At 45.6% G+C, this 72,089-nt stretch overlaps 1 protein-coding gene across 1 annotated transcript; it reads left to right on the top strand.

Moving 5' to 3' along the window:
* The first annotated feature begins 16,713 nt into the window (after window positions 1-16,713).
* On the top strand, window positions 16,714-46,006 carry Vxn (vexin). The gene is made up of 6 exons (XM_041667588.1): window positions 16,714-17,173; window positions 23,411-23,466; window positions 30,858-31,008; window positions 36,563-36,624; window positions 39,819-39,910; window positions 43,526-46,006. The coding sequence occupies exons 1-6, from the start codon at window positions 17,107-17,109 to the stop codon at window positions 43,707-43,709; spliced, it is 612 nt and encodes a 203-aa protein (XP_041523522.1). The 5' UTR covers window positions 16,714-17,106; the 3' UTR covers window positions 43,710-46,006.
* The last annotated feature ends 26,083 nt before the right edge of the window (window positions 46,007-72,089 follow it).

Genomic DNA, 72,089 nt, shown 5'->3' on the forward strand with positions numbered 1-72,089 from the left:
GAAAAATATCGTTTAATCCCATTACCCAAATACGACTTTTAACATGTGATCTTCTCATTCCGGTTTTCCCACATGAGAGGTATAATCTTTCTCTCTCTTCCTAGAAGATACGACATTTTAAGCTTTCCTATATTTCCACATAATCTCCATGAGCACTACTTTAAAAGGTACACAGTAGTTCTCGAGATGGGATTTTAGTAATTCACCCATAATACAGGCAACTGAGATGACTTCCAAAGTTTCATTCCCCCCAGTACCGGAGCAGGGAGCAGATGGTGGTCATATATGTGGAGATTCACGTTTTCAGTCATTTTCTTAAGCTCAATTTCCCCACGCCGAACTCTTACATTTTAAGCATGAACTTTCGAGTCATCTTTTCTAAATACACGCAGTACTTCACCGTAGGCCTTGCTTCCTCGTCTCTTTCCTCTTACTGCTCTTCAGAAATAAACCCGAGCACAATGATAAAAGCAGCTGGGTTTCACTCACGTGGATGGAGCCACAAAAACCACCTGCGAATTTTCTTTTCTATCCGGAGAGTGTACCTTTGGTAACCATGGAGCTTCCAGAATACTCCTTGGATACCAAAAATCTTAAGATGCTCAAGTCCTTTCTATAAAATGATATAGACTTTACTTATAGCCTCATATAATATAAATTATCTGCAGATGACTTACATTGTCTGATACAGTACAAAAAGTTACTTTGTGTTGTTCAGGGGATGTCAAGAATGAGGAAAGTCTGTATATGCCCAACACAGGTGTGTGTGTGTGTGTGTGTGTGTGTGTGTGTATGTGTGTGTGTGTAAGAGAGAGAGACAGACAGACAGAGACACAGAGAGACAGAGACAGAGAGGGCCAGGCAGGCAGCAGACATATGCTGAGGCCCTCCCAGACCCTCCCAGTTTAATTTGACTTCCTGCTGCAGAAAACCAGTAACTGGACTTCAGAAGCTCAAGGATCAGTGTTAAAATACTATCAATTCTTTCACCCTGAGCAGCTGAGAAGGCCTCTGCACGGTAAGGGTCCTGCGGACTTAGGATCACGTCTTCTCCATCGGCGTCGTGCGTACTAAGGCATCCTCGCCCGTTGGCTGATGTGCAGGCAGCCATCTTAGGACAAGCCACAGCAGAGGAAACCCCTCCCTTGCCATCCTGCTGCTATTCGCTGGCACCCAATGAGCTGGGCATGACAGAAACAATGTTCGGGAGATGCCAGGTCTGGGCTGCGTCTGGTGACGGTCCTCGTGCTGGCAGAGACCTGTTGGGGCACAAGACACTATGGAGCACTGGCAGTAGCGCGTGTGGGCGCCGGGTGCGATTTTCCCCTGAGAAGTTCTGTTCTGTGCTTACAGAATGCACAAAGATGGACAGAAGACGACATGACCCCACAGTGCCTACGGACTGATAAACTCAAATACACTTAGAAAACTTACTTTGGTGACATGAAAACGAAACTATAAGTCACCAAATCTTTTTCCCCATTTTTTGCCTTGTACTTTATTTATTTACTTATTTTAGTTTTTTAGTTCTGCCTTATTGAACCCTCTGGGAGTGGACCCCTAGCCAACAGGCCTGCATTATCCCAGTCATGGTCCATGGTTCGAATGGCCGAGAACAACATTCAAATGTTTTTTCTGTAAGTCATCAGGCCTGTTAGTCGAAGATTGCTGCCCTGGGAAAGCTGAGCGAGACGAGAAACCGTCCCCAAGACCCCTTCTAAGGGCCTAAGTTGCTTCTCAGAAACTTCTGGAAGCTGTATACGCACATGCTCCCTCGATGGCTTTGACATCTGCAGGGCAACCAGCGCAAGTTTTATGCCGTGTACCGAGTACGAGGGGAAATATTTGCAAGACGAACCACTATTCTATTCACTTATTTAGAAACAGAAGCTCATCTATCCCAAGTCGGCCTCAAATCGGCTGGGTTACTGCGCACAGTGTGCACCCTCACACTGGGGATTATGCTGCTGATGACTGAACTTAGGGCTTCCTGCCTTCTAGCCCTGAGGAGACATGGTTGACAGGATCCACATCCCTAGGCCTACACTTGTTTTGTTTTGTTTTCTCCCCAGTTAGTCTAGCAAATTTATAGGGAGCTCTTGTCGCAGACCTGATTCACGTTACTCTGGTGGGCATCCTGTCGTGTGCTGATTTGCCATCTCAGTGGCCCTTGTGGTAAAGACTCTCTTAAAACACTCACCTTGTGAATTCCTAACAAGCTGCACATGCAGGACTAGTGAAAAAAGACAGCCTAGGAAATTAGATATAAAACTCATAGAGGATAATTAATACCTCTAGCTGGCTTGACAAATAAAGATGGTAATTTCAAAAAAACAGAGCATCCCATAGGTAAAATGCCTTGTCAGATTTTACTCCCAAGTCAATCTTGTCAGGCTGGGCCTGGTAATGATAACTGTAAACCTAATATTGGTCATGTGTTTGCATCCTTGCACGTTGGGCATGCGTTATATCATTTGCTAATTAAAACAGCTTAATCAAGTAGCACTTACAATTATCTTTTGCTTATGGATGCTAAAATCAGGCCTCAGAAAACTCATATTATTTGACCAAAGTCATGCTGCTGACAAGTGGCTTGGCCCTCCACACAGATCTTGCTGTGGGTAGCCATCGAGACTGCTATGGCAGGTTCTGGGACTACGGAGATTAATAAGACACAGGTCCTTCCCCTAAAAGAGCTCACCATCCATCAGAGGCGACGAATCGGCATCATTTGGATAGTGGAAATAATTGCTAAGCTGCCAAAAAGACCCTTGGGGATGTGTGGATTGGACAGTAAGTGTAAGAAGAGGACCGTGACCCTGGTTCTTGGACAGACCTAATGGTTTTTAATATCTTATACAGAAGGCAGTGTTCTCTGCCTTCCAGAAGCAGAGCTCCTTAAACTCAGCCATCCCTCTGCTTTGGTCAGCCTCACTAGTTTTCACAGCTGGGACTATTGACAGTGACTGAAAACTACAAAATACAAAGAAGGGGCCTGCTATGTCAGGGGCTATCAAGACGAAAGAGGTGCTGACACCCTGTCCCCCATACAGGAAAGGAAATTTTTAGTTCACAGAATACATAGGCTTAGTGACAGGCACTAAACAGACAGGCTTTATGTCCAGGATCGGTGATCTCTGTCTCGAAACTCCCACTCTCTCATTTGGCCTCCAACACCGAGGAAGGCTTTCTGCAGGGCGGAGACTCCCAGACACCTTTGAAGGATGCTGTCCCTCCCTCCCACATCATCCTTCCCTCCCAGTCAGCAGCCATCTCTCTCCTTTCACTCTTGCTGGTTTTCCGTTCTGCTCTGCTTTGGCCACCGGGATCTACTGTGGGCTGCACATTCATATCTTCCCCAGCTCTTGGAGCTGAAGCAAGACCCAAGAGATTTTGTGTTTGGAGGTGAGATCTTTTTGTGGTGATTAAATTTAAATGAAATCAAAAGGGTGCGGTCTCCTTAAAATAAGAGAAAGAGGCCAGAACTCTTACTTTCTACACATGGACACACAGTAAGAAGTTGGAAGACACATTCCACCTAAGACGACACCTCTCACCAGAAATGAATCTAGATAGAATATGTATGTTGGCTTTCCCAGCCTCCAGAACCATTTAAAAAAAAAAGATGGATGTTAGATCCAGGCTATAGGGATTTGTTACAATAGTCCGTGCTGGAAAAGACAATCCCAAAGAGAAAATATGCACTACATTGAGGTTAGCTCGCACAAATATTATTCTAAGCTCTTTATACATTACCACTGCTACCTGTCAACAATATCAGGAAATATTATCTTTTTCATATTCTCATCAGCACACACACTCACTCACATGCCCACGCCACTCTGGGTTCAGAATCCCACCTCATTCCCTGGTTATAACAGTCACCTTCCTAATGGTTTTCCTGCTTCTATCTCTTGACATCTAATCAGCCATTCCCTTCCCTGTTCAAGAATGATCCTCATAAGATACACCGTCAAAAATCTTTCAGTAGAGGATGGAAGCACAGATCAATGACAGAGCATCTGAGTAGCATTTGGAGCCCTGAGTTTGACCATCCACACTGCTGACAGCAAAAAGAAGGAAGAAGAGGAATAAAGGGAGAAGAAAGGGAGGGAAGCAGAGGGGAGGGGACGGGATGGAGGGAGGGGGAGGGAGAGAAGGAGGGAGGGAAAGATGAGAGAATGAAGTAATAAAGGAAAGAAGGAAGGAAGGAAAGGAGGAAGAAAGGGAGAGAGGAAGGAAAGCCAAAATCTCTCAAGGCTCTCTTTCTCCCTAGAGGAATCAGTAGCCCTGATCTGAGTGTCCTCTGAACTCAGAACATACTCTGTGTGCCTGTCACTTAGTGTCTGCTCCATTCCCCTTTCTGACATGTTAACTCGGGTAAAGGACCTTGACTTTATCACTGAAGATCTCCATCCTTTCATGCCGGAGCCAGCGTCCACGGCACTGAGTTGGCAATATGAATTTGAAATAGAATAAGAACGGAACAGCCGGTCTAATTTTTCCTCAGACTATTTTTTGTTGACCAGAATTTCACATTCTGAGCAAGAAAGACTTTGTGTCTAGATCCTCAGCCCCTGTGGATGAGTTCTGGAACCAGCACCTCTCTCCCACTGTGATGCCCTGTTATAGAAGTGTTCTAGAATCCGCATGGAGAAACAAGGTTCTGTGGCGGTCCCCTTTGGATATTCGGACGTCAGTCTCGAGGAGCCACAGAACTACCAGATCAGTGTACGAAGACTTGCAGGCGAGGCCACAGGAAGAACTTTCTGAAGAGCAAGCGACTGGTTATTGACACACAAGACTCATAACAGCCCTGACAACTATCCATTTCTGCAGCTGACATTTCCTCCTTATTCAGAACCCAATCTGAGTGTTTGTGAATTTTCAAATGACATAATAAAGCCGTCAGCACACAGGGAAAGCTATGCCACGTTTAGAATTAAAGGGGGCTCTAGTGTATTTCTGTTAAAGGAAGTGGAGACTCACGGGGCCTTCCCTTTCAAATCCCTTAATCCTTTGGGTTAAGAACAAGAGACTCAAATTTTTCTCTGGGGTCTTAATTTTTTATGTGGCTTCTTATTACATCTTTTATCTCTTCTAAAACTCTAAATCCCTTCAACATAACTTCGCCCCTTCCGCAGCTGAACGGCAGCGGGCTGATCTTTTTATTGCCGGGTAATGGATTTAGTCTGATTGCTGACATGGGAACAATGAAAGGATAAACAGTTCCATTTGTGACCATGAAATTCCCCATCTGTTGAGTGTATTCATCACGGGGGAGTGCGGGGCAGGGGCAGATGAATGAACCTGCCACGCTGATGTTAATGACATCCGTCATACGACTGAACATGTGGCTTCGTAAATCAAGAGCTAATGGTAATACTGGTTGTTCGTGTCGTGAACAAGCCATCCGATTAAATGCCTAAGCATTTACCTTGACGCTGGGCCTGGTGACCTAATTTTTATTTCTGATCTCACCATACAACTCGGGAAAGTAGAATCTTGGTAGAAGTTGCACATACTGGTCAAGCAGTTGCCTGGCGTGCACCCGGCTTCAACCTGCGCGACTGCAATGAACAGAGAGAGTTGACTTCAGATTGGCTTCAAAATCAAATTTTGGTGATAGAGAAAGCCTTAGAAATGAAAACAAAAGGTTAATCGTTGCTGATATTGAGTGACAGGTCAAGGGGCCTCGTTATACTACAGTCTCCGCTTTGAATACATTTTGAAATTCGTATTAGGAAAAATAAAACCTTTACAAAATGGAGATACTTGAGAATGGGAGCACCCATTGTTTAGTATAATGTATTTTGTAGTTTTTTGTTTTGTTTTATTGTTTTTTTGTTAGTGGTGTGTTTTTGTTTATTTTTAGACACAAAGTTTCTCTGTGTAGTCCTGGCTGTCCCAGAACTCACTGTGTAGCTGAGGCTGGCTTTGAACTCACAGAGATCCGCCCGCCTGCTTCTGCCTCCTGGGATCAAAGGCATGCATCACCACAGCCTGGCTGTAGTTTCGTTTGCTTCTTTGTTTATTTGTTTAATAAAAAGAAAAAATTGCCCACATAACAGTTTAAACATTTAATAAGGCAAAAGGCTACCACTAGCAAACAAGTATTGTGAAATACATTTCACAGGAAGAAACCAGTTCCACTGGCTTCTGTTTTCCCAGGATCCACTCACCACAGAGGCCACACACATGGCCTTTTCCAGGGCATGAAGGGCGCCGTAGCCAGCACGAGAGCTACAATGAGTAAAGCCGCTGGAGAGATGACTAATCTTGGTTGCTCACTTGACACACCTGAGGAGCCAGGAACCTCTGACAGAGTGCTCCATCAGATCAGCCATGCCGCATCTGGGAGGCATTTCCCCAATTGCCATTGGTGTGGGAGGGTCCAGCCCACTGTGAGTCTCATTCCTAGGTAGGCCTGGGCTGTATCAGAGAGGCAACTACAGAATTCAGGAAAGCAGAAGGCAGATTGGGGAGGGAGGGGACTTGCAGGCTGCAGGTGCTACAAAGGCAGGAACCCAAAAGGAGAGGAGGGCTTTAATAGGATTAGAGAGGGAGCAGGAAGAAGGAAGGGTAGACAACACTAAGGATGTTTGAAAAGCCACAAGGAATCATATTATTATTGTTCATCTAAAGTTACATGTAATATATAAGTGTATGTGTATGCATTCACACACACAGTTTAAATAAAGTTACACCACTTAAGTGTGATAATGTCCCCCTCCCCAACAGCCACAGTCTATCCAACAAAAATCTCAGTAGCAGACATGAGAAACTTTCTTCCAAGTTCAGGGGTGTCCATGCGACTCTCCCCACAAATACAGGCTATTGCCATTGCATTGGTTACCTATGGAGTTTGAAGGTAAGTCCTTAATGCATCCCTGGGATGCAGGACTTGGAGGAATTTACCTGGAACTGGCTTGGAAGACTTCTCCCTGAGAACTAGCCTCATATTGCTGGAAGGCGCTGCACAAGTTCCCGAGGAAGAAAAGCACATTAATAGTTCTACTCAACTATAACGCCTGTGGCATCCAACAGTGACCAGCACCCTAAGATATACCCCAAAGTACAATAGCAATTCTTCAGTCTTGAAGATCACTAACAGCTGTCTAACCAGATGGGCGGGAACTAGTGATGGGACTACAAGCCCACCCAATGGGAGGGAACTAGTGATGGAACTACAAGCCTAGTCAATCGCCCATGGCTGGAGAATCTGTTACTGCTGCCTTCCTAAATCGCTACATTTGTAAACTGTGTTATAAATACTTAGGCGCACAGTTAAGGGTAGCTCTCACCCCTCATCAAAGAAAGCTTCTTTTTGTAGCAGGTGGAGACCATCACAGAAATCCACAATTGCTCAACATACAGAGAACAACTGGCCACGGGGAGCCCAGCCCAAACTGACAGGATCCACAACACAACTCCCATATCTAAGGGTCAGGTACCATCCCGGAGGAGGAAGCAGAAAGCCTGTAAGAGCGGAAGGACCAAGACGTCTGCTGAGAGACTTATATTGAATAGGGAAGCTGCAGCCATGAAATCTCAGCAGCGTGGTAGCCTAAACAACACCTGTTGATAACCAACTAACCGTATCAGTTGACATCCCAACATGGATGTGGGAAATTTCACAAGGCCCCACCCCTAAATGAAGAGCTGTAAGCAATTAATGACTGCGGAGAGAGAATCAGCCTTCCCCAGGAATGAGCCCCCCTAATAAAATATCCAATACCAAGTGGTCAGCCCTATAAAAATAAATGTAAATATACATATGCACATATATACATAGAAGCAACGCTAAATGAATTCATCAGGTTGTATTTATATATTTATACATATATATACATATATACACATACATGTAGCAATAATAATTAAATAAAAAAGAAACAGGGAAAATACATGAAAGTAATAGGAGGTCGTGGAGACAGAGGAGGGATAACAGTGGGAATGAGGATCAGGATATGATAATTGGTATTGAATATGATCAACGTATATTCTATGCATGCATGAAATGTTGTGATGATACTCATTATTTAGTATAATTGATAATGATAATAGAAGTAGAAAAGCAACAACAAAGAAAGGTCGCTGAGCAAACCCGTAAGCAGCACTCCGTCATTATCTCTGCTTTTGTTCCCGCCTCTAGGTTCCTGCCTGGACTTCTTGCCTTGGCTTCCCCCAATGATACACTGTAAGCTGTAAGCCAAATCAGAATAAGCCCTTTCCTCCCCAAGTTGCGCTTGTTCAGTGTTGTATCAGAGCAACAGAAACCAAAGCAGAACACTTAGCCTGCCTTGAGGATCGATGCCCGCACCAAGAATGCCAAGTACAAGGTCCAGGAGCCAGTGAGCATCAGCACTGTTCAGTATGGTGGCCAACAGGCACATGAGCCACTGGGAGGTGCTGTCCATAGGAAATACACACCATCTTCCAAAGACAGCGTGGAAAACACACAGTGAATCCAAATTAACTGTTTCGTTAAAACTTGAAGAAGTAATTCAACTGCTCATTAATGATTTTTTATATTGGTTACATGGTTAAATGAGGATATTTTGATATTTTCAATTAAATAAAAATTATTTTTTAACCTCTCTTCATCTGAACTTGTGGCTTTTTTTCTCTTCTTTCTTTGTTGCTTTTTCTCAATGTTGGGCAGCTAACTTAGTAGCTTGCACAGACTAAACAACCTTCTATCTCTAAACTACACCCTCACTCCATGAACCTGTGACTTTGTAAATTACACTCAACTAGCTTGTCTTGCCATTGGCTTCACCTATTCCACCTATTATGCCGTTTGTATAATGTTTGAGAATGCTAAACATCAACCTAATGCTTATGCAGCTAGGCAAGCATTCTACCACGGAGCTATTTCCCAGCCCTCTTTGTATATTTTTATACATTACACATAATATTTTTAGCTCTGGAGTCTATGCTCCACATATATTTCTATTTTCAGCCTTTCCCTATTTAATTAAAATTTATACATTTGTTTTTTTAATATATGGAGAACATTCATTCTTCATTCACCAAACTTTCTGTCCTAGAGGTAACCACTTTTAAATTCATAGTTAGAAACACATCCCTAGATATCATCCAAAGATCTCCGACTTGTCTTCTAGGAATTATCACATTGATAAACCTGCATGTGTGTACGTTAGTACTAGAAATGACGGCAATGATACCTTGACTTTCATTTAGTGGAAACCAAAGCCACTGAAGAGAATGAGATAAAAGTTAAGATTGATTGTTCATGGCTGCCACCCATCCCAGACACTTGGCTCAGTTGTTGACTGATCTGGTAAAATAGTAAGACCTTGTATTTTAGAAAATAGATGTAAATAAGGTAGATTTACTTGTACTGCATCAATTTAAGAGCCCTTAAGTTGCAAGGAATGGAAACTCCAGCATAAACTTGTTTAACTATAAAGGAAATACATATTGTATAACATAAAATATTATTAAAGCTATGAATATGTACCCACATGCACACACCTACAAGACATACCACATACAAGTATTAAACTGCATTCTTCCTGTTTCTTTAACTATGTAAGTGTATGCGCTACCACAGTTTAAGCTCAGCTGTGCTTAGCCTTGGATTTCCCCTGCCCGAGCAGATGCTCTTCCCCAGGTGTTGTTTCTCTCGCTCACTTGAGCTGTTCGTCAAGATCACTTTTTGCTTGTTTTATTTTGGCTTTGAGTTTTAGATGGAGGCCATGCTACATTGCCCAGAGAATCTTGAACTGGACAATTAAGCCATCATCCTGTCTCAAGATCAGTTTCTTTGGTGCTCCCGGAATTGTGTATGTATGCGTGTATGTGTGCATGTGTGCCTGTGTGTATGTGTGTGTGCACGCGCAGGTATGTGTGTGCATGAAGGGGAGTGTGTGTGTGTGCCTGCGTGTGTGTGTGTGTGTGCAGGTGTGTGACTTATGTGTGTCCTTGTCTGTGCACAGGTGTGTGTACCCTTATGGAAACCAGTCATCTTCTCCACAAGAAGAGATTCATGCCTGGTACTGTAAACTGGGTCAGAAGCCCATGGCTGTAGGAATCTTAGACCCAGACGAGATGCTGCTACTATTTGTTTTGCTAAATGCATATGTTACCAAACTTCCTTCTAAATATTTGTCTTTATTCTTATAGATTAGTGCTAGGCTCAGTCACCGTCAGAGAAGCTTCTTTTTGCAGTAGGCAACAGTCCTCAATAAAGAGACTCACACACTAAATGGCTATTGAGTACTCAGCCCTAAACTGACATCTACATCAACTGTTCTGCGCATGCCCTCAAGACTAGGGAAACAGGGAAGGGGGACAGGAGGGATAGAAGGGGCGGAGCTAGGGAGCGGCGCCATGAGGCACTGTCTTCAGGCGTGTCAGGGTGGTCACCCTCAAGACCTCACAGCAGCTCTGGTTACCTGGACAAGATCAAGCCAGTCAACATCCTAGAGTGTGTATGGGAGGGGCTTATGAGGACCCACCCCTATCTAAGGAGCGATTCCAACAGATGGCTGTTGGGGGACGGGGGCTCTTGGAGGGGATATGTGGCCACCGGTAGGTTGTTCATGCCCCAGTGAGTAGCCACACACCTATGCACAGATAGGCAGCAGTGATGGGATTCAGAAGGTTACAAAATATATAAAATAAAAGAACAAAACATGAAATGAAAGTGGGAGGGGAAAGAGGAGGAGCTGGATAATCAAAATACATTCTATGCTTTGATGAAATCACTCAAAAACAAATCTTAAAACAGCCAGTAAGCTTTAAATTTCAGTAAACAATAAATCGTTTTTAGTGTAAATGACCTACGCAATATTCCGGGGAATACTTAAAGTTTTAGGGTGGTTTTGTTGTTGTTGTTGTTGTTGTTTTATTTTGTTTTGTTTTGTTTTTTGCTTTTCGAGACAGGGTTTCTCTGTGTAACTCTAGCTGTCCTGGAACTAGTTCTATAAACCAGGCTGGTTGTGAACTCACAGAGATCCCTCTGCCTCTGCCTCCTGAGTGCTGAGATTAAAGGCATGCGCCACCACCACCCAGCCATACTTGTGGTTTTTAAAACCCTGTTTATTATTTTTTGTAAAGTGAAATGTACCCTTTGTCTGACCCTGCTACTCCCCAAGCACCTGCTGTGTGATCATGTGTCTTCTTCATACTCCAAAGAGCGCCACTTTGCCTAAGTTAAAGACTGAAGCCTCTCTCTCTCAGAGGAACTGAAAGGAGAGGGTCGCACCTGCTCACATTATAAATGCATTTCACAAAGTTAGCCAGTGAAGATGCTGAGGGCCCCACAGCCTGGCTATAATTCACCCGAGTCAGGTTCTCGCCTCCCCCTCCCCTAGCGGTGGTGAGTACACCTTGCCAGGCTGTTGGGCTCATGTCTAAAGAGTCTGGTCACCAGAATATCACTAGGTCTGGATGTGATGGGGTTTGACACAAGTCAGAAAGTGACACACGGGCCACTAGTCAGCCTGGAAGCCACCATCTCTGCTCAGCCACAGAATTGCTGTCCTCTGTTTCTAAAGCCACATAACCATGGGAACAACTGCAGAACTTTGGACTCGGAAAGCTATCCGGGCATCTGGAAATGTACCAAGAGGTACCTGCAGCCGGAGCCTATTGAACCACAGATCCAAATCTCAGAGGAGGGCTCTGTCAGCAGTGCTGAGCATCCCTCTGGGTACCAGGCTTTCCACTTTGTGAAGAAGAGTGTCCCCTGCAGAGCTCATTCAAGCAGACCACTGGCCCCCACTCAAATCAGAGTTTCCAGTTGTCAGGCAGGAGGGACCTGAGAAATTTGCATGTCTAACAAGCTCCCCAGAGACATTGCTGCTTCTGTGTGGGGACAATTTGAAAGTCACTACAGGACACCCAGAGCTCTCAACACGAGCATATTTTGGGGTCCAAAACATTTTAAAATATATCTCTTGGTTATAGATAACTGGATTTATTTTTGCATATTTATCTTATACATGGTTTTAATAGTTAGGAGGAGCACCTGACCTCTCACTAGGGTCACAAACTCTTCAAGTGCTGGATGTGGTGGTAACACCTTTAACCAGCATTTAGGAAGCAGAGGCAAGAAGGTTTCTGTGAACTTGAGGCCAGCCTGGTCTACACAGTGAGTTCCAGGCCAAGCAGACCCTGCCTCCATAGACAGATGGATGGATAGATAGATAGATAGATAGATAGATAGATAGATAGATAGATAGATGATAAATAGATAGATAGATAGATAGATGATAGATAGATAGATGATAGATAGATAGATAGATGATAGATAGATAGATAGATATAGATAGGGAGATAGATGAGAGAGAGAGAGAGAGAGAGAGATCCTTAGATGATTTCTGCCCTGATTCTAAAATGTGCCCTGGGACCTGGGATAAAGACCACCCTACATTAGACCATTGGGACCAGAATCCACATTTTAGGAAGTGCTCCAAGTGGTTCAGACACTGCTGGAGTCTCAGGCCAGCCTCGGTTGCACCCTAAATGCTGTTTCATCAGGAAGGTTTCTCCTGTCTCCTATCAAGATGGATGAGTTAAATCTCTGGATCATAGGTTAAGGAGAGAAGAGAGGAAGGAGGGGGACTACACCATGAAGTCTCTCCCATTCCCCAATAGAGAGAGCAAGCATTTCTCAGAAAGCAACCCTTCCCCTGATATGACTACCCTGGGAGTAACTACAGTGTGTGTGTGTGTGTGTGTGTGTGTGTGTGTGTGTGTGTGTCACTAAGTGAGCACCCTGTGTAATCATGGAGGAAGCCCCTCAGTGGTGATTCCTAGGCCTTAGGAGGAGAAGCTGGTACTCAGGCCAGAGAAGGCCTAACTATGTGTAGATTCATCCTGAGCAGGGGCTGACACTAATATTCATATGCGTGATGCATGCTTACGGTCTCATATGGATTATACCCTTTGCATCTCTAAAGTGGCTCAGCCATTCACCCACACAAGGATTGTAAAGTACCAGGCCCATGAAATCCTTCATTCTGGGCCCTGGACACAGAGGCCAGACAGGGACATCTAAAAAGGTATTTACACAAGTATACAATGTGTTGTAGTTTCCTTTTAAATAAAAGTGTGTGTGTGCATATGGATATGTGTGCAAGCCAGAAGACAGCTTCGGCTTCATCCTCTACCATCAGCTTCCTTTGAGAAAGCATCTCCCTCTTGCCCAGAGCTAACCGATTAGGCTAGACTGACTGGTCCCGGGATCTTCCAGTATGTACGTCCACATTGCATCCCAGCATTACAGGGCTGGCATTACGAGTCTTTACCACCGCTGGCTTTTTGTAAGAGCACTGGGGACCATTGCCCCGTGACTTGTTCCTAAGTAGAAATAAGCTATGGAGAGGGATGCATGAATTCTTAGAACTCAGAGGTCTCCTACCAAAAGGACAGGCATTGTCAATGCTGACATTTGTGCAGAGAGTATAATGCAATTTCTGTTTTTTAAAAATTCATAATATAGACTTATAAATAAGCATGAAAATCTGCTAATACACCCACAAGTATATACAGAGAACACTCTCAGGAAGTGAAACTGAGCCACAGGAAGCGGGCTTTGATTTTTTAGTAGTCCCATCAACAGTTTGTATTTGATATAGCAATCTTATGCTAGTCTTATTAGTTAAAAATACCTCAAACAAAAAAAAGGTTTCTTCAGAACTATGTTTTCTGAGTGTGTTACCCTGCATCAGCCCATTTACTTCCCATATTTCAGGCTCTTTAATGAGGTACAACACAAGATACTCTAATTGATTAAGTTTGGCTTTTCTTGGATAATATATAATCCAATTTCCATCCCTTGGAATTAGATCTAGTATAATCCCCCAAAGGTCTTAATATGTAAAGATTTGCTCTGTGTGTGCGCGCACGCGTGCACACACACACACACACATACACACACATACACACACACATACACACACACATATGCATATGTGCTTGCAGTTGCCCTCAGACGTTAAAAGAAGGCACCAGATCCCCTGGAACTAGAGCTATAGGCAGCTGGGAAACCCTATCTATGCTGGTACCTGAACTCTAGTCCTCTGCAAGAGCAGCACACACCCTTAATCACCAACCACTGAGCAACCTCTCCAGCCTCAAGTTCTTAATTTTAATTAATGATGGGCCCCCAGGTCTTCGTCTGTGGATTTTAGTGCCGACACTTTAATATTGCTACTTATTATGCTTATGGTTTATTTTCAAAAACTCAGATTGCTCACCAGTAAATCACTACCAAATCAGGATTGGCTAGTTTTACAAATTCAAGGCCAGATATTTATGTTTTTTTTTGTTTTTTTTTTTTTTTTTTGCCAAATTCCATCTAGTGGGTTCCAGTTGACCATTCAAATTCATTAATGTAATTCTGCATCTTTTATTCTATGCCCTCTAAGTTTGACAGTATCTGAAGTTTTATTTACTGCAAAGGTCATAAGATGTATGCACAATACAGACCAACAAGTCTTTCCAACAGTCAGCTTTTCAGCTGAAATGACTGAAGCCTACTTATCCTTATTCATCAAAAGAAAGCTGCCTTGTGAAGACTGGGTATCTTTCCAAGCCCAAGAGAAGACAGACGCTGGGCCCAGAGGAAAGACGTAAGCAGGCGATGTTTGTTCTTGTCTCACCTCTGCTTCTTTATTCTCCACCTCAGCCCTCACCCCACCCCCACCCCGCTCTGCCTCACTCCCAGCTGGCTGCCTCCTACGCTGGCCCTCAGTGAGTGTGTGCACGACCACATACACAAGTACGGGTCTTGGTGTAAATGCTTGCCCTCCTCAGTTAAAACTCTTTCCTCCATGTTTACATTTAGAGCCCAGGCTCCTTCCAGTCGCCATTACTGTTATTTTATTATTGTTGTTGTGTGAGAGAGTGTGGATGCATGTATCATGTGGAGGTCAGAGAACAACTTCAGGAGTTAGTTATCGTTCTTCACTGTGGGACCTGGGCACTGAACTCAGGGCCCCAGATTTGCACAGCGAGCATTTTCCCCTCTGCATCATCATGATGGCCCCATCTCAGTTTCTAGTGTTTCACTCTGTCTTTGAGACAAGGTCTGCCTATGTAGCTCATCCTGGCCTTAAACTCTATATTACCCATGCTGTAATCCTCCCGCCCTAGTCTCTACTATTGGGATTGGGATTTACAGGCCCAGATCATACCTCTGGTATTGGAGTTTACACCTTTCTTCTGGCCCCAGGCCAAGGCCCCATTGCAGTTACTCAGGAGGCAGCAGATGGGATTAGCCATTCACCTTGGCTCCATCAAATGTGGCCATAGAGGTAAATCCAGGCTGAGCAAGCATGGCCACCCAGAGGCACCCTCAATGAGAGGTGCAGTTCTCAGAGAAAGAGCTGAAGTGCTGAAAACTACCTAGGAGACAAATGCTCCAAGTGTGTCAACATGGAAATAACAGTGGACACAACTCCATGTCTAAAGTGAACTAGGTTCAGCCAAGGTCGAAGAAGGGTGAGTCCTGAGATTACAGAATAGAGCACGAAGCATCTGGAGAGATGGTTCAGTGGTTAAGAGCACCAGCTACTCTTCTAGAGGACCAGGGTTTGATTCCCAGCACCCACATGGCGACTCACAACCATCTGTAATTCCAGTTCAAGGGATCTAATGTCCTATACAGGCAAAATATTCATACACTAAATTAAAAAATGCTTATAAAAATAGAATAAAGTTGTGCATACCTGTAATCCCTACACTGGGCAGGCTATGAGTTCAGGGCCAACCTGGGCTATAGCATGAGATACACACATACACACACACACAAAACACAACACACACACACACACACACACACACACACAGAGAGAGAGAGAGAGAGAGAGAGAGAGAGAGAGAGAATGAGAATGTGAGAAGTTATTGCCCTTAACTTTTCAATCAATCTAGGGATTAAATCCTATTTTTGGCACAAATTAGCTATTTTAATCACCAGAAAAGCCAGTCTTCATACTTCAGTTCATGTTAAAGCAATACATAGCTAGAACTACTGGTTAGTTATGGATATTCAGTGAGATCATATGGTAAGCTGCCTGGCTTGTAACAATATTTAATATGGCAGCTGTCGTTGTTAATATCATTATATCCCAACAGTATTATGAAGTTAAAAATAGTATTGTGAGGTCACAGAATAATAAAAGGTAGTGGGATTGGATAAAATGTATATGCTTACATATTTTCATGAAATGTATATCAACCATGGCATTTGCTTGTATATATATATATATATATATATATATATACAAATATATGGGAAAAATATAGCATATTCTTATATGCTTACATATTTTTATGAAATGTATATCAACTATGACATTTGTTTGTGTGTGTATATATATATGTGGGAAAAATATAGCATATTCTTAGGATATATAGCATAGAAAGATAAGGTAAGAAATACATTCAAATACAGAAAAATAATAAAAATATAGCTATCCTATAAATGGGTCCTTGAGAGTGTGCACTGTCTGTTGCATGGCTGTGCACACCTGTAGGGTTGTACAAATAAACACTAAACACTCACCTCCAGAAATGTAAGCCTTGTCGCAAGGGACTGAAGCAGATCTGTGGTGGAAAACAGTCCTTTTGTCTAAAATAGAAACTTTAAAGGGAGCCAAATTAACACATGACAAATGAAGATCCAGTTCCCCTGGAGGGAAAAAAAAAGTCCTTCCTTTTTGGAATGAGACCCGGGCATGACTGATAGCAAAACTGGCGTTTCCTTCAGCCAAGCTGGGCGCTAACCGAGTAGGCGATTTTACTTCGTCACTTCACAAAAGACTCCCAAATTCACTGCAGCAGGCTCTGCAAAATAAAAATGTTAAGTACATCCTAGCTGGGGGAGACGGAAGCCTTCGCGTTTCAATCAAAGGTTTGCAATAATAGGATTCGTTTAAAAAAAAAAAAAAAGACAGATGGGATTAGGAAATGTTGCGGTGGAGCCTGTCGTGAGAGGCACAGGCAATCAGTCTTTTGTGGACCTGCACAATGATCCCAGAACCAGAGTGGCTTAGGAAACCCTGGGACTAGGGCTCCCGAGAGAGGCCACCGGCTGCCGGACACCCTGCAGGGCAGGAGGCTGACACCATGCATCAGATCTACAGCTGCAGTGATGAGAATATTGAAGTTTTCACCACCGTGATTCCGTCCAAGGGTGAGTAACGATCGCCCTTGGAGTCCCCTACTGTGGCATCTCAGGCGGGAGGTGACTGATTGCTGTTGGACTAAGGTACACTGGTGCGTGGCACCCAGGGGTCCTGAGGTCTGCTGGCTTCTCCGTTTTGATGACTTTCGATTATCTCCCCCTTTCTGATTCTGAAAAGGGGGTACAAGGATAAACATCAATCATAGGGAAACAGTCTATCAAGACAGGGATGAGAGCAGTGTAGCGGTTCCTGCTTCACTTATTCCAACACGGGCAACCCAGCCGGCTCGGTGACAGGGACAGCAAGTGATTGTTAAGCAGACAGAGATGGAAACATAATTTCCAGGGTAGCCGACAGGCTTTTGCATTGTCTGCGGTGAGAAAGCAGGTTCTGAAAGGAGAATCAGCTGTCCCAAGGCCAACTCTGTCTGACTTGGGAGGAGGAAAGCTTCCCAGTGGCCTGACACCCAGAAAGGCAATGAAACTGAGCTCTGACTCCAGGCTGACTTCTCCACAGAAGCCCAGAATCACCTCACTCGGTACCACCAAAGGCAACACCTCAGAACCTTGGTTTTATAAGCCCTGGCTCCTGGCAATTGGTGCAAAACCCTGGGAAGGACTTTGCGAGACTGTCTTCCAGGGGAACGCTGGTGACCCAGGACAGAGCCCCTCTGCCTTGACATTGTTCTGACCCTGAAGCCCTTTGGCTTGCTGGGGCACAGGCTCACCCCTGTGTCACTGTGACGCTGCGATGAGACGGTCTGGGTGTTTGTTGGTACCCTAAGCCCACATTCAAACAATTCTTCTCTCCCTCCCCTCTGATGTCAGCCACAGACAAGGGGCTTGCTGGGGATGGGGGGGAAGGCGAGACTCAGTCTGGACCTAGACAGACAGCTGAAAATAAATTGAGATCTTGACATCTACTACAGTGGGAGGGGAAGGGAAGAAGAGGAGTTGGGAGAATGCCCATGTGTAGGAGGTGAAATTTTCTCTGGAGAGTCTGAAAGCCAACCTGTCTAAAGAGGAACCAGCTAGATCTGTGTGAATAGAAATGACCTTTCCATTAATTTTATCTCTGCATTTGTTTCTGTGCGGTTTCTTTTCTGGAGGGGTAGAGGGTTACGTTGCCTCTGATGAACCAGGAGCACATAAATGGGAAGCAAGTCCTGAACCACTGAACTGTCCCACAAGTCCTGTGGATACATACTGAGTGGGAAAGAAGAAAAAGCTGAAAATTTATCTATGCTCAATAGCATACTTGGAACCATAGACAATTCTGCAGAGTGTTTATGGACATATTTGGGGGGCAAAGTATGCAAAAAAGACTAGAAAGGGCCATATGTGATTTAAAAAAAAAAACAAAAAACAAAAACCCAGTGAGCTCCGTGGCCCCGGAGAAGGATGGAAGGAGACATAGACAAGGTGAAAAGGGTGTAAGATCTCATTGCTAATCCTTGGGAAGCAAACATCCTAGTATGTCTGTTTTCACTGAGAAGGGTAGCTCATGTCTGTCGTCCAAGCTGAGGCCTGAGGATCTCAGGACCAAGGCCAACTGTAGCATAGAGCAGCGCATTGTCCCCAAAGGAGAAGAACAAGTATATCTATTTCTTGTCATCTAAAAAGTAAGAAGAAAGCGTCCTCGATAAAGCGGCTATGAGATTTCTGCCGTTTCTGTGCTCTGTGACCTTGGACCAGCTACTTAACTCCTTCATGCATGAGTTCCCACTTCTGTAAAAGATAAACAAAATTTAGCTTCCAACGTTATCATGGAGAATAAATGGATTGATACACGGAGCTACTGCAATGGAATGGGCTTGATCGCTCAGCATCAAACATATCGCACACAAAGTGATTTATGTTTTCAGCTTGTATGTGTGGCCATGAATATGCTCACCAAAGATAAAAGTTTGGTCCTGTATTCTTTCTGTCTTCATCCATCATTGTGCCTTAAACTAAGTATTCATAGACTCTTCACTGCTAGGGACTAATTTTCTAGAAAGGATTATTTGCAGCTTTTGGAGGGTGGAGACGTCTCTTTCTATGCCTCGCTTTACCCTGGGGCCTCCTGAGAGCCTTCCAGCAGAAGGCTCCCATGGAGAGGAGCTGATGCTCTCAGTTCTGAGTCACTGCATATGGAATCAACCAATAACTCTTGCCCTAGGTTGCCTCCAGAGCTGCAGAAAGACCAGTTTACTCAACTTCGTCTAACAAGGTCTGAGTCCCCTGAGTGGGCCATTTCCCAGAGGCTATGCAGGATCCGTGGGCACCAATGAACAACAAATCTCCCCTGAACAGGCTCAGCAATGCAGATAGCAGAGCCTAGACAGCCTAGGTTAGGAGCAAGAGCCCTAAACCTGCTGTGGGGGTGCAATCTGTGGTCCCAGCACTTGAGAGGTTGAGATAGGAGAATCGTGATCTCCAGGCAAGCCTGGGTTAAACGTAAAACCCTATCTCAAAAAGATTGTGGAGGCTGGGCTCAATCAGCAAAGTGTCTTCGCACAAACACAAGGAACTGAGTCCAGACCTTCAGAACCAGGTAAAAAGCTGGGCAAGTGGCACCTGGCTATAACTCAGGAGGGTAGAGTCCAGTAGATCCTTGCAGCTCGTCAGCAGCCGGGTTAGCCAAATTGATGAGCTATCGAATGATGAGTTCAATGAGAGACCCATCTCAAACTAAACAATAAAATATAGAAACCAATGAAGAAAAGCCATTCAGTGTCAACCTCTGCCCCCGGCAAGCACACGCACAGCACACAGGTACACATACCATGACACATGTACAAACACACTAACAAGTGCATACTCCACAACTCACATGGACACACACATTAACAAGTACATACACCATAACACACACTAAAAAGTACATATTCCACAATATACACACATACATAACACACTAATGGGTAGATGCACTGCAACACACATACATACACACTCTAACAAGTACATAAATCACACCACATGCACACACACACACACACACACACACTCACAGTGTGGCCTCCACTCTTTGATGAATTGAGTGAATGTTGTATCCCTAGAGACTCATGATGCCGTGGGACCCATGCTGCATGACAACCCAGAGTAGAGATGAGGGTGACCGGCCATCACCATCAGGCTCAACTTGAGCCATAATCATAACTGTTTGCTACTTCTCTTTCCAATGTATGTGTGTTGGGATCAGGCTGATAGTTACACTGTTCAATGGAGCTGTCTTACTACCTTGTAACATTATGGTACTTTTAATGTATTTGTTTTAATGTGCATTAGCGTTTTGCCATAGGAAGTTTCAGGTCCCCTGAAAGTTGAGTTACATACAGTTGTGAGCCGACATATGGGTTCAAGGAGCTAAACTTGGGTCCTCTGGAAGAGCAGTCAGTGCTCTTAACCCCTGAGCCATCTCTCCAGCCCCGTTTCTAACGTATCTTAAAACAGACCATAGCCAACTCTGTAGCTGAGACTGTGTGTGTCCTCTTCTATTCTAGAGAGAAAGAGCCCTTTCAGGAAATGTGTGTTGTAGACATAGCTCATGGTGACTTCTAAAGATGGAAGCTGTATTCCACTCAGATGTTGCACCAGAACTTACTTCCTACAAGCACCCCAGAGAAGGGTTGGGGAGCCAGGGAACAGCAGAGGGCAGTGAGATAGACAGCGAGAAGTTCCCCGCTGAAGCAGGAGCAGCCATCATTACCTTCTCTTCCTCCTGCCTTCATCTGGCAGAAAAGTTCTTGGACCACACTATTTCCTGGGTGCTTGCTCTTTGCCAGGTTCTGGGCAAGGGCTTCATGAAGGCTGGTTCCTTTACCCCTTGACATAACCTTCTACTTAAGTGCCACTATTATTCCTGTCTGTCACATGAAGAAAGGGAGGCTTTGAGAGAGTGAGAAAATAGCCTGTCAGGTTCATGTTCACAAGCAGCTGGAGGAAGTTGGAGTCCCTGGCTGTCAGTCAGTGTATCAGTCAGCATGTTGAACTCCAGGCTTCATGACTACGAGGACTTTGCAGAAAATAACAGGGGCAGCTCTCTTTTTTATTTTTTAAATTGAGCTATATATTTTTCTCTGCTCCCTCCCTTTCTACCCTCTCCCAAGATCCCAGTGCTCCCAATTTACTCAGGAGATTTTGTCTTTTTCTCCTTCCCATGTAGATCCATGTAAATCTCTCTTAGGGTCCTCATTGTTGTCTAGGTTCTCTGGGATTGTGAATTGTAGGCTGGTTTTCTTTCTTTATGTCTAAAAGCCACTTATGAGTGAGTACATGTGATATTTTCTTATTGTATCTGGGTTGCCTCACTCAACATGATGTTTTCTAGCTCCATCCATTTGCCTGCAAATTTCAAAGATGTTATTTGTTTTTCTGCTGTGTAGTACCCCATTGTGTAAATGTACCACATTTTCCTTATCCATTCTTCGGTCAAGGGGCATTTAGGCTGTTTTCAGGTTCTGGCTATGACAAACAAAGCTACTATAAACATAGTTGAGCACATGTCCTTGTGGTATGACTGAGAATCCTTTGGGTATATAGCCAAAAATCGTATTGCTGGGTCTTGAGGTAGGTTCTTTCCTAATTTTCTGAGAAGTTGCCATACTGATATCCAAAGTGACTTACCAGTTTGCACTCCCACCAGTAATGGAGGTGTGTTCCCTTTACCCCACAACCTCTCCAACATAAGCTGTCATCAGTGTTTTTGATCTTGGCCATTCTTACAGGTGTAAAAGGCTATCTCAAAGTTGTTTTGATTTGCATTTCTCCGATGGCTAAGGACGTTGAGCATTTGTTTAAGTGTCTTTCAGCCATTTTAGATTCATCTGTTGAGAGTCCTCTGTTTAGGTCTGTACCCCATATCTTTATTGGATTATTTGTTCTTTTGATGACCAGTTTCTTGAGTTCCTTGCCTACTTTGGAGATCAGCCCTCTGTCCGATGTGGGGTTGGTGTAGACATTTTCCCATCTGTAGGCTACCATTATGTCTTGTTGACTGTGTCTTTTGCTTTACAGAAGCTCCAGTTTCAGGAGGAAGGACGGCACTCTTATGCCACTGATTTGATATGTGTTGAGAAGTCAACCAGGATAGAGACAAAGCAGGATTTGGGTCGCAGTAGATCATAGCGATATAAAAGGTAGACATAGATATGACTGGGCATAGGGTGACATAAAACATACAAGATCAAACATTACAGATATGTTCCCCTGATGTGAGGAATCTCAAGTGGTCAGCTTCAGGAAATGAAATTCTAATTACCAGAGCTGAGGACAGTGGCTGTTACTATAATAAGATCCACACCACGGCCCAGCAAAGCACTGTAACTTTTTAATAGCTAACTGATTTAAATTTTTTTCCAGATAGGGTTCTTCTGTTAACCCAGGCTAGCTAGAATTCACTATGTACCCAAGGATGCCTTTGAACTCCTTATCCTCCTCCTGTCTCCACTTCCCAAATTCTGAGATTACAGATGTAAACCAACACACCAGGTTTCATGTGGTCCTGAGGGTCAACTCCAGAACTGCATGCATCGCAAGCAAGCATGCTAGCAACTAAGCTACCTTTCCTACTAAGAAGATTTTAAGTTGTGGTATTCACACACTCACATACACATACATGCATACACAGACAGACACACACACACACACACACACACACACACACACACACACACGCACAGAGTACAAGTTACCATTTACCCACACCAGATGTACAGATCACTGGCGTGTACCTTCATTGTGCTGCACACCACAGCCCCTGTCCATCTCCTGACTTTTTCATTGGCCCAAACAGAAACTCTATGCTAATAACAATAATGCCCCACTCCTCCAGCCTCCCAGGTCCTGGGAATGATCATTCTGTTTTGCATCTGTTTATGATGTCAACTGCCCTATATACTCACATAGGTAGAGTCATTCATGGAATATCTCTTCTTTTGTCTCATTTAACCTGGCCCCATCTCTTAAAAGGTTTACGCATGCTCCCTTTACTTTTCAAGGCTGAGCAGTGTTCCAGTGTGTGGGTATACCATATTTATCCATTCATCTGTTGATGGGCACTGGGTTCTTAGCAACCTTTAGCTATTGCAAATGATGCTATAGAAATTTTGTTGTAGTCAAGCTGAGTGACATCTTAAATTGCAGTGGGACTCAAGCTTTTTCTTCCCAATCCCTTCCCAGTAGCCCCCCCCCCAACCAGGACCAAACATTCTCAGGTCTGTACCGTAGCATCTTCTAAGACCATTTCTTTATCTCTTTCAGTGTCCAGTCCATCCAGAAGAAGAGTCAAAAGCTCTCAGCATCTCTTGACCAAAAACGTAAGAAATTCTATTTAGTTTTGATCCTCTTTGACTGACTTTCAGTACAAAAACAACGGTGGCTTCTTGACTCCTGCTCTCTCGCCTGCTCTCAAGGATGAGAAGGCAAGAGTGTCTCACGTGGTTGTTTGTCCATTTATCCATAATAGCTGGCAAATACCAACCATACACCAAAGAGTCCCCCGAGAGACTCCTCATTTTGCCATTTTCCCCGGGTGCAGGGGAGACCTACTCTGTGTGTGCAGAGTTCATAATGCGGCTGTAGCAGCCTGGTCTGCACATTTGTAATGTAACTTTTTCTCACCATTATAGATAGCAGTGAATCACTGGTACAATTCCTTATGGTGTAGGTTTCCTAGCAGAATGAACAGGTAACAGAGTGAGAACAGCTCATTCATCCACCCACCCATCCATGCCTCAGGTACTGGCATTTCTGGTATGTCAGAGAAGCTGTGGTGGATGTACAGAATCTGAGAGTAATTTTGTTGCTTGCTTGCTTGCTTGCTTGCTTGAGAGTCCTCATGCAGTTCAGTCTGTCTGCAAGCCCACCACGCAGCCCTAGCTAGCCAGAAACATGAAATATTCTTGCCTCAACCTCCCAAATGCTGAGATCACAGGCATGGCTTTTTAAGAAATTGGGTTTACTTACAGATTTGTCTGGCAATGCCAGGAATTCTGAACAATTCAGGGGTTTCCAGCCTTGCACTGTCCTTTTCCTGCAGCCTCGCTTTGAATTTTGAATTGTGCTTTGGAATTTTTAATGCATTAGGGTTGTTTGCACACTCTTAGAGGCTAAGGATGCTATGGCTTCTCACCGCGCACACACATCTCCTTATGTCAGAACTATCAATGTCTGCGCTGTATTGCAAAAGGAGGACTGATTGGTTCCTCTTGATGACGTGGAGTTGTTATCATAAATTTTACACAGTACTGTTAAGGATTTTTTAGGTATTGTAATTTAAAAAAATCTTTTCTCTCTTCTAAATTTTTTTTTTAATTAAAAAGGGTTTATTTGTTGTTCTGATAAACATTCTTTATATTTTCTTTTAAAGAACACAGGAACATTGATCACCCTCAACAGGGCAGAGAGGCCAGGCGGTAACAAGAGCATTGCCTACTACAGCTTTCTTATACTCCAATTCCAAATCATTACAAAACCTCAAACCCTGCAGCGATCCCCAATTCAGCATCACAGAATTCTGAGACGCTATACAATAGAGTAGAAAATGCAAAAAGTTTGTAGTCAAATTGCCTATGTGCAAACCCCAGCTCCATCAACTTCTCTTTGTTTGAGTCAGTTGCCCAACTGCCCTAGAACTCTGCTTCCTTACCTTTAGGATGAGGTTGAAACAAACATGTATCTCAAGGAGAAGGGACAAAGAACACACAGCAAGTGTCTAGTTTACAGATCATCACATATCAAACATTCAATAAATGTAGGTATGCATTTTTTTATTTGGGTTTGTTTTATTTCGTTGAGATAGGGTCTCAGTATGTAGTTCTGACTGGCATGGAACTCTCTATGTAGACCAGGATGACCTTGAAGTTGCAACCTTTAGGTGATGCACATGGATATAATAGAAGTAGCTTAAGAGAAGTCGCCCACACAAGGAGTGGGTCTGTTAAACTTTCCAGGATAAGGAGCCTTTGGTAATAAGTAGGAAAGTTGGCAAGAGGAAAATCCACCTACCTCTGCCTGCCAAGTGCTGAATTAAAGGTGTATATTACCATATCCAGCTGTCTTAGGGTTTTATTGCTGTGAAGAGACACCATGACCATGACAACTCTCATAAAGGAAAACATGTAACTGGGGCTGGCTTACAATTTCAGAGGTTTAGTCCATTATCATCATAGCAGGGAGCATGGCAGCGTGCAGGCAGACATGGTGCTGGAGAAGAAGCTGAGAGTTCTACATTTTGATCTTCAGGCAGCAGAAGGGGGCTACCATACTAGGCCTAGCCTAAGCATATAAGACCTCAAAACCCACCCTCCAACAAGGCCACACGTACTCCAACAAGGTCACACCTCACTACAGGACAAGCATTCAAACACATGAATCAATGAGGGCCATTTCTATTCAGGCCACCAAACCAGCCATTGGTGTGTTTTTAAGTGAAAAATGTCCATATACTATAAGATAATTATGCTTATTGTCTGACAATGGATTATTTTTGTGAATTGCTTTTATTCAGTTAACAATAGATCTTGAGAATCTTTCCATGACAAAAATTTGTGAGTATCTGTGAGATATATATATATATATATATATATATATATATATATATATATATATCCTTGTCAATGGCTACATAACATTCCAATATATGAATTATTAGTTTTTATTTACCCAAGTCAAATCTGGAATTTTTAAATTCATTATCCAAAGTCACCAATAAATAGAGTTTCTCCACGATTTCTATTAAGATGAGGCCCCACAGAAGGTTCTTGTGGATATCATTATGTTCTTATATGTTTATTCTTATACGTCTTTGAGGATAAATTTGTAGATGTGAAGAGACTGGTCGGGAGGATTAGAAGGCTTTTGTAGTCATTGCCAAAGTCCTTCAACAACCTCTTTTCTAGAACGCCATGCCAATACCGCAGGATATTCCTGTTGTTAACGCTTTCCCAGGCTGATAGATGGAAACGCCTTATTATTTTATTTTGCATTTCTTCCATTTTAGTGTAGTTCTTCATTTCTTTCATAGATTTATTGACCATTCAATATTTTTCCTGTGGGTTCTTTATTCATCTCCTTTGCCTGCTTTTATGTCAGTTGTATATCTTTTTTAAATTTATTTATTTTTATTTTATGTGCCTTGGTATTTTACCATGGGTGTTGGGTTGCCTGGACTGGAGTTACAGACAGTTGTGAGCTGCCATGTGGGTACTGGGAATTGAACCTGGGTCCTCTGGAAATTACTCCGTGTTCTTAACCACTGAGCCATCTCTCCAGCCCAGGGAATATCTTTTTATAAGGGCTTTTGGAAGCCTTTGCTATATTAGGAAGGAGGAAGGTTGTGAGTCATGAGATCCTGACCTCACTCATAATCCCTGAGAACTAACAACTCAGTTCATGATGGAGATGGAAGGGAAGGATTGTTCACAGATAATTCAGTCAGGAAACTTCATTGAGGGTGATTCAGCCTTGGCCAATAGCTGCCCAGCTCCCCGTCTGTTTACAAAGCTCAGGCTACAGAACACACAGGCCAGGCTAGACAGGACAACTCAAGACTGAAATCCTTGTCTTGGTGACGTGAGGAGGGGGCGTGGGGCTTCTGTCCAGTTCTCCAGTGTGGCATCCTGAAAGTACCACAGGAAGTCCCACCCTACTGTGCACGGACACCAACACTGACAGATTGACAGAGTTCATTTGCATCTCCTGTCGCTCCTCGGGCCGCCATGTGGATGGAAATGCATTTCCTTCCTCCTCCAAGAATACCGCTTTCCTCTCTGACTCATCCTCAGGGCCCAAGTTGCTTCCTCTGGGACTCCACGTGAGCGGCGTTTTCTTCCAAATGCGAAGGCACATCCCCCTTCTCGGGAGTGCTTTCTCTCCCTCCCTCTCCTTTTTCTCTCCTTTTCTGATTCCCAGTCTGTTTTATTGACGTCCTAATCATCCCGATGCCTGTGAATGTCATAGAAATCTCTCAAGAGACTGCACCCACACAAGGCATGGATCTGTTAAGCATCCCAAGATAATGGAGCCCTTTGATAATAAGCAGGGGAGCTGGCGAGAGGAAAGACAGAGAAACAGGATTGGAAATATCACTTTGTCCCCAAATTTGATGCTTGGTGGGGACATCTGTGTAGAATCTCCTGGCGTATTCACAAAGCATTCGATTGTACTTGAAAATTCCCAGCTGGGTATAGGTGCTTCTGCGGTTTTACAGAGAGCTTTTACTCAGGAGCCATGAAACTGTGGTACTCTCTGGTTCTATAAGGGCAGCTCTATGACCTTAAGAAAGACACAAAGCTCCCTTTGACCTTAATTTCCCTGTGTGTAAAATTTTAGAGTCTGCTTGAACATTTCTATAGATTCCTTCTGCCCCAAACCACGATTGTGTCCCACCATCTAGGTCTCAGCTGTCTAATTCATCTGACCTCCCAGCTGGCAAACAACAGGGGCTTGAGGTGTCAGGGAATGGACTTCCCAGAAATGTGATAAGTTAACACTTTGGTAGACAGTGTGATCTTAGCCTAGGACAGGAAAAACCATCACCAAATTCTTGTTTTCCCTCCTCTGCCCAATTAACATCTCATGCTCCCGCCCCACTTCTCAGGTCTTAGCTCTAAACTCAGGATGCTAAGGACATGCTCACAGACTGCTTTGCTCTACAGATACTGGCAGTAAGTTCTACAGACAGGAAAACAAGCCAGGGGCTCAGCAGCCAGCTCTTGTCACACTTTGGGGTACTGTGGAATGTACACTAAGGAAATAGGTAACCCTAAGTGATGACTCGGAAAGTAGCGCGCGTGCAAACACACACACGCGCACACACACACATACACATACACACATACAAACACACATACACACACGTGCAAACACACACACACGTGCAAACACACACGTGCAAACACACACACGCACACACACATACACACATACAAACACACACACACACACACGAACTTTTCTCAGCCTTCCTCAAAGTCTTGCAGGGAACCAAGTAAGTTACCATTTCTGAAATGCCCAGAGCAGGAAAAGGCAAGGATTGTCAGGCCAGTGATGATCCCAAATGCTCAGAATAACCCCCAGTTTTCCCCAAAGATGCGACTGGTTCCTAAATGGATCAGAGAAGAGTGAATGTCCTACCCAATTTAAGACCAAATGTGTGATCTTCAATTTCTAGGCAAAGGGCTCTTTGTGGTAAATTGAAAGAAAGAGTGATGGCTTCTCTTCTGGTCCTCTGTGGGAGAAATGAAGATTAGGTCTTCAGAACACTTCAACATACTTACAAATCAGACAGGTGAATGTGTGCCCTGAAGACATCAGGGATCTTTGCTAATAACAGGCATTGATTCTGTTAGTCCAGCAAGGGTGAGCATGAATATCCCTACTCTGCTCAATTACTGAGTGTCAAAACTGGGCCTTAAGGTCTTAGAACGTGGCTGAGTTGGTTGAATGTTTGCTTACCATGCATGCAGCTCTGGGTTTGAACCCCAGCTTGGTGTATTCACAGCATTCTGCAGGTGGAGGCAGGAAGGTCAGAAGTTCAAAGACATCCTTCGGCTACATAGCAAGTTGGAGGCTAGCCTAGACCACGTGACCTTATTAAAAATAAAGTATCTGGAGCTGGAACTCAGGCTGACCGGAGCCCAAATGGAGTTATCTTGTTCTTCATTGGTAATCTGATAGGAGACGGAGATTTTATTATTTTAATATGCATTTAGTCACTAGTGTTCAGCAAATTTGTGGGGTTTGCTCATATTTTCCCTCCATTTTTCTATTGTTTTTTCAATTTTATCATGTGGTAAAGAGTCTTATGAACATATGTAATGCTGTGTGTCATATTAAGCTATAGTCTGTTTTAGTGTTTGTTGTTCAACACACAACTTTGACCTGACTTATCACCCAAACCAAATAGAGACACTTTCCCGTGGTGACCTGATATTTATATTCCAACCGTATCATTAAAGATACAGTGTCCTCCACTGACTTGAAACACCACTCTGTTATCATGTCTTTAAAAGCCCATTTATTTCTGCTCTGGAATCCCCCAACACCAGCACTGTAGTTCTGTGTAGTCAACTGAAGCAGGTCTGCCAAAAGCTAGGCCATCAGGACTGAGCCCATCCTCCTGACTCGCAGATGCACGGGAGCCCAGAGTGGACACAGAATGGGCCCTTGCAGGGCAGCTGTGCCCAGAAGGAAGTGGCGGGGGCAGTGCAAGCCTTGGGGAGGCTGCAGTGTTATGGAATACGGCAGCATCTAATGAATGAGACTCATGGAGTAAGGACAATCAGCATGAATGACTCTGTGTCCTGCAGAGGGATAAAATATGCAGAATCTGCTCCCTGGCTGCCAAGATTCCCTTCACGACTCCCCGTGTTAAGATAAAATGGTGGCTATTATTTGTCTCCTGGGTTTACGTTTTTGAATTTTCTCAGTGATTTAAGTCCAGCTGTCCCTCAGTACCCTCGGGGATTGGTTCCAAGACATCCACAGATACCAGCCTTCACAGGCTCATGTTCCCTGTGTAAATGGCACAGCCTGTGCATTCAGTCCGTACACACACTCGCGACACTCTCTCTTCTCCAGGTCACACACTGCCTAAAGAGAATGCAATGCTGTCACTGCTGCTGCGTGCTGTCAGCTAGGGGATGAAGAGCGACCTCTGTGCACAGTGTAGTGGCAGGTGGCTTTTAAAGCAGAACCATTAAGAACGTCGTACAATAGTTTGATCTTATCTTCTCCCTCCCTCCAGCTTCCCCTCTCCCCCAGATCCTTCCAATCCCACCCAACTTCAAGTTCCTTCCCTCTCTTTAACACAAACAGAACCAACAACCCATCATGGGGTCAGATCTGTGTTGGCACCTGCCCTGGAGTGTGGCTGATACACCCAGTGTCACTCCGTTGAAGAAAAACTGAGTTTTCCTCTCCTCATGGCTGTCAGCTGCGAATAGCTTCTGGGCAAGGGGTGGGACTTCATGCCCACAGTCCTTCCTCCATGCTGGGTTATGTCTGTCTTGAGCTTCTGCATGCTACAGCATCCTGCAAACCCATATGTGTGCCTTCCCTATTTCATCTAGAAGGCTGTGGCCTTACAGTCACCCACCACCTCTGGCTCTTACCATCTCTGCCCTCTTTCTGCATAGGCAAATATAATCTTTTATTAACACTTCTCACGCCATGTATTTTGATCATATCTACTACCACTCCTCTTCATCACTCCTCCCACATCCCCCCCCCCCATGCTGTCTTATCTGCTTCTGGGGGTGAGGCCATCCATCGAAGAATGGTTGACCTTCCAGAGGTGACACCATTGAAGAGAAACTCCCTTCCAGAGAAGCCACCAACTGTCAATAGCTTTTCAGCTTGGGGTGGGGGCTCATGATCCCCCTCCTCCCTCGTGTTGGAATGTGGATTCGCTTGATCTTGTGCGAGTAACCACAGCTGCTGTGAGTTCCTCAATGGCCCCTGATGGTCAGGTTATTGATGTACCATTTGTGGCTGAGCACTACTAGCAGGCGATAGTAATGAAACCACCTTAGCTTTTAGCCCTCCCTTCTGAGTTTCTGCGATCTCCACTCAATGAAAATTCACTTCCTACCACCCTGATCCAGGCTCCTTACAGTTCCCTTGTGCACATGAGGTGGGTGCGGGGCAGCCCCAGCACTGGGGGACTCAGGGGAGGATGACTCACTGTGTTCCTTGTGCCCTGCAGGTGGTGATCGAGTCGGACCTGTACCCGCCAAGACCCCTGGAGCTGCTGCCTCAACGCTGTGAGCGCAGGGATACAGGCGACCGCAGGTTTGGCCGACTGCAGACCGCCAGGCCACCAGGGACGCATCCCACCAAAACCCCGGTCAGGCCTGGTATGTGAGTTCCTCGGGTACCCCAGGCGCTAGGACCCCTGAGGGTGTGACTTTCCCAGCAGGGGCTCATATGTGACCTATCTTGTGGTTGGTCATCCCTGGGCAGGCTGATTGAGCATTCATCTTTCAAAACAAACAAACAAACAAAAAACACCTGCTATTGGGTCTCACCTACAGAGGTAGGACAACCGATACCTTCACCTATATGAAAGGCCCTAGATTCATCCCCAGGATCAGCACCACAACCATAGCAACCAAACTGTACCATTTTTTCCACATTTGAATGACTTAATAATGTAAAAAGAATTTAGGGGTAAACCTGTTTGAAATCTGGAAACAGTAATGCTACCTTGGATATTTTTCTGAAATGGCTTCTACCCTAAGTGGTAACATAGAATTCAACTACTAGCCCACTGAAGTTTCTAATAGTACTTTCTAAGTGATAGTTTAGACTTTTTTCTGTTCTCCCATCAGTGGAAAACTCATGTTTTAATTCCAAAAATACATAGTTGAGGTTACACTTGTAACCTCAGCATTTGAGAGCTGAGGCAGGCAGACTGTCATGAGTTTAAGGTCAGCCTAGGCTTGAGGAGATCCTACCTCAAAAACCAGGAGCTAGGGTGATAGCTCAGTTGTTAAAGTTTTGTGACACAAACATTAGGGCTAGAGTCTAACATACAAAGTGGGTGTGCAGTGTGTGTGTGTGTGTGTGTGTTTGTGTGTGTGTGTGTGTGCGCGCGCGCGCGTAATCCCGTGCAGGGTGTGCAAGTGTGAGCACAACCCTGTGCAGGGTGTGCAGTGTGAGTGTAATTCTGTGATGGGGAGGCAGAGGCAGGAGAACCCCAGGAGCTCCCCGGTCGGCCTAATGGGCAAGCCTCAGATCTCAAGGAAAGACTGTCTCAAAAACAAGATAAATGACACCTAAGGTTAACTTCTGGCTTCCACATGCACCCCCTTCATTTTATGCATCCACACACACTGATATGAACACACACCTGTATACACACACACACACACACACACACACACACAAAGAAAATCCAAAATGTTGTCAAAGCTTTGGGCATTAACAGTTTTGTATTTTACAGGACCTGACATGAATCTCTATTGACTGCGTTCCTTCATCTTTTCCCATTCCAGGCCCCTTCTTTGTTGATGTTTTCTTCCAAGTTTTGTTGTTGTTTGTTTCAGTTGTTGCTTTTCTTAGGTGTCAGACTAGGTTTCTTTGTCTCACCCTGCACTCATGATCGACAGTACAAGATCACATAAACCAAGCGAGGCCCTCAGTTAAGTTCGATTGCACACATGTAAACAGAATGGAAGCATTAGAAAAGCCACAATCTGCCTTGCAAATTAGAGGAGATAGATTCTTCTCTGCGTCTATGTATAGGTGAGTGGGAGGGTGAGCGTGTGTGGAAAGAAAAAATAGGCAGAATATTCCTCTTTGCTCCAAAAATCATAAAGTCAATTTAAAAGCCATACCTCTTGAATTACTGTGTACACACTTATCAACGAGAGGCCTTTCCCTGATGTAGGGTTGAATTCAGAAGGACGCTAGTCCACCTATGGATCCCGAGGCTTCATTACTGACACACCCAGGTGGTGCTGCTTTTGTGGCTTCAGGGTCAACAGATTGAGCAGCAAGGTTTTAGAGAGAAGCTACTACAGAGATATCCAAAGTGGGGCCACAGGAGCAGCACCCGAAATATGTTGGAAAGACACATTTTATTTGACTAGAAATTCCAGGGTTAAGGCATAGCAATCTGTGTTTTACACACACACACACACACACACACACACACACACACACGAGAGAGAGAGAGAGAGAGAGAGAGAGAGAGAGAGAGAGAGAGAACCAAGGTCAGGTAGATGTGACCTTTCTAACATTCCATTTGACCTCTGCAGTCACCCTTCTCCAATTCACAGAACAGCAAAACCAATGCTATAGAAATTGTTTGACCCGTGCAAGGTGACATTCCTTGGCAGCCACAGAGCCAGCAATTTCCAATCTTCTTATGTTCTGGTCAGCACCACTTCCCTTGTCTAGCTTTAAGCATCACTTTTGTAGTCTTTAAAAGACGGTATTTCATAGTGAAACCCAAGCTGAATTCAAACTCATGGTCCTCCTGCCTCAGCATCCCAAGAGCCAGGATTATGAGTGCACTGCCATGCTTACCTGCTGTTATAACTTTGTAGGTAGTTGCTGTCATCTTGGACTGCCCAAGTCAGTCTTTTATTCTGAAAGACAAGAGCAGTAAGTTATGAAACGGAGAGTCTGCCCGACACATGACAGTCAGTTCCTGCAGGGGTGTGCTAGTCAGGTTCGGATGGAAAAAAATAGATTCAGCTGGGCATTGATTCAATTCCCTCAGCACCTCCAATCTGATAGATTCAGGATGGGTAGGAGGGAGTGTTGCTGAGCCGAAGCCAACCCCGATGCTCTCCAAGGAAAGGCGAGGCAATGGTCCCTGGGTATCAATTCTTACTTCCTTCTGCCAGGATGCTGCCTGTCTCCGGGGACCTCAGTGCTAGGGGCTTGCTCTTTCTCTGAACTGTGGGATAAGGTCTTGGTGGCTGCAGATTTCTCAGGTCAGGGCAAGGTGAGGAAACTTGGAGATCGTGGGGATAGAACCAACTAAAATATTCTCACCATAAGGTCTTCAGTGCCGGAAAGGGACCGTGCCCAGGTCCTGGGCCTAGGAAACTGTTTGTAGGGCTTTTTCCCTGAGATGGCCAGCTTATCTAAACAGGCTACAAGGTGTGATCTTTTATCAGGAATGACTGTCCAGCTTTCCAGAAAGTCTCCCGTTTCTTCCCTAATTCTTCTGTGTCACCCTTCCCACTTTATACACTAACCCGACAGTGTCACCCCAGAGAGCTCTTGCCTTGACACTTTTGTAACCTACCTCAAGCTTCCCGGCTCAGACCCCCAGCATCTCACAGATGGAGACAAAGCCAGTGAAAGGCCTCCGCCCCCAAGCCCTCCCTACAAAGTTTCTCCAAGTCAGAATGAGTTCCATGGCCACCTCCTGTGACACTCCTGTCCTTACCATTCCGTGAGGTAGAACAACCCTGAGCTGTGAGGGGTAATTCCCTGACGGGCCCCTTCCATTCTGTTTCCTTGAACCTTCACTATTGTTCTTCCCCTCTCTGGGTGTAAAGCTCCACCTCCTCCTGAGTTGGGAGATGCTATCCCTTGACCAAGCTTCCCCAGGTCTACAAGAGGCTAACACTTCCTGAAACCATCTTTAAACCATCTTTACCTACTGCTTTGGTGCCTTTCGATTACTGCAATAGAACACCACGACCAAGGCAGCTTACACAAGGAAGGGTTCATTTTAGGTGTACGATTCCAGAAGGCTAGTGACTGTACTGACAAGGATGGCGTGGCCGCAGACCGCAAACATGGTGCCTGGAACAGCAGCTAAGAGCTCACATCTCAAGCTAAAAACAGGAAGCAGAGTGAACTTGACACTGCACAAGTCTTTAAACTCTCAGAGCCGGACCCCAGTGATAGGCCTCATCCAGCAAGGCCACACCTTCTCAGCCTACACAACTAGGTACACCAACTGGAGACCAAGGATTCAAACGCCTGAGAACATAGGAGACATCTCACCCACCACATCTGCCTTCAGATGAGTGGTTATGCATCACTAAAGCCTTGCTTCCCCCAACTGAAATATGCCGACCATGAGCGTCCTCCCTCTTAAGGTGACAGGAAAAATTAAATGAGATGCAGCTGTCTCCAGGTCAGGCACAGTTGGCTCCAGGACCCACTCAAGATGCCAAACACCACCATGCTTATGTAGAATGGAGTAGTAATTGCATGTAACCTATACACATCTGTCTTTCTCTCCACTTTGAATCATCTACAGATGGTTATTTAAATACCTCATATGATACAAATATTCTGAAACCACTAGCTATGCTGTATTGTTTAGGGTAGGAAAACCAGGAGAATAAGTATGTGCTTGTTCAGTTCAAGGTTGGTTATCTTGTTTTGTTTTTAAACACAGGCTCTCATGATCCAAGTTGTGCCTCAGATTCACTTGTCTTTGAACTCCTGCTTCCCATGGCTCGGATTACATGTATGCGTTAGCATGCTTTGCTACACAATGCAACTTCATCACGTTGTTGGCTCGGTGCTGGGGATGGAAGCCACGGTCTTTCCTGTGCGGGGCAAGCCCTCTGCCACTGGACTACATTCTCAGCTCTGCAAATGCAATATTTTAAAATATTTCTTAGCAATGTATGTGGGACCTGCAGGTAGTAATGTAAACTTTCACGCAGTTTACACTCAGCACAAGGCCTGGCATCCTTTGAAAGTGAGCTGCTGCTCCTGCTAATTCAAGGGCACCGCTCGCTGTGGTCTGGTCTTGGTAGGGTTAAAAGGGCATTCTCCTAGTCCAACTGAGTTTAGTAGTGTGTGCTTTTGTGTAAAGTCATAGGAAAAAAAGAATCATGAACTAGGTGACTCCCGGAGCAGGTTCCTCGCTGTAACCACTACCAACTGGCAGGCAGTGTCTACAGGAAACAAAGCAGAATCTACAACAGTACGGAAAACAATTTACTTGGCTACAACCCAGTCAATCAACCAGTCAGTTGGTTCCCATTTAACTAGTGTCCAGCCCAACTAGTCAGCAAGCCGTAGATAACCATTTAAACTCAGTTGCTATGGTTAAACATTGTTTGCTTGATCTTTGGTCATTCAGTCTAAGGCTGCCTACAAAATTCACAGACCTTCAGTATCACATGGGTTCCTGACTCCCAGACTCAGGCCATCAGGTCTGCATTGCAGGTGCTTTTACCAACTGAGCCATCTCTGAGATCCTAAGATTTATTTTATATAGGCAGGTGTATGATGGAATTAGAAAAGAGGGCATGAGAGGGAAAGGAGAGATCTGGGACGGGGGAGGATAAGAAAATACTTGTGAGGTGGAAGCAGATAAGACTGGGCTCAGGGAAGGGAGGAGACCAGCGGGAAGAGAGAGAGGACTGGGGAGGGAAGTGGGGGAGCACCAGTAAGAACCAAGTATGCATGAAAACACCATAATAATGGTCTCATTCCTTGAACTAATTTCTTGTGAGCTGAGAGCTCAGGAAAGGAGGAAGTGCTGAGACCACACTCTGTGAGCACCTAATGCATGCAGACGCAGTGCTAAATGTTCTTGTTCCATTGACTTACTTTTTCCCAAGCAGTTTGAGGGTCACAGCAAAACGGAGCTGAAAGTACACAGATTCCCTAGCTCTGCCTTCTGCCTGCACGCGTGCAGCCTCCTCCACTCCAAGCATCCCCACTGCAATGGCATGCTTATCACGGTCGTTGAACTACATTGACCTTAGTTCCATTTCCTGGAAGAGTGGCAGGGGTAGGGGTGACCCCACTCAGCAGTTAGCATTGCCTGGCCAGCCCTGCAGTGCTTTGTCACTTGGTACGAAGACCCTGAGAAAGTCCCTGTATGACTGACGGCTAGCGAGATAATTGATTCAGAAACAGAGGGAGGCAGAACTCAAGAGTACAACTGAGTAATACCTCTTCTGTTCAATTTCACAGCGGGCATCCCTGAGCCCAAAGCTTCGAATCTGTGTGGGAACCGAGCATATGGAAAATCATTGGTAAGTAAGTCAGTCAGACTCGCTGTATCTGCCGTGCCTGAGATGTCTTGAAATGTTTTTCCGGTGCCAGAACGGGAGCTGGTGTCCTTTGCTCTGGGCTGAGAATCGTTAGGTAAGCAGCCCTGTGGTTCTTTGCTCTCAGAACCAGCCACTGACGCCACTCTGTGGACTTAGGACACGCCACTAGCCGCTTCTCTTTCTCAACAGGAACTCAGTTCACATGCAAACAGAAGCTGCAACTTGCTAGCATCTCATGCTTGCAGGGAGAACTCTGAGGTCTGGCCAGGCAGCAATGCCTGACTAATTCCCAGGCACAGCTCTGGGCTAAAGTCATCTAAAGTTCTCCCACACTCAGAGGGGCCCAGCACCATGGGAGCACAGAACACCAGCGACTCCATCAGCCTGGCTGATACCATAGACTAGGACACTGAAACATGGTTCTCTTTTAGAGACCGGGGAGTCCAAGATCCAGGACACACAGACTGGCTGTCTGGGGAGGGCTTTCTTGCCATACAGTTGCATGGGTTCATGCTAAGTGTTTTCTGTGCATACAACAGAGGCATTGCTGAACTCTCTGTCTTCTTCCGAGGGCACTAATCGTATCATAGATGTTCCACATCATCATCTGCCTGGAGGCTCCACGCTGTACACCATCACACTCGGGGGTAGGGAGGACCTTAACAGATGAGTTTGAGTCATGCACAGACTTTCAGTCCACAACAACCAGTCATTTGAGGGCAAGGTGCATCTCAGAGCACCCTTACGGACAGGCTCGCTGGGATGAGGACTGAGGTGTAGAGCAGTAGCTTGTGTGGAGGGAGCAACTGAACCATGATCCAGGCTTAGCACCTTCAAGTGTAGGATCTAGAGTGCGAGTTGCCTACATAGATAGGTCTCGACTGGGCCCAAATGGGTCAACTTTTGTCTTCCTCCCTCCCTCTGTCAGGGCCTGTGGGCTGTCTCAGCAAGCACGGGACTCTGAGCAAGGATACTCGCCTACCCTTTGCCCACCCTGGAGCTGAACAGTTTGACCTTCCATTTGTTTGTTTGTTTGTTTTCAAGACAGCATTTCTCTGCAGCTTTGGAGCCTGTCCTGGAACTAGCTCTTGTAGACCAGGCTGGTCTTGAACTCTTTGAGATCCGCCTGCCTCTGCCTCCCAAGTGCTGGGATTAAAGGCGTGTACCACCACTGCCTGGCTAGTTTGTCCTTTCTTAAAGCGGGCTTAGGGGCATGGCCCCAGATCTATCTTCTCATCTCCTTTGTAGTCTCCAAGGGTTGAGTGTGGGGTTTTCTCTCAGTTAACAGAGTCAGGGCTGAGTGGAGGGGAGATCATCTCAGACATCCTAGGCCCTTACAGTAGCTACTATCAACTCCAAGAGAAGCCAGAGCTAACTGGGCCAGCCCCTCATCCTTCTGGAACAAACTGGAAAGAGATGGATATTTATGCTCTGGGCAGGAGATCCAATCTGAGAGTTTCAGTAAGGTCACTGTATTGGAAGAACAAAGGGTGGAGAGGAGAGAAACTGTGGTCAAGGAAGAGTCCTCTTTCCAACCTCGTGCTCAGCAAACAGGGTGGCTAGGCAGCTGGCAGAGGGAAGGAAGACAGGCTTGACCGTGCCTAAAAACGGTCAAGGTTAAGGAGAAAAGAATGTTTAGCAGCCTGGAATTCCCGCTCCCGGGCCTCCAGGTTGACTTAGACGCTGCCCTTGGCAGATGTGCAGCTGTAGCAAGGGACCAAAGACAGCTGGGATAGTGGCAGGTGCTGCTGAAGATGAGGAGGCAGAGCAGCATATCCCTGGGCCTGAGAGGAGTGCAGCTCTGCCCCATCCCTCCTCGGATGCTCAAGCACAATGCAGGAGAGCGAACTAGAGCCTGCCCATCTAAGCCCGATTCAGGGCTGACACGGATGAGAGGTGACTAAAGATATAGGGGAAGGGGTGGGAAGGAGGCTCACGTCAGCTTTAGCTGAACATCCGCATGATGCAGGACAGGGAGGAATAGCTAGGGGGCGCCACAAGCTGGTACAGTAACTCTGCCCTCAGCCTGCCCTGCCACAGCAGAGAGGTGGTAAATGGTGGTGTCCTTGACCTGGAATTTTTCCAGAGGTTTCAGTAAATGTGGTGACTTGACACTTTGTTGAGACCTGGGACAGAGAACAAAGCAAAGTGTGTGTCCCTTGATGGGGCAACCCCTGGACTTAGCCCCATGACATCAGCTGATTGTCAGTTCAGGGCAGGGCCTTTGGCAGGGCTGGCAAGGGCTCAGTCTCAGAGTCTCCCCGACTGGTCATGCAGTCGGTCTCTCCGGGGACCAGGGTAGTAACTAGAGAACCACAGGAAAAAGACAAAGTGAGAAAGTACAATCAGTCACATAGTTTTTACAGTGCTGGGGGGGGGGGGGGGGACACTGGGGTAGAGAAAGATGAACATGGCCAGCAGCCTCAGGAGGACCTGGTGGAAGTGTACTCGGAAGGTTGATAGAAACGAGGCCCTGATGCAGAGATACACGGAGACAGAGCTGTGGGTCAACAGGGGACACGGCAGGGAGCCTGCTACAAGGGGCCCTGGATTCTGCTGACTCATAGTTTGGAAAGGCCAAGCAGCAAGTCAGCCTTGCAAGGCCTCAAGGAGCAGGATGCGAGTTGGCCTTAGTCTCTCATGCTGAGGGGTTGAGATGGGGACTCCTGAGGGTTCTAGAGCCCAAGCCGGACATGGAGAGTGTAGCTGGCCCCGGGCACAAACGGGACCTGAGTAGACAGTCCTTTGAAAGGTCCGCGAAAGAAATGGGAAGGCTGGTGCTGGTGTGGGCAGCGTGGTCGAAGAAAGACCCTGCAGGACTGATGATCAGACAGCAGCAGAGGAGGTGGGAGGGTGGGGGACAGTTCCCTTGGAAGACTGAATGGCTCTCTCTCTCACATGTCTCTAGGCCAGTGGTTCGTAGAGTCCCAGAACCAACAGTTTCACAGACCTTGTTCAACGCAGCAACTCAGGCAGCGTCCTGCTAAACCAGATACTGTGTGGTTCCAGCACTATCTTTAGAAGCTCTCCAGCATGTCTGATGCTGACTGACCGAGGGCTGTTGCCCAGGTTGGAGATGGTACCTAAAGGCAGCCCTCTTACAAAGGGCTCCAATAAGGGCCAGAGTGGGAATGTGGCACCATCCTCAACCCTTTCCCCACTTCCTTAAAACACAGATTTCTCCGGTGGCCCGGATCTCAGTGAAGGCTCCAGCTGTGGTAGAGGTGACCGCCAAGGGCTCCGAAAAAGGAGCTGTTCTGGGAAGAGGGTAAGTATTGTGCCTTCCAGCTACACTGCCTGCACGGCTCTCCGCCCATCCCGGTCACGGGGGAGGGAGACAGGTGGCCAACATTTCTCACACCTAATACACCCAAGAAACCCCTGCCTGCTGTAATTACCTTGGAATGCGGCCTGCAATCATGAGTCCCGCTACAGACGCATCAACTGCTCGCCTAGGATTAGGTTACAGTACTTTTCGCGGCTTCCGCTTCATTAGCGCTACTTGCGGGGCTTTGTTTAATTAGATGAATATAACCAGGTGCCATATCCAGAACCTCCATAGATGGTGTCAGAAATGCCTCGTGCGTTCTCTTAGGGACTCTCACCCACAGGTACAGAAATGGCTCGCATGGTTTTCAGGGGGAGAACGCAGCTCTGCGGTCCAGCATCTGCCTAGCTTGCAGAAGGTCCTGGCTCTCATCTCCAGAGCTGCTGCAAAAACAAAACAAACAAACGCACAAAGTCCAGGTTTTAAAAGAAACCGTAGCCATGGCCCCTGTTAATGCCACCTGATAGAGTCAGCCCACAGTACCCCAAAGGCCTTCAGTGTAGTAAGACAACCAGAGTGAGCAGCTCAGCATGGACTTTTATGCCTCAGTAACAGCCTTCCACATTGCAGGTTATGGCAAGGGCTTAAGGGAATGATGAAAAATGAAGGCTTTTGACTCAGCTCTGCTTTCTAGCCTGGTACTCACACTGACTTCAAGCATTTTATTCTCATCTATTTAAAAACAGGGAGGCCAGATAGATGGCTCAGCGATGAAGGGTAGGCACTGCTCCTGTAGAAGACCCAAGTTTGATTGACAGCACCCAGGCCAGGCTGCTCATAACCCCTGGGGAGTTCAGCTCCAAGGGTATCCAATGCCTCTGGCCTCCAAGGGCATCTCCACACATGTGTACACAGAGACTCATACGAACATGCACATGTACAATTAAAACAATAGAATAAGTCCTAAAACATTGCACATTGGACTTCCAGTACTCACTCATAAGTGGATAGAAGAGATAAAGCGAAGCAAACAATAACTAGACTACAGTCCACAGCTCCAGAGATCAGAGAGTGCAGATGGTGAGGGGGAGGGTGGAAGGGGAGAAGGGAGGAAGGAAGGGGAGTAGGAAAAATATATAGCTCAATAAAAACAAAAATAAAAAGCCATAGTTGTACATGGTGCTGCATGCCTGTAATCCTGGTACTTGAGAGATAGGGACAAAGGGCCTAGAGTTTGAGGCCAGCTTGAGGTGCTTAGTGGGACCTTGTCTATAACCAAAAATCCATATACACAAGCAAGAGAAAAGTGGATATCATAGAGATTAGGTGAAATCAAATGTAGGGCCGGATGTGATGATGCACGCCTGTAATCCCAGCATCAGAAGGCAGTGGCAAAGAGTTCAAAACCATGCCTGGAAATGTTTCAAAATACACACACATAAAGGAAAGAAAGAAGAGAGAGAGAGAGACAGAGAGAGAGAGAGAGAGAGAGAGAGAGAGAGAGAAACCCTACATGGTGGTGCACACCTTTGATTTCAGCTCTAGGGAGACAGAAGAAGGAGGACCAGAACTTCAAGGTCATCTTGACAGCCATTATGAGTTTAAGTTCAACCTGGAATACATGACATGTTGTCTAAAAAGAAACAGAGTGGAAAGCAGGCATAGATCATGTATTGAGAGTGTTTAGTTAGGGTTTCTATTGCTATGATCAAACACCATGATCAAAAGCAATTTGGAGAGGAAAGGGTTTGTTTGGCTTATGCTTCCACATTGCAGTCCAAAGCTGAAGGAAGTCAGGACAGAGCCTCAAGCAAGGCTGAAGCCTGGAGGCAGGAGCTGATGCAGAGGCCATGGAGGAATGTTGCTTGCTGACTTGCACATTATAGCTTGCTCAACCTACTTTCTTACAGAACCCGGGACCACGAGCCCAGTGATGGCACCACCCACAATGGGCTGGGTCCTCCCCCATTAATCACTAAATGAGAAAAATACACCACAGCCAGATCTTATGGAGTCATATTCTCAATCAAGGTTCCCTTCTTTCTGATGATTCTGCTAATGTCTAATTTTAAACTTCTAAGTGACTGGGAAGCAGTACTTTGATGAGATGCTCAGCACACACACGAAGGGGCACAGGCTAAAACAACATATTAAAGGTTAGCAAGGTAACTAAGAGGCTAAGACCACTAGCCACTCTTCTAGAGGTCCTGAGTTCAATTCCCAGCAACCACATGGTGGCTCACAACCATCTGTAATGAGATCTGGTGCCCTATTCAGACATGCAGGCATAACACTCTATACATAATAAATCTTAAAGAAACAACATAATCCACTTTCTTTTGTTCATTACAAAATACTGCAGACTGGTACATTATAAAGAATAGAGAGTTATTTGGGTGTGATCCAGTACCAATGGACTATACTCAAAGATGGGCTCTCTGTGGACAGAGCCCAGAGATCATACAGGACATTTGCACAACCGAAGATGGGGAAAACATTGGAGAGTTATACTCAAACTGGCTTTTATGGCAGACCCACTCTTGAGATAACCTATTAACCCAAGAGTCAGTTAACCCATTCATAAGGCAAAACTGTAATCAAAAAACCCTAACCTTATCTTACCTTTTTTAACTTGGGTGCTAAGACTAGAACCCAGGCTTGCACATGTGTGGCAAATACTCCACCACTGACTGTAGCTGCTGCCCTTGTTTGATTTTAGGCAGGGTCTTAGTGTATGGTCCGGACTAGCTTAGAACTTGAGATCTCCTGCTTCTGCCTCCCACGTGCTGAGGACACAAGGGTGATCTCTGGTCCTATCTCTTAATATCTTAAAATGGAGATAAGGTTTCAAGACAAGCTGTAGAAAAGCAACCACAATCAAACCATAACAAATATTAAATAAAGGAAATAAAGCCATGGGAGTTAGAGTGAGACCCCCACCGGATGGAGCACTTCTGCAAGTCAAAATTCCCCTGGAAAGAATTGGTAAAAAAAAGAAAAAAAACAAGTTCTGTGTCATTTGATTCACTGAAATTTAGCTGGGTTTGTATGTTTAACCCATTTGGCTTGGATTTCATATTTTAGCAAACTTTTCTGAGGGACAGTAGCTGTTGTCGACTGCTCGGGTAGATCAGGAAGACTACACCATGCCTTGACAGAAGTCAACTTTCCAGTCCACAGTGCTGCACCTGCTTCTCTAAACCTCGCCACCCCATCCCTCAGCTCACCTGCCCATCTCTATGCTGGAGACCAAATCCAGACCTCATCCAAGCTGGGCAAGGACTCTCCTGAGTCTGCTCTGCTCACCTGGGCTACCACCACTCCTCAGTTACTCTCACTGGTTAGGCAAGCAAGACTCAAAACAAGAGGACAGGACCCCAGACCCCACGATCCACTGTGATCACAGTCACCTCTTCTAGCTCCATTAGAGTGTCACCCCAGGGGGCATTCCCATGGGTGTCCTACAGTGACCCTCTAGCTATGCAGATTATGGTCACAGAATGGAGAGGGAGAGAACTCTGGCTGACACTCTTCTCAAAGTTACAGATTAACTCTGACTCAGTGCACTGTTCACCATGCCCACTCCATCCCCACCCCACTCTGGTTTTTGTTTAGATCCAGACACCTCAAGAAGATAACAGAAGAGTACCCAACCCTTCCCCAGGGAGCCGAAGCCTCCCTGCCACTAACAGGCAGTGCTTCCTGCGGTGTCCCTGGCATCCTACGGAAAATGTGGACCAGGCAGAAGAGGAAGTCTGAGTATGTGGGGGCCACCAACAGCGCCTTTGAAGCCGACTAAAGGTGACTTACATTGGCCAAGGGTCACAGAAGGAAAGAAGACTTGAGGATTGGGACTGAGCCACCCTCCCCTCTGCTGGTTGCTAGTCCAAAAACATCACCCTCCTCACGCTCTGGTATGGGACACGAAAAGTAACGAAAGTAACGTCCTGGGAAGGCAGGAAAGCCGTTCCCCTAAAACTGCTAAAGTCATTGGTCTAAAGTCTTGTTGCGATGTTATAAAGGCTGTACGCCTATCTTTAGAGGAACCATACCAAAAGCAAACCTTCTTGGCCCCTTTGAAAGCCCTTCAAGGAAAACAGAAGGCAGTTGCTCTGTCTCCTTTGCAAGTTATTTCTGGTGTAAATGTAAAAGCTTGGTTCTAAGCTACTCCTAACACAACAGTTCTTACTTTCCCCATCTTGTGCTTCTTTTGCCTTGGTGAGATACAAAGCACTTTGTCTTTGCTTTGTTCTAATAGCTACTTAACAGCATCATCTCTGCTTTGCTAACCATGGGCATGGCGGCATGCGTTATCTCATGTGTGGTTTTTCTATAGAAAAGCACTTAGAACTTCCATGTTAATTTTAGGGTCTTGTATTTTGTGAAGCGGCGCAATTGACGAACTTTGTGCAATGCTGTCAACCCCGGGAGTGTTTTCTCATTTGTTGTCTTTACCTTCGTGAAACCGCTGTTAAGAAAACACGGTTGTTCCCAGCTTACAGATGGGGAGACTGGGGTCTCTGGGTGTCATGTGACTAGACAGCAGGGTGTGGGACTGTCACCAGGTCTTAGCTTCTCTCTAATAACTGATTTAAGGTAGTTTTTAAATGGAGAGAAGACTCTGATAAAGGTGGAACTAAAACGTGATTTGAATGACATCATTATGCATCAGTATGATGAGCATGGTAGCAGAGGAGGGGATCCCAGCTTCCCAAGAGGGTCAGGCAGGAGGATCAAATGTTTGAAACACACCTGGACAGCTTAGCAAGACTCTGTCTCAAAAACAACACACACACACACACACACACACACACACACACACACACAGAGAGAGAGAGAGAGAGAGAGAGAGAGAGAGAGAGAGAGAGAGAGATTATGCATTAGATGAAACCAAAAGAAATTGCCATTTCTTAGGTTGAAAACAACTGAAAATCTATTTCCTGGGGCTCAAACTAACATTCACTATCATTTACAATGGTCATATAAGAAACAATGGTAACCATAGCTATCCCTTGTTAAATGCCTACCCACCATGTGCCAAACCTGTCACATGAAGTACTCTATTCTTTCTAACTGTTAGGTGAACTTACCCACTGTAGAAGAAGTTATCAGTTCAAAAAGGTTAAACGATTAGTTCAAAGTCACTTAACTTTAATGCCCTTGTTTGTTATACCTGCTCCTTCACACACACACAAAAAGGTTAAATGATTAGTTCAAAGTCACTTAACTTTAATGCCCTTGTTTGTTATACCTGCTCCTTCACACACACACACACAAAAAGGGATCAGGAACAACTGAGCTCAGCAAAGAATCTCCATCTCAAGGGACAGGCAGAGGCTGCCTGGAGGCAGTGTGGAGACGGAATCTGAGATATTCGAGTGCAGAAAATGACGAGAGGTGTTTGTGGAGTGATCAGGAACACAGACCTTCCGTATTTCCTATCTTTGGCTTGAATTCTGCCCCAGAAGTTTTATTTCCTAATTAAGAGGTCTAAATTAATCCAATTTTCTTAAAGAAGGCAGAAACACTGTGGTGAAACTGACCCTACGATTGTGTTGAGAATCACCGTGTCTTTGAGTTGGAAGAGTTAGGTCTCATACTTCCTCCTTCCTGGTTTTCTGTGGCCTCTGCTCTCCTGTTTCTGACCCTCTAGGTGAACTGGACAAAGGCAGGGGTAAGTCAAAACCCATACTTCCAGGCTCTCACCCTGCTGTCTCCTGCTCTTCACCTCTGCCTCTCATCAGCTGACCCTCAGATCCAAACACAGTCTGGCAATTTGGACAGAAGCAAATTGCTTCGTCACTAGGGGGCCAGTGTTATACACCATGGTAAGTTGGAATCCAGAACAAAGTTAGGGAACAAGCAGGTCTTAGAGTCTCCAACAATTAGATTTATTTAACTTAAAATTAATACCTTAACTGTGTGTGTGGCACCTGCAGGTTTATATATAGACTAGGACTCATTTATTTATCTTTAATTTAAATGTTTCATGGTGAAGTGTTTACCTTGTGTAGAACATTTCAAATCAAATGGCCAATTCAAATCAGAATAAAGTATGCCTTGTTTGTGACATCAATAAACCATGTGAAGAATGTGTCTGAGGCTCCCTCATTCAGTGAGAGATTTGCACGATGGGAAAGAACTATGCATTTGGGCTTCACTGTTCCTTGAAATAAGAGGGAAATGTGAACCCAGCATGTTCTTTCCTTCCTGAGACAATGTCTGATATTACAGGCCCTGCCCACCAGTCGGCAGCAGGGCCTCTGCTGCAGGGACTGGCTGAATGACCTGTGCTCCCTGGGTTTACCTTCCTCCATTGCTCTGACCTTTCAGGACCCACCACAACGTCCAGGGCACCAGTGACCATCCCTGGCCTGTTGCCTTTCCCCTGGCCTAGAACGATGCATGCTTCCTCCTCAGTGCCCAGCTCATGCTGCTGGCCAGAGACTGCCTCATGACTCACAGCCTAGCCACTCACAGAAGGGAGCCAAGGCTGGCTACAGACTGCCGTCTGGCAATAACCAAGACTAGAGTCTGCCTGAACTGGAGGCAGGATTTCCAGGACATGTAGGGTAATAAAATTGCCTCTCTTAGGACAGTGGCCAGTCATATATTTCAGTTCTTACTCTGGAGATACCCGGCCCCAGCCAGCACCAGGGTTGCCTGGAGCCTGCAGACAACATTGGGCAGAAAAAGCAAGCTAGCCAAGCCCAGTCTTAAAAAGGAGTCATGTGACCGGTCATCTCCGACACAAAGTTGGCAGACTCAGAGGTATAAGTGAGGAAGAGCACAGGCAAAGAGGAGCCTCTGGGAGGTTAGGATTTGCACCCCACTGCTAATCGCTCACCAGAATGCCATCTTCCACCAAGAGTCCAGGAAATCCCCGACAAGCGTATCCCTGTCTCTCTTAAAGGACAAGATGAAGACTGCTCTGAAGACCAGCCTACACAGCTGGTCATTTGATGTGTCACGTGGGACCCGGGACAAGATTCATATCTACCAATACCCTTTGCTAGGAAGGAGCAGGACAGGAGAGAAACACAGCGGAGGGAACTTGACCCTGGCATAGTCATGGACAGGGTGGCTAAGTCTATACCAGCCACACCCCTGGCCCTTTTTGGCGTCTGTAGAAGATCCGAGCTGAGAGGCTCTTACAACTCTGTGTCCAAGCCCCTCCCCAAATCCCTCAGACTTCTCAAGCCCAATGCAAATGCCCTTTCTGGGATACCACATGCCATACCTCACCCATCTGGTTTTCTTCAGTGTTAGGATTTGATCCAGGGTCCTCGAGCACTACACAAGTACTCTATTGCTGGGCCACAGCCCCCACCCTCCCCTACCTCATGTTTAAGGTTTATTTTGAATTAAGCTCTCGCTAAGTTGTATAGACTGACCTCAAACTTGCCGTCCTCATCCACTGGGCTCCCAAATAGCTGGGATTATAGGCAGGGGCCATTGTGCTGAGCTCTGGGACAAGCCCCTAGAACACGTTTGCCATAAGACAAGTTTCCCTATCCCCAGGATGCTGAGGCTTGGCGTCAACCTACAGAAGCCTACATTTCCCAGTGGAGCTGATGGTCTGAATCCTGCCTGACCCCAGGTAGACAGGTGTCCCTGGGGTGCTGAGTGAATGTTGACCCATATTTGGGAGGCTACCAACAGAGTGTTCTATTCAACCATGTTAGTTCCAGGGAGAGGCCCACTTCAATGTCATTCTGTCTTACTCACGTTACACTCCACTGAGCTAAGCAGTCTCCCCAGCTGGAGAGTGGAGGGGCGTGGCAGAGGGTTGGGGGGAAATATCAGTCGGCAGCAGCTCTCACAAAACAGGGCACAGCTATTGGTAATATACCAGATTCTACAGATAATGCTCCAAGAGCGAGTATGTTCCCCAGAAGCCAGCCTTTAGAGAAAGGCAAGAGGCACATAAACCATGCAAATTGTGTCGTGGTACCACCCAGAACTAGTTCAGGCCAAGTCTAGTAGGTGAGGGCCAGCTTGTTCTCATTGTCTCGGGCTGTCCCCTGTGCTCACCAGCTTTCCATAAACACACACACACCCTTGCTTTCCCCGCACACCACACTTTGACCTCTGGTAGGACCTAAGAAGACCCCAGTGCCCCTGGCCACCCAGGACTCTCTCTCATCTCCTCCGCCCAATGCCTCCGGCCTTGAGTACCTCACGCTCCACCCTTTCAGCTGGCAGAAAGCCCGACCATGACAACATGGGTCACTGGGCAACCTCATGAAGACTTCTGAGTTCACTCTTTTTATTGGTTGGAAAGAACATGTCCTACCTTCCCCCGTGCCCCAGGAACGATTAAACAAAATCACTGTGCCAGTGTGCAACTGATGTGCAATAGTATGGCTGCTCGGGCAAGAGCCCTGGAGTACTTCCACACTGGCTGGAGATGCCCAGGGCTGCCCTGGGCCTTCATCCCACGTTCTCTGCCCTTCCTTAGGGTTCTCACCAGCTTTTCCAGGACAGCAGTCATGGGCAAAGCCCGCCACGCTGGAGTGGTTGAAGGCTTAGAACCCATTTAGTATTACCATCAGTGTTCATCCTCAACAGTCATTTTCGCAGGCTTTGCCAGTTCTTAAACGCTGGACTGTCCTCCTGGAGACAAGGCCTTAGAATGTGCCCTACAGGCTGAAGGATAGACCACACAAGGGTGAAGTGGAGCAAGGCATGATGGGCTTGCCCTTCACGTTGTTACAGGTCATACAGACTTCGAGGAGGTGATGGGAGGGGTGGAGATGAGAAGTCTCTTGGGGACTAGAAAGTAATGTTTTAAATCCTTTGCGTTCACAGCGTAGCACTCTTCAGAAGCAATGTCCTCTGTAAAGAATACGGGAAACTGTTGGCAGGGTCCCGCCATTCCGTCCAACAGCTGTGGACCCCTGACAGGGCAGAAACCGCAGACAGTTGCCAGACTCGGGGCAGGAAGTCTGGGGCTGAGACCCCACCTCACTTTAGTTGGACTGGACAGAGTTTCCTTGCTGCTTGAGTTACTCTGGGCCGCTGTTTGGCCTCATCTACGCGTGTGAATTAAACTACCTACTCAATATACCTCAGAGGCCATGAAAACTCGCCAGAGCCCAGGCCTGAACAGGCTTTGGAAATTGTGAACTGCACTGGCATATGGTGTTGTGATGAGCCACCCCATTCAGAAGGAGCAGAGCTGGCTGGGGGAAGTGATTCCGGCAGCAAGGCGTGGGGACTGCGCGCTCGCTCCGTAGGGACTGAAATAGAATCCCTTCCTGTGCCCAGAGCCAGGGTTCTCAGAAGATGGGGGGCAGGGGAGGGGCTCGGGGCTGGCTAACCCTGCAGCCCCAGGTAGCCACACACTGTGCCAGGTCAGTACAGGCCAGTGACCCCTGGCTCACAAGCAAGACGTGGGTGGTGACTACGCTTTTGAATTTCAAAGATTCTACTCGCTGCCAACTGCTGCCCTTGGCCTCTTGCCTGCATTCCCTAACCAGCAAAATTAGCCTCAGCTGAAACTTACAGAGTAAGTTGACTAAGGACACCACAGGCCCTGCCTGTGAGTTCCAACCCAGGGGATGGAGGCCAAGGCATGCTCAGTCAGCCCCACTAGGCTTCAGAGACCAGGACCCTCAGGACGCTAGGACTACTGAAGGACCGGGTCTGGTGAAAGCTTGTCTGGTTGGGTACAAACCAGGTTGGGGTTTGGCGCTTCACAGAACCACACTCCTGCTATTTACCCAGGCAAAGAAAGAAAGACAATAGCTCAGGAAACAGTGACATCACACAGGAGCCCCCCAAATCCATGAAAACTGCTCCCAAGAATCCTTGCTTGCAGAATAGCAGGTACAGTGTGGAGGCCGGGACAGGGGAGCTCTCTCATCCAGAGACCTCCCCTTTGGCCTCAGGAGCGAAAGGGTGCCTTTCACCACCAATGACCTGTCCTCTTGCCACCACGGAGACACCACAAGGAAGTCATCATCTTGACTCTCTCAGGCCTGGCCAGGTTTTGCGGTGCAGTGACTGCTCCGCGGCTGCTGGGACCCGGATGCTGTTGTGAAACTACACTTCCCCATCTGCACCACGCTCTTCCCTAGGATGTGGCTAGAGCTGGGACTCAGGGGGAGTAGGGAGGTGGGAAGAGGAAGGATGCTCCCGTCCTGGCCACTTCTTGTCTGTTCTCCCAGCCCAAGGAGTGTAAAAAGCTATTCCTGCTCCCTGAGGATGTACCATGATACACACACTCCAAGGCTACAGGTCAGGATGGACCCAGATCCTACGGTTGAAGCCACACATCTTTCTGTGGCCTCAATTTGGGTTCAGCCGACTGTTGTGAATGAAGTCAAATACAGCTCAATTAACAGGAACTGTATATAGCTGATACATTCCAGGCTCTGAGCTAAGGGTTTTAAGTACCGCAACGCATGTGATCTTCCAACCAAGACAGTGGGATTGGCTTTCCTTGTCCCTGTAAAAGATTAGACGGTCAGAAACTCCATGTTTCTGACCGGAACCACGGCTTCTTTTTAGAAAGAAAATGTTGTCTGTGGCTCCAGGAGGAGGAGCTCCAGGAAGGAGGCCAAGTAGGGCCCTCGGCCAGCCCATTACTCAGCAGGTAAGCTAGTTGCGAAAGACAGTGGCTCAGTTGTCAACCCAATGTCCAGGGCAACGGTACAAACAGTGTGCATAACACAGGTCAATGCCCTGGCCTCCCCGACACAAAAAATCCCCTGTGGCGTGTGTGGTGAGAGGGGGCAGGGTACAGGGAAAGTAGGTAGGCCTCTTGATGTGAGAACATTCCTCTACCTAGGGACGTTTCTAACCGCCTTTCTCGGCCTGAGTGGACAGTCAACAAAACCACCGGCCTAGTTCCCACCTGCGTGATGCTTGGAGCGTGGGGGAGGGGAGAGGGTGACCTGCACCACGAACCCTGAATTTGTGATCAAGATTTCAGAAACATGTCCCCTCCACAATTTAATGGTGCGCTTTTCAGTGCAGGTCCTGCCTTCTCTAGAAGAGGACGAAAGGCAAAGTAAGTCACCTTAAAAAATTAGAATTCAGCAGTACAAGGAGATTGAATTAAAAAATAAATAAAAGAAATAGAAAAGGAAGGACATGACTGCACCTGGGTATGGTGAAGCAGAAGGTTTATTCTAGATAAGAAGACAGAGCATAGACAGAGCTGGGGACATCTGGGGAAGTCCAGAGTGGTCATGACCCTGCGCCATGTGAGGAGAGGGGAAGGGGAAAAGAGAGAAGAGAGAACCAGGTGCAGGGGCCAGGAGGCCCGAAGGTATAAAGAGGGCAGGTAACCAAAATGGTTAAATTACACAGGGAAAGACAGCCCAGCCCCTGGGCTGGAGAGGTTTAGGGTAGGGAGTAGGGTATGTAATATAACAGGGGCAGGACCCTGTAATAGGTAGGGATTTAGGGATGGAGGGAGAACCGGGAATCCAAGTCCACTTTGATAGGTTAAATAGGCACCTCAGCTGGTAACCCCAGGTTTGAAACCTAACATTCCAGCCTTTTTGTAAATAATAAATAAATGACAAGGGGAGATGTAATCATCCACAACTACTTCCTGCTGACACTGGGGCATCATTGTTGAGGGTACCCAAGGAAGCTGGCATGCTGGCCAAGTTTGGGAAGAGCAGGCTTTTTCACTGGCTGCCCAGGCTCTACCTGGCCTTCTGGGGCTGGGGATGCACAGGCAGCAGCTGGAGCATTTGTGAGGCTGGACCACCTGGGGCTGGCTTTGAAGCTGGCTTTGAAGCTGTCCCCAGGCAGATTTTGAGGGAACATCTGCAGCTGACTAGTTGCTGGAGCAATCTGTAGTTGATTTGAAATCGGCTGGGACAGATAGACTAGAGAAAGTAAGTAAAGAGTTTGGAAATTTTCTTAGGTGTACATTTGAAACTTACAGGCTCACGGTCCTGGCAGCTGGGGGAGGGGACTCCCAAGACCAGGGAAAGGTGGAGAGGTCTCCTCTCAGAAACAGGCAGTAGGTAGGAAAACTTAGACTGTTGGTGGCAGGACTCATCTGAAGTCTATTTGGCCCTGAGAAGTAGGCCCAAGTCAATTCCTTGATGCTTATAAGATTTTTTTTTAATCAACATAATTCTTTTATTGATTCTTTGGTGTAGGAGGTCCTTCTGTTTATGTGTTGCTTTCATTGGTTAAACAATAAAGAAACTGCTTGGCCTGATAGGGCAGAACTTAGGTAAGTGGGGAAGACAGAACTGAATCCTGGGAGGAAGAAAGCAGAGTCAGAGAGAGCTGCCATGAAGACGCCAGGTCAGACATGCTGAATCTTTCCCAGTAAGCCATGACCTAGTGGTGAAATACAGATGAATAGAAATGGGTTAAATTAAGATGTGAGAGTTAGCCCATAGCAGGCTAGAGCTAATGGCCAAGCAATGTTTTAATTAATACAGTTTCTGTGTGATTATTTCGGGTGCAAGCTAGCCAGGCGGCAGGAACAAGGGGCCCGCTCCTGTAACAATTCTTTGGGAACTTCACATCTTGTACCCTAATATCACTCAATTCCCAATCCTCCCATGTCTGCCCTCCACCCTTGTAGCCTCCCCCAAATAAAATAATTAAATAAATTATTATACACACACACACACACACACACACTTCTCTCCTCTGCCTCTCCTATCTCTCTATCACACACTCATTTGTTGTAGTGGCCTTGAGAACTGAAGTGTGTCACACAACAGACCTTTTACCCAAACAACTTTACTTCCAAATGTTCATTGCAATGAGTTGTTTGTCTGGTTCAAGGCCTCTGGCATCTGGTATACCTTCAATACAATACCCTCACCAAAACTTCCCTAGGATCCCATCCTGCTGTTACCCAGAGTCATGGACATCCTGCAGCTCTGGTTTCACAGGCCCAGGCCCTTCACGAGCTCCAGCAAGTCATAGATGAGGTAGTAGTTGGGGTGCATCATCTCAAAGCAGTGGATGTGGGCCTTGGTGGTAGCTGAGCTGGTCAGGCCAGGCCTCACTGTGACTGCCCCCTGCAGGCGAGCACGTGCCACCTCCGCACATAGTGAGAGTTAGAGCCAGTTCTGCAGCATAGAAGGGGAGGGGGCGGTTCTCCCAGTGCCACCAAGGGTTGGGGCCAGCTCTCCCACACCCATCATTGGGGCCAGCTCTCCTAAAGAGGGGGAGGCAGCTCTCCTGCCGAGATCACAGAGATATCAATGTAGACTTCAGCTGTAGAAGGGCCAAAGACCCAGACAGGGCCCTCAGTGGCAGCATGGACCAGGACATCATCATGGCCTAGGGTAGCAGTGCAGGCTACTAAGATCAATATGTCCTTGGTGGCAGCATGGCCCTCAGACACCAATGTGGCCTCAGGTGAGGGCCCAAACCACAGGCACTCATATGGTCTTCTTTGGTATCATGGCCCACAGACATCAACACAGAGCCCAGCTGCAATAGGGTCACAGACCCAGATGACAGGGCCCTTCGGGGCAGCTTGGGATTGGGCATTGAATGGCTCCAGGTAGCAGTGTCAGCCATCCATATCAGCCTGTTCCCACCATCGAGTCTTCAGTTCTGCTTCTCTCCACTGTCCACCACACACCTGTTCATCATGGTAGCTCCAACCCACTGTGGGGCACCAGGACTGTGGGATACTAGACAGCCCTGTGGCTGTCTTCTGCTCACCCAGGCAATGGGGAAGAATTTTTTAAGTTTATAAAAGACAGCCAATTTTTCAGATATGTTAGCATTGCCATGGTTTGCTATGTTTACTAACATCCACATTGTACAAAGAGTGGTAGACTCAAGCCTTTGAGTCATAGTGAAAGCTTGGGGACCTGTGGTAGTTTGAATATAATTGGCTTACAGGGAGTGGCACTCTAGGAGGTGTGGCCTTGTTGAAGGAAGTGAGTCACTGTGGGGACAGGCTTTGAGGTCACCTATGCTCAAGCTATGCCCAGTGTGAACACAGACTCCTTCTGCTGCCTATGGATCAAGATGTAGAACTCTTTCTCCAGCACTATGTTTGCCTGCATGCCACCATGTCAACCGTGGTGACAATGGACTAAACTGTTGGAGGGAGAGGCCTTGTTTATCCCGGCTGCCCAGAACCAAAATAATCACACAGAGACCATATCAATTAAATCACTGCTTGGCCCATTAGCTCTAGCTTCTTATTGGTTAACTCTTACGTGTTAATTTAACCCATTTCTGCTAATCTGTGGTATCAGCACGTGGCTGTGGCTAACAAAGTAAAGTTCCAACGTCTAACTCTGGCAGGGGGTACATGGCTTCTCCCTGACTCCACACTTCTTTCTCCCAGCATTCAGCTTAGTTTTCTCTGCCTAGCTCTGTTCCCCTATAGCTCTGCTATAGGACCAAAGCAGTTCCTTTATTTATCAATGGTAATAACAGCATACAGAGGGAAATCCCACATCACTAAACCTCTGAAACTATAAGCTACCCCAATTAAATGTTTTCTTAATTAGAGTTGTCATGGTCATGGTGTCTCTTTTTTTTATTTTTAGATATTTATTTATTATATATACAGTATTCTGCCTGCATATATCCCTATAGGCCAGAAGAGGGCATCTTATCTCATTATAGATGGTTGTGAGACACCATGTGGTTGCTGGGAATTGAACTCAGGTCCTCTGAAAAAGTAGACAGTTCTTAACCTCTGAGCCATCTCCACAGCCCCGGCCATGGTGTCTCTTTACAGCAATAAAAACCCTAACAAAGACAGGACCCAAAAATTACTTGGGGTTAAAAGCACAAACACCCTTTCCTCCATACAGAAGACTGGGTATATAGAGATTGAACAGATGTTTTTAGCACAATGAGAAGCAATTTTTAAGTCTGTATTTGGAAGATAACCAAAGGAAACTTCAAATCTTGCATTTGTGACTATGCTAACTTTAGTAGTACTTTACCAGAGCTAGATTGATAGCTTATCTATTCCACTGATCAATTTAAAACTGAACTTTTGATGTCTTACTATAACAATAGCATAGAAAGGGAAAGAAATCAGAAACATTTTTATATACCTTAAATCACTTTCTTAGCCCTTTATAACATGTGTTTGTATACCTTAGAACATTTTTTGTCCCTCAGAACTTACACAAACTTTAGTTTTTTTAAATTCACTTATTTACCATGAGACACAGGTGGTTGATTACTGACAGCCGCCATTGTAAAGCAAGTTCCTTTAAATAGAGGAGAAATGAAGAGTTACTTTGAAGCCTGTTTTGTGAGTTTCTTATTTTTAGAGTCAAGTTTCAAGGTCTGTCTGGGTTGGAGGCCTCACAGCTCTTCAGTGAGGCTTGACTTTTACACATGAAAAGAGCTGACAGAGCAGCTGAGGGCCTGAAGAAGGAGCCGAGTGTTTGCTGCCAGGAAAGCTACAGTCAGTCAGTGCCCTTGGAGATCTGAGAAGGATAAATGACAGCTGGAAGGGTAATCAAATGGTCTGTGTATCAATTAAAATGACAGAGACCCATTACCTAGGTGGATTACCCTGGGCTCCTGCAGTTAACTGGAGGCAGAAATCGTCGATCTATGGTTGTCATACAGGTCAGCATTTAATCTTCAGCTGCCATACAGAGGAACATGGATTTTGACTGCCAGACTCGTCTGAGGTTTTTTCCTGTAGAGGAACTTGTGAAAACTGACCTTACACTGACGAGGCAAAGTAAAGCAATCAACCCAAAAATGTCCAGTTTGAGCAGAGCCCGGGACATACAGAAAACTAAATAAGGCGTATCACTATCTAAATGAAGAGTTTATAAGTTAAGAGCTTATATAAGGTTAGAATTTTACAGCTTTGGCCGTGTTAAGTTTGAACTTTGAGTTGAAGATTTAATTAAAGATCCTTTAGCATTAAAATAAGGCATAAATGCAGTAAACTTTCCTTTTATAGCACACCATTATGGAATATTACAGTTTCTTGTATGATTTAGTTTATCCAAATAGCCAAAGTCTAACAAAGTGGGCAAAGACAAAGGAGCTAGACAAATATTACTGGGAACCTGAGTAGACCTTATGGATTTATAAATCTTGCTTACCAGATATACCTTATTTATCAAACACATGTTGTTACTTGCTTTTCTGGAAGCTTGGTGTCGAACAGTAATAAAGATATAAGTAGTTAGGTGTGTATCTCTAGGTCAGGTTTTATTAATCTGAGAAGATCCTTGTAACCCTGCATTTTTATCGTCATACAGAAATCCATACCAATCCAAACTGTTTTGGAGAACCGGAAATTTCCTCAGTCTAAAAAGAAGATGCTTAGATGAACAGAGGGCTCGGCAGGACTGAAAAGTTTTATAATTTTGTCTTTATATCCTGTGGTCATCTTAAGATGGTGAAGTCACATGACAAGTGCCCTTTAACCTTAGTAAAGATGGCTGCTGGTCATAGGGTTGCCTGGATCTTGATGAAGTCATCAGCCAAGATGGAGGCAAACCACATGGTTGCTATTTTAAAAATCTATTTTAAACAAGAGTAGAATCTAAGTTACATATACAGTATATTCTAGACAAGACTTGGATCACATATATACTCATGTATAGATTATGTATAGATTTTTAATTGTAAGCCTTTAGTTGTAAATTTAAGCCAAGTTACAGAATATATAGATGTTAAACCATAAGCAATGAATTTAAAAATCCTGAAAGGGAGTTTACAGCATAGTCTGAAGAGATTGTGTGAGAGTAGAGAAGTCATAGAGATGAAAGAGTTAAGAGTGGAAATTCGCAGACCCTTAGAGATAAGAGACTTTGGGACCATTCGTTTGTGTGGTGGGGGAAGTTGTCACAATCCGCAAGAATTTGGAAAGTCAAATGCACCAACTCGGACCTAGCTGTAGTACTGAGGCCTAGCGGTAATAGTGAAATCTAATCCCTGGAGGAAGAGAGAGAGGTGGCTGAAAAGTGAGATCCCATTGGCGGGAATTTTCCTAAGCTCCAAGAGGGAACTGGATGAAAGCAAGCACAACAGGAGATCTTAGAAGAAACAAGTGGAGACTCACTCCAGATGTGAGTCTGAAAGAGAGCAAAGGAAACAGAGGGGGCAGAGCTTAAAGAAGCTCACGGTGAGGGCTGGAGGGATAGCTCAGCGTTTAGGGGGACTTGCGGCTCTTACAGAGGACCCTGTTTCAATTCCCAGCTCCCAGGTGGCAGGGGTCCAGCACCCCCTTCTGACTCCACAGGCACTGGGCATCTACATGCTGCATATATATATACATTCAGACACAACACACATATATATGCATGCATATGCATATATATATATATACGTGCAGACACAACACACATATGCATGGAACAAAAGTAAACAAATATTTATTTTTTAAAAACAGCTCAGAGTGGGCAAGTAAGATCATTTTGTAGATGTTGAAATCAAGATCAATTCAGTTTCTAGCAAACAAGACTCGACACCAGGAACACGGAGATGGAAGTGTGCTTGCGTGTGCTAGTCTGTGGAAGACACTGACATTAGAAAATCAGAAAATTGTCGGGCAGTGGTGGCACACAACTTTAATCCCAGCACTCGGGAGGCAGAGGCAGGCGGATCTCTGTGAGTTCAAGACCAACCTGGTCTACAAGAGCTAGTTCCAGGACAGGCTTCAAAGCTACAGAGAAACCCTGTCTCGAAAAACAAAAAACAAAACAAAAAAAATCAGAAAACTATGTGACCTATGTGGGCATTTATTTATATGTAGTGTTAGGTTGGGAGCCTAGGCCCCGGTCCCTGGCATCTATCTCAGCCACCAGGCCTGGTCTGGACTTCAAATCCCAGCAGGCCAGCTCCTGACCCCTCCCTGGGGATGGGGTCAGGACCACTCCTCGAGGTACTTAAGTGATCCCCCAAAAGAAGAACACGTGGTCCCCCTTTCTTCCTCCCGGGGGTCGCGTTCCTGAGGCTTCCTGGTTTCCCCCTCGGGGCCACCTGAGAGCGCCGATCTCCCATTAAACCTGGATATTTCTTAATTCTGCTTGTTTTGATTTGGCTTGATTGGGAATTTTTGCGTCGTCAGAGAGCTCGCTTAGGAAATATTCCTAACATGTAGTTCAAAGGAAAACAAAGAAAAAAAAGCGACTGAGAGAGGAAACATTTGATCTGGGGTTTGAAAGATGAGCACAGCTTTGCGAAGAAAAGAAAGAACAGGGACGAAAGGGCATCCCGAAGGTAAGCCAATTAGAAAGGACTCCAGCAAAAGGTGCTAAGACCCTGCAAGTATTTCTATCCTCTACTTTCCCACAGATGCATTGACCCGTTGACTGGCAGCCTGGCACTTTGAGCAGCTGACGTCACAGAGCCCAAAACACAGTCACGGTCAACTAGCTGGTGCACCAAATCACCAGCATCAACAACAAGAACAGCAGCAGCCACTGACCAGCCACGGCCAGAAGTCAGCTGTCCACTGCTCCTGTCGCAAACCACCTGGCCTCATCAGCAAAGGCCCTCATGTTGCCCCCGACAAGGGACGTGACAGGTCCTCACAGCTACATTTTCAGATGGATGAGAAATTGAAACCAGAATGCAGCCACCATGCTGGAGTCATATCCTGCTCACCAGGACAGGTAGCTGAAAACAGAGCCCACCAAGTACATCCACGATCCCCACCAGAGCAGCAATAAGAATATCTTCTTTGGGGATGCCAGAGAGTGCAAGCTGCCCCATCAGGACGACTCCCAGCAATACTCTACTTTCACTCTAGGAAATGAAAGCAATTTTAACTCTCAATTCCGTTGTAAGAAAAGCCGCGATCTAGGAAAGCAGGGACTGAGAACAATTGAGTCTGCCAACAACAGAACACAACCCACCTTCCCTGATTCACACTTACACATCCCTTTCTTTATGAGCAGAAATTAATAATAATTTATCTCACAAAGAAGATGTGTTGGAGGAAGAAGGTGGTTTGAGGAAGACTGGATTGCTGGATGCTTTGCAATCTGTTACAAGTCAATTAATTAAGCCTCAGCAAGGCGACACCTCCATTGCAACTGCCCAGTCTCAGCTCCTCTTCTGGGAAACATCAAGGCAAACCTGTGAAAGAGGAGCAAATGGTCACCTCCCTTTCTCTCCCCTCTTCTCCCTAGCAGTCCTGGGTTCTCTTTATCTCCTTGGTCCTTGCTTTTCTAGCTCCCAGCTCCTCTCTTCCTGGTCCCATATGTAACTGTCACTCAAAAGTGGGGCTTCAGTCCCTATTTTACAAGTAGCCACTTGACTGGGATGGGGGCATAGCTTGGTTAATAGGGTCCTTTCCTGGCAGACACAAAACCCTGGATTCAATCCATAGCACTTCATAAATCCGGGCATGGTGGCATACACCTGTAATCCCAGCACACACATACACATACAGAGAGAAGGAGGTGAGAGAAAGAGAACTTCCCAGTGGTAGGAAAGGAATATGAGAGAGTCCAGATATAAATGGAGTTTCTATCCCACCCAGTCCCACAGCCATTTGGTCCCAAAGAAACACACAGAAGCTTATAACAATCTTAAACTGTTTGGCCTATTAGCTCAGGCTTATTATTAACTAGCTCTTACAACTTAAATTAGCCCATAATTTTTGTCTGTGTTAGCCACATGACTTGGTACCTTTTATCAGTGAGGCATTCAGCTCAGAGATTGATATTGGGGTTCAACCTGAAGACCAGAAAAGCAAAACAGCTAGTCACTGGTTCTTACCTCAACCTCAGTCCAAAATGGCGACCTTGTCTCCAGGAATGTCTATGAGCTGTCTCCTCCTGTTTTATATTCCTCTCTAGGGCAGGGATTAAAGGTGTGCACCACTGGGATTAAAGGCATGCACCGCCTGGTTTCTATGGCAGCTAGTGTGGCTACTGGGATTAAAGGCGTATGTTACCACTGCCTGGTCTGTATGGCTGACCAGTGGGGCTGTTTTACTCTCTGACCTTCAGGCAAGTTTTATTTACTAAAATACAAATGAAATGCCATACATCCAGCCCAGGGCCAAAATTAAGGGCAGATAGTTTTCACATCCTCTGCCTCTGCCTCTCTCCCCCCTACATCTTATCTCATCTGTGTTTAAAGACCCCCCCCCACCCCACCCCAGCATGCTCTATTCTTGCCATACATTGCTTTGGCTTTTTCTTTGTTTCCCTTCTCTCCTTATCCTTTCCATTTGCCTTTCCCTGTCCTGAAGCACACAGTCTGCCTTGGTTCGCAGGGTTTTGCACCTCAGTCTCCCGAGATGGCCATTCTATGTTGTCTAGTTGCATGTCTTTGCCCTTCTGTCTCCAGTCAAAAGAGCCCAAGTCCCTGACCCTCCCCACCTTTTTTGCCACTAGGCTTCACTCTCCTATTTATCCATCCCTCTTCTACTTCCTGTCATTTCAATGCTAATCAACAGTCTTTACCGTGTTTTCCTTGTCTTTTCTTTTCCATTCGTACATACAATAACTGCAATAATATGTTGTTAATGTACTCAGTGTTCTCAACATCCCTTTACTCCCTCATGTGATAATGTCTGAGGAGTGGTTGTTGTAGAGTTGGCTATTGCTCTATTGTCATGGTAGGTCTACCATGAACAGTGAGTGTTGTAACTGTTATTGCAAAGCTAGGGATAGAGTGTAGGACCCCGAATACCAGTTTCACAGGAAATAACACATCAACCCTACAGCAACCTATCCATCCCAAACACTGTAAACACAAAACGTTAAACCAATGAGATAACTTCTGATATATATGTCCCAGCACAAGCAGCATTAAAAAAAAAAAGAAAGAAAAAACAAAATAACAAATCTCCCCTCAAAACTACCAATCCCACAGTAATGGTCTCCATGGAAACGAGAAGTTCCAAAGAATTCAAAACAATGATGACAAAACTGCCCCAAAAAATGAAAGAGGAAAAAACAAACAATGAATTCCAAGGGAACACAGGCAGTCTGTTGACGGAAATAGGGAACACAGACAGGCTGTTGACAGAAATAAGGAAGTCAATGCAAGATGTAAAAATGGAATCCAATAAAGAGAAATACTGAAGAAGAGACAAGGTGGCATGATGCTGGGAAGAAAGAAATCAGTAGCATGAACACTGTATCCACCCACTGACTGAAGGTTTAACCCCTTTCTTGGCCCCTACCCAAACTGTAGCCCTGAATCACACTCGCGTCAAGTTTCAGACCAAGTCTGTCCCCAGACCTCACCCATATGTCCCTCCTGTGGATCCCAACAGTGTTTATAAACTATACCCCACAAGCTAAAATTCAACTTATTTATCCCCAAGTTCTCGCCTACATATGGACAGGTGTGCCTTTGATCCCTTCCTCGCCACAATCAATGTTCTTCAAGTAAAAAGTTCCTCTCTTCCTTCATTAATACAGCAAATATTGATTGAATTCCTACTATGCGCTGACACTTTCACAAATAAAGATGCCTGACTTTGTGGAGGTTATTTATTTAATGGAGTGGAAACTATAAGTACACTGTATGTAGTCTATTACAAAATGTTAAGCATCCCACATCATGTGACCAGGGCTGTCATCCTAGATAGTACAAGGCTGGTGTCTTCAGTTCCTGGATTTCGCTTAATTTACCCTGAAAAACAAAATGACAGAAACAAATCAAGGTGCCGTGTTAGCAGTTATTTTCCCAGCTGTGCATAAACCGGTTGAATCCCAGTGCAGACAGTGGAAATAAGGTGTGTGGCTTGCACTGGTAAATGTCTGTTTACAAGCAGCTCCCAGGAGCTCAGAGCTCTTGGTATTAAAAATCACAAGAAACAATTGGCCTGCAAACTAAAGGGCCAAAGGGCTATCAGGAAAAGAATGTTCCAAAGATGTTCGGAAGAAGATGTCATTGCAATGAGTACACTGGTTGCTGACTACTGGTGTCACCAAACCCTACCTATGCCTTGGTGTTGGTTCCATCCTCAGCCACCACCACTCGGGGAGGGCACCTGCCTATCCATTGCTCTGTATTAGTCCTTCTTTGTATGCATCTTTTGTGGAGGCCACCAAAAATTATTATTACTTTGTTTCCATCCATCAAAATGTATGATCTTGGTCCTTCCACTACAAAGAGCCTCCCTGTCTACTTTAACTACCTTCAAGAGGGGGCCAGAAATATCACCAACGGTGTCAACTTCTCAAGCAAATCCAGGAACCAGAACTTCATCTGTGTCTCATTGAAGATCAAGCAATTATCATCGAGCACAAACCTCCCTCCCCGTCCCAGTCTCGGCTTCCCTCTGTTACAGTAGGTTGGCATCCTATTAGCTAAGGCCATGACTTACTTTAGGGCTCCCTTCTAGTAATGCATCTTCCATTAGTTTGGCTAGAAGACATATGCCCACCATTCATTGGCGTCTCAGAATAGTCTCACGTGCCTAAACATCCCCCCTCCTTCCTCTGAAGACCCTGGCACAGCTAGGTCCTTTTCTTTCTTTGTGTGTCCCTTTGTTTGTTTAGGGACTAGTTCAGCTGTTGCTGCTGTTGGATTTTCTAACCTGCCTTCGTTTTTGTTTTGTTTTCCCTATGAACTGCATCTCTACTTACTTTTCAGAGGGGTTTTTACTGTAAAAAATATTTTTAAGGAGCTGAAGAGATGGTTCAGTGATTAAGAGCACTTGCTGCCCTTGCAGAGGCCCCAGGTTCAGTTCCCAGCACCCACATGGTAACTCATCTAGAACTCCCAGTTTCAGGAGATCCAATGCATGCCTCTCCTTGAGCACCAGGCATGCATGTGCTGTACATACATACATACATACATACATACATACACACATACACACATACATACACACATACACACATACATACACACATACACAAATACACACATACATACACACATACACACACATACATACATACACACATACATACACACATACATACATACATATACACATACATACACACATACATACACACACATACATACATACATGTAGTAATATGGGGCGGCAGGGCTGCGTCCCCCACACCCGGCCGCCCACATGGCTAGCTTATGCCCCAAAATAATTACACAGACACTGTATTCTTTTAATCACTGCTTGGCCCATTCTCTTCTAGGCTAATTCTCACATATTAATTTAACCCATTTCTAATCATCTGTATGTAGCACCCCAAGGTGCGCTTACCGGGGAGATTCTAGCCTAGTCCATCCTGGGTCGGAGCTTCATCCCGGGAGAAGGGCATGGCGTCTCTCTCTGAGGCATCTGCTCCCGAGAGAGCTGTGGAGTCTCTGACCTCACTTCCTCTTCCTCCCAGTGTTCTGTCCTGTTTTCTCCTCCCACCTATCCTCTAACCAATAAAATGGGCCAGGGCAGTTCCTTTATTAGCCAATGACCTTCCTCCATCACATACACACATACATACACACATACACACACATACATACATACACACATACATACATACACACACATACATACATACACACATACATACATACACACACATACATACACACATGCATACATACACACATACATACATACACACATACACACATACATACACACATACACACATGCACACACATACATACATACACACATACACACATACACACATACACACATACATACATACACACATACATACATACACACATACATACACACATACATACATACACACATACATACATACACACATACATACATACACACACATACATACATACATACATACACACATACACACATACATACAAGCCAAGCACTCATATATGTAAAATAAATATATCTAAAAAACTTAAGTTGATTTAACTTAATTAGCCTCTCAGGAACTCCTTCCAAACCATTGTCCTAAATGGATTTAGCAGTGTTAACTAATGCTAATAAAGATTAAAGACCTCAATATCAGTCAGAACACACTGAACCTGATAGAAGAGAAAGTGGGAAGTACTCTACAACACATGGGCACAGGAGACCACTTCCTACGTATAACCCCAGCAGCACAGACATTAAGGGCCTCATTAAATAAATGGGACCTCCTGAGACTGAGAAGCTTCTGTAAAGCAAAGGACACTCACTAAGACAAAAGGCAACCCACTGACTAGGAGAAGATCTTCACCAACCCCGCAACTGACAAAGGTCTGATCTCCAAAATATATAAAGAAATCAAGAAACTAGACCGTAAAAGGCTAATCAACCCAATTATAAAATGGGGCACTGAGCTGAACAGAGAATTCTCAACAGAAGAAGTTCAAATGGCCAAAAGACACTTAAGGTCATGCTCAACTTCCTTAGCAATCAGGGAAATGCAAATCAAGACAACTTTAAGATACCATCTTACACCTGTCAGAATGGCTAAAATAAAAAACACCAATGATAGCCTTTGTTGGAGAGGTTGTGGAGAAAGGGGTACACTCATCCATTGCTGGTGGGAATGCAAACTTGTGCAACCACTTTGGAAAGCAGTGTGGCGGTTTCTCAGGAAATTCGGGATCAACCTACCCCTGGACCCAGCAATACCACTCTTGGGAATATACCCAAGAGAGGCCTTATCATACAACAAAAGTATATGCTCTACTATGTTCATAGCAGCATTGTTTGTAATAGCCAGAACCTGGAAACAACCTAGATGCCCTTCAATGGAAGAATGGATGAAGAAAGTATGGAATATATACATATTAGAGTACTACTCAGCAGTAAAAAACAAGGACTTCTTGAATTTTGCATACAAATGGACAGAAATAGAAAACACTATCCTGAGTGAGGTAAGCCAGACCCAAAAAGAGGAACATGGGATGTACTCACTCATATTTGGTTTCTAGCCATAAATAAAGGACATTGAGCCTATAAAAAAAAAGACATGTAAAGAAAATTTCTGTAAAGAAAAGTGCTCTCTGGATGGTCAATGGTTGTGTCTAGTGTCTAGAAATTAGTTCAATAAAATCATGTGACCTGGACAGGAACCAGGGAGAAAGTTCAGAGGCTAAATCACTTGCCATGTAAACATGAGAATTTGAGACATTTTAATCTTAATTTTGGATCCCTTCCTTAGCCCTATCTCACCTCTGGGGCACTCAGAAGCATTAGGACAGAGACTTGGGAAACTGAGTAGGACTTGAAGTGGATGAACCTCTGGTTTCATTTGGTGGTAAAACAAACTTTGAAAATAAAAATGTGGGTTTTTTTTTTCCTCCCTCAACTTTTTTAGGTGCCTTCTAAAAATCTCTATCAAAAGAACATGTGATGACAACATCAGGGAGTATGGAATGAGGGGCCGGTCCACTTCACTTGGAGAGGAGGCAAAAGCAGGCCCAAGTGGGAAAATGTCTGAAGTCATCAAGGCCAAGCATGGAAGAGGGACGCTCGCCCAGAGGTGCTCAGCCCACCCTCACACCTGATGTGTTTCCCAGACTGACTTCCCAGGATTAGACACCTTCCACCACAATAGATCTGGTTCCCTCATTTTACTTGCCCTAGAAACTACCCAAATTTCCACGTTGGCCCTATCAGCTCCCTGCTTGCTCTGACTGGAAGTAGTGAGTAGTGACTGATTGACTATGGTGCTGAAGCAGTAATGGCAGCTTAACCCAGACACCCCCAGTCTTCCTGGTCACTGGGTCTGGGTCTCAGGACGGGAAGGCGCAGCAAGGAGGTTGTCCACCCAGGAAAAGCTTTCTGACGGTGACTTTCATGAAAAGCATCCGAGTCACCTTAAATTCTTTTTTTTTTTTTTGATTTTTTATGGGAGTATTTAAAAATAAAAATTATCATTCATAGTAAAGACAAAAAAATCCTAAAGGTGATTTTAAAAAGTTCCTTCTTAAAGAGAAAGGGGGAAATTAGGGCAAAGTCCAGGTAGAAAGCCATTCCTGTCAGTGAGAAAACTGCCTGCGGTCCGCTGACGTTCTTCCAATTCTGCAATGCAGATTCAGGGATACTGCTGTGCACAGATGTGGCAGCCAGAGGGCTGGACATCCCTGAAGTCGACTGGATTGTTCAGTATGACCCTCCCGATGACCCCAAGGAATACATTCATTGTGTAGGTAGAACGGCTCGGGGCCTAAACGGAAGAGGGCATGCCCTGCTCATCCTGCGCTCTGAAGAGTTGGGTTTCCTTTGTTACTTGAAGCAATCCAAGGTTCCACTGAATCAGTTCGACTTTTCCTGGTCTAAAGTTTCTGATATTCAGTCTCAGCTGGAAAAGCTGATCGAAAAGAACTATTTTCTCCATAAATCCACGCAGGAAGCATACAAGTCTCACCTTAAATTCTTAATCTTCACCAAGAATCACACACTGCATTCATCCGGAGGCCCTAGGCTTCTCACGCAGAGATTATGACAGACTTGGAACAACATTTTAAAAGGTGTCAGCTACAGCGAAACCTCAGGGGATCCAGATGCTAGGGGGCCAGCTGACCCTAAATCCTTAGTGGGTTTCTCCACTTCTATTTCCCTTTCCCTGTGTGCTCCCATACCCACAACTTTCCTGCAGAGAAAATAGAATCCTAAACGGGACTCTTAATAAATATTCCATACATCACTGACTATTTCCTTGCCATTTACACCCAATCTGTTTCCAGAACTGTTTGAATTGGTCCCTGCCTGAGCAGGTCTGCAGGGAAAGGTGACTTTAGAGAAAGAAAAAAAAAAATGCACGGGAAGAGGCAGAGCCTCGCAGAGTGGCTGTCGCCATTGCAGACACCCATGGAATCCTCCGAGCAGGTATATTTCAGGTGAGAAACTGGAGGCTCAGAGAGGCTCAACCCCTTACTCAATGTCACAGAGTCATAGTGTGTTTGCTTTTGCTCTGATCCTGGATAGTCGGTTCCCTAACTTCTGCAGCATCGAAACACAAGCAAGCAAGTGTGAAATCACTTGACTTTAAGTCTAATGGGAAGAGCAAAAGCCAGAAACCTTTTGAAAATGCTTTCCCCTGTTGGCTTACAGGAGCATGACCGGTAATAACCCCTTTGAGGAAGGAAATAATTTGGCTGCTTGTGGTTTAGAAATCCTGCCCTGCCCTCCATGTCACACCTTCGGAGTACGTGACCTCCCATCTGACTGTGCCCTCCACTTGAGTCATGTCGTTGTGGCAAGAACGGGAGAAAGGGGGATTCCACTGAGTCTAAAATCGTAGTTCAAGAATGGGTGATTCAGCACCCTTGGCAACCTGCCACCCCTACTAAGAAGACACACACAGTCAGAAAACAACGGCAGGCCTTGGACCTCCAGAACTTCAGCTTTTAGCTGATGGCTCCAGTGTGGACCCAGACCAAGCGTAGTACTTGTGCACCAAGAAATGGTAAAGTACATTGATGATCAGTGTTAGCTATCAACTTGAACTTAGAATCACCCCTTCCCTGTCTGTGAGGAATTATCTTGATGACATTAGTTGATGTGGCACGACCCACCTAGACTATGGAGGTGACTATTTCCTGGGCAGAGACCCCTGGACTGTATAAAATGGAGAAATCCAGCTGAACACTAGCAAGCATTGATCGTTCTGTTTCTTGCCTGTGACCGGCTGCTTCAAGCCTCTGCTGCTTTGACTGCCCCACCAGATGGACTGGACCTTGAGCTGCGAGCCAGAGCAAACCGTTTCTCCCTTGAGTTACTTCTGTTCGAGTGTTTTAACACAGCAACAGAAAGAAGCTAGAGGCTGGGCAGTGGCGCAAGCCTTTAATCCCAGCACTTGGGAGGCAGAGGTAGGCAGATCTCTCTGAGTTTGAGGCCAGCCCGGTCTACAAGAGCTAGTTAGTTCTAGGACAGGTTGCAAAGCTACAGAGAAACCCTGTCTTGGGAAGGAAGGAAGGAAGGAAGGAAGGAAGGAAGGAAGGAAGGAAGATGCTAGAATATCACAAAAAGCTAGGGAAGTCAGCAGGAAGTTGACGACAATGGGTGTCAAATGGATGTGAATTCTTTCTGGGTTGTCAGAAGAAGAGGGAAAAATATTGACAAGAATAGAATTGTCAGCTGGAGTGCCTCCCTGATGACCTCATTCTCTGTGCCCTGAACACCCACTGGGTGCTGAGGACACAGGGAAAAGGTAGAGGGGACAGAGATGAGGCTTTGGTAACAGTGTGGTGTGATGCACACAGGGACACAGGAGGGACTGGGGCCGGGCCACGGAGGAGGACCGACTTGCTCATTCACCCAGGGGAAGCTGGGATGGTGAAGTGCCAGGAGAAAGAGGTTGCTTGGTAACACAACAGAAAGAGTTTTAGACAAAACAAAAAGTGACATGAAACCAATGGGGCCTGAGAGCGCGCTCAGGGGAATGGTGCATCTAATAGAATGAGAGCATTGGTTGCCTAAAATAAGCCAGTTTTCTCTGGAAAAGCGAGAAGAGTATTCAGTGGAACACTGCCAGTAAGGCTGAGAGGGCTGTGCGAAGCCTTGTGCTTCACTGTGATTGGCAGTGGGGAGTCCTGGGTAGCCCACATGAAGGGCGGAGTGCATTAAGCATATCCCCCTAGAGAGAGAACTCTAAATGACTACCAGCAGGTGGCGTCTATCATGAGCAATGCGATAGGTGATGTCAAGATGTTGAAAAGTAACCAGAAAGGACCAAGAATGAAGAAACAGGAAAGCGAAACTGAATCTGGGTATTTCATGGGTCCTCCAATTTTCCTTGAGGAGTTATAAAGATTACAGTAAGAAACTGGCAGGAGCTGAGAACCCTTTGTAGAGGGACGACCATCTACTAAATGGCATATTATATCTGGTGACACATTCCAAAAGTGTGACTAGAAACTCACAGCATCCAAAATAATATTTGGTCCAATCAATTGCTCATAAAAATGACACCCTCCATGCTGGAACAATGACTCATTGGTTAAGAGCACTGGCTGCTCTTCCAGAGGACCTGGGGTTCAATTCCCAGCACCCACATGGCAGCTCACAACTGTTAGTAACTCTAGTTCCAGGGATCTTATACCTTCACACCAGTGCACATAAAATAAAGTTAAATTATTTTTAAAAAATGGCTACCTCCTAGACAGGAGGTCAGTTCCTGCTAGGCAGGGCTTCTCTGGTGGAGTATCTTGTAATTTTGTTTTGCCCGTTACTTCACTCCAAGGACAGGCATTTGTCAAGACCGCTTGTGTTTTAGCAACCTAAAGGTTATAAGAACACAGAGAAAACAGGAAGAAATGGCTTGCATTTCAAGAGTGTTTCTAGAGTGTGGCATAGCTCCAACAATATGAAATCAGTAACACAGGCCTTCACAACAGCACAGACAAGGTATTATGGAAACTTAAAATGAGAAAAATAACTTGGAAAATATAGTAACCGCACACAGTTCAAAAACTGCCTAAAGTCTTTGCTTCTTGAGTTACAGTCCGGGGAACCAGAGCTTGTTAGAAATATAGAATTACAGTGTCTGCCCAGAGCTACCGAACTGGGATCTGCATTTTCCTAAGACGCCTCTGGTGGTGTGTTTCACACTCAAGCTGGAGGGGTGCTGGGATCAAGCTCGTGAAATACTAAAGTTCATTTTCAATGTAGTCCTTAAAAAAATAAACAGACAGAAAGTGATCAAAGCCAAATGGCTCTTATGGTAAGACCAGTCTGACCACCACATAATCTTTCAAAATTATTAATTCTTTCCCTCCATTGCAGCTTGTATTTCTAATTCACATATTCCTCCCCTAAGATGGATGCAGGTGTGTGGTGCAAAGATGAAAAGAGAAGAGAAAAATTGGCCCGAGCTGGGAAGCAGATCGGGTTGGCAGCTCACCAGCAGACTCGGTGCTGAGAAACGACTCCTGGTGCTTTGAGGTGGTCAGGAGGCAGGGAGCTCAGGTTTCTGTTTCACCTGTCGGGCAGCTGCCCTGCTGCCTGGCCACGTCAGCACTGGAATACAAAGTCAGGTGTCAACTCCGGTGCACACGTCCACTGAGCAATAACTAGAGAGCAGCTAAACCTGTCGCATGAGCTAATCCTCCAGGCACCTGATGACATCATTGAGGGCGTGCAGAGATCCTCGTAAGGACCGAGAGACAGGGAGCAACAGCAAAGGGCAATACAAAGCGAAGGGGGAAGATGCTCAGATACCAGAGTCCTAGTTCAGAGACCCTGGCAGGCTTCAGGAAGGAAGCAGAATGGTTAAGCCTTGACTGGACGGTGAATGTTGGAAGCGGCAGAGTCTAGAGCAGAGGTTCTCAACCTTCCTAATGCTGCGACCTTTTACTACGGTGTCTCATGTTGTGGTGACCCCCAACCATAAGATTATTTTTGTTGCTACAGCCATCATAACTGCAATTTTGATACTTTTATGAATAGTAATGTAAATATCTGATATGCGATCCCTGGAAGAGTATATGTCACCCACAGGGTGAGAACCGCTGGTCTAGGGCATTTTTTTAAAACAACCTATTTTTATTTTCACTTTTAAGTATGCATGCTTGTAAGTGTGTGTGCACTATGTACAGGTACATGTGGAACCCAGAAAAGGTGCTGGATCCCCTAGAGCTGCCTGATATGGGTGTTGGGACTTGAACGTGGGTCCTCTCCAAGAGCTACAAGCACTCTTCACCCCTGAGCCACCTGTCCAGCCCCCAGAGGATATTTTGTATGGGGTGTGGGGCTGGGGCTTTAACTCAGGAGTAGAGAACTTACCTAGCATGTTTGGAGCCCTGAGTTCTATGTACAGCACCACAAAAACAATGTAACTTAAAAGGGCATTTGTACCAAAACTTTGAGTGCCGGGAGCCATCCCAGACGGTGGGCAGGTCCCAGCAGAGGATGTACGGACTGGCGAGGGAAGGAGGAAGCCAGGCCGTGAGGGTGGAGAGAATCTTGCAGCCCGACTGACTGGCAGCCAGAGCGCTTCTTTATTTATACAGAATTCGATAAGTAGGGATACATTCATGTTGTTAAAAAACGTAGGTCATGTCATTTTTGTTTTGGGGCACGTGTTTCACTTCCTTTTGCTCATCTTTTAGTCGTCATTAATAAACTATGACAGAACGGAGCTATCATTTTTAATCATTTTCCCTCATTTCAAAATCAATGATAACCAGAGTTATCACTTTTACTCTTCAACCCCATAACTCAATTTTTAAGAACCTAGAGGCGTATGACAAGCTATTCTCAGACTAGTTGTTTCTGTGACTACAAGGACATTTGACCCAAACAAGCCCTCCTGGGCATACTGCCATGTCCCAAGCAGGGTATTATTAACTCTTAATGGTCAGAGTGCTCACGAAATATCCTCAGACTGAAGCCTCTGCAGTTATTATTCAAATTCTGGCATAATACAATGTCTATGTTTTATATCTTTACAGAATACTTTTATCATCTTTCTACATCACTCTTTGCCCATCAGTATAAGTCTCTGTGTAGGGCAGAGGTGGCTTCAGCTAGTCTAACTTTGTTGCCACGTAATTGTCTGAGTGCACACTGGGAAGAGGCTTGCAATCTGGATTGTGACCAGCTCCTCCAGCCCACCGAATCTTGTTGACCTTCTTAAGTTTACTTTGTTTTGGTTCTCTTGTTCCTGAGTAAGTACAGGGACGGATGTTTCACAAATGCCTCACAGCCTCATAAAGAGACCTCTGGCTTCTTTATATGTGTCACAATCTCTAAGGTGTAAGGAAGACCTGCAAATAAATAAGGATCTCTCCTTAAGTGGAGGGAATAGCATGCCCAGGACGGTATTGGGGAAGCTTAGAAATAGCATTCCTGGGAGAAGACCTAAAGGATTCATAAGAAAATTTCCACCAATCCAATATTCCCAAATAGTACAAATATGAAAAGTCTCCCAAGTATGCAACAGGTGGAGATGAAAAGCAAAGGTGGCATGGTGGCCACCATGGGTCTCAGCTTTGCTGGATCTTTGTCAAACAGCTGTGCTGGCTGTATGACGTCTACCATCCCCATCAAATATGACAAGGCCAATTGAGGAGTGGGAAGGTGAATAACTTCTCTGATGAGCTGAGGGGATCTGGTTGTGGAACTGGAAAGACGACTCAGGAGGTGATGTGCTCGCTGTACAATATCAGTCACCAAACTTGGCGTCTGGATAGAACTGTCCAGTGAGTTCTTCTGCTGGCTCGCTTAACACAGAACACAAATGACCTATTGACTGCAGTAGGCCAAGCTTGCAATATTGCCTTTGTGAAAATATACATCGGATATGAAACTGGAGGAGAATGTCTGACATCCTCCCACCCTTGAAAGTGAGAGTTTCTTTGTCAGCCATACCTATAAGGCTGGGGTCATTTCTAGGAGTGGCCAACTCTGGCCGCACTGTGAATGGCAGAC

The sequence above is a fragment of the Microtus oregoni genome, unplaced genomic scaffold (assembly GCF_018167655.1).
Source record: "Microtus oregoni isolate MIOR12 unplaced genomic scaffold, Mior012 000017F_ref0000208, whole genome shotgun sequence".
Lineage (NCBI taxonomy): Eukaryota > Metazoa > Chordata > Mammalia > Rodentia > Cricetidae > Microtus > Microtus oregoni.

Excerpts from the sequence above, each read along its gene's own strand:
- Vxn (XM_041667588.1), top strand. The coding sequence starts at position 17,107 with ATGCATCAGATCTACAGCTGCAGTGATGAGAATATTGAAGTTTTCACC. Across the intron at positions 23,467-30,857 it reads AGCATCTCTTGACCAAAAAC|GTGGTGATCGAGTCGGACCT; the intron begins GTAAGAAATTCT and ends TGTGCCCTGCAG. Across the intron at positions 36,625-39,818 it reads GAGCATATGGAAAATCATTG|ATTTCTCCGGTGGCCCGGAT; the intron begins GTAAGTAAGTCA and ends CTTAAAACACAG.